The following is a 70,668-nucleotide window of genomic DNA, read 5'->3' as shown; positions in this document are numbered from 1 at the left end:
GTCGGTCGGTCGGTCGGTCGGTCGGTCGGTCGGTCGGTCGGTCGGTCGGTCAGTCAGTCAGTCAGTCAGTCAGTCAGTCAGTCAGTGAGTGAGTGAGTGAGTGAGTGAGTGAGTGAGTGAGTGAGTGAGTGAGTGAGTGAGTGAGTGAGTGAGTGAGTGAGTGAGTGAGTGAGTGAGTGAGTGAGTGAGTGAGTGAGTGAGTGAGTGAGTGAGTGAGTGAGTGAGTGAGTGAGTGAGTGAGTGAGTGAGTGAGTGAGTGAGTGAGTGAGTCAGTCAGTCAGTCAGTCAGTCAGTCAGTCGGTCAGTCGGTCAGTCGGTCAGTCGGTCAGTCCGTCTGAACAAATGCGAGTTGACCTGGTACTAGAATTAACACGAAAAATTCAGGGGGCACTTTGACTGTCTAATGTGGGTAGAGGCGGAAGTGTTTTCCGCACCCCCTTCGCTGTTTCTGTGGCACCGGTGGCGTCACATATAATTGGGTACTAATTACTAAGTGATGACAAATCACTAATTAATGGTTAATTACTGATTAATGCCTGAATACTAATTCAATGCTAATTAATGACGCTTAAGCTTCGCCTTTAGGAGTGGAACGCGACAGCGCGTTGTAGCGCTGCCAGGGAGTCCACGGAACACCACCCGTTCAGCGCGATGCCTTGCCCTTTGAACGCAACGCTTTTTGAGGAAAGGAAATGGCGCAGTAATTCTCTGTCATCTCGGTGGACACCTGAACCGCACCGTAGAGGAAGGGAGGAAGTGGGAGTGAAAGAAGATAGATAAAGAGGAGCCGTAATGAAGAAAATGAAAATTGTATTTGAGGAAAGGAAATTACGCAGTAACTGTCTCACAAAATTCAGGGGGGCACTTTTTTGACCTAAAGTGTGGTCACTGATGCCCCTAAGAGTGGAACGCGACAGCGTCTTGCAACGCTGCCAAGGAGTCCATAGAACGCCATCGCCCATTCGGTTCTACGCCTCGCTCGTCAGTAAATTGGTTTTTGAGGAAAGGAAATGTATCTGTCTCTCATTTGTCGGTGAACACCTAAACCTCGCGGGAAGGGAATGGAGGAGGATGAGAGTGAGTGAAGACACCGTATTCACTAGACGCGCCTTTGTTCATTCCAAACCATCGAGCTGGCATGGCGGAATGGATAGCATGCTCGTCTCTCACGCCGAAGACCGGGGTTCGATTCCTGTGCTCGACCAATTTCTTAATCGGTTTTAAGGTGGAAGCCTTTAATGTCTCATCGTTGTAAGCAGCAGTTGTCGACAGAAAATGTCACGCTTTTCAATTGGTGAAAAGGGTCGTGACGTCACAGTGCGCGCATTTCAAACGGGGCCAATTGCACTTTGGCTAGTAGCCATACAACCAATTGAAGGGATCGTATAGTGATGCTCCAAGTGGGACTGAGCTTAGATAATTGCTTAAGTACCCAATTAGCCTAATTAGCATTACTAGTCAGGCCATATAAATAAATAAAAGCGATTAAGAAATTGGTCGAGCTCAGGAATCGAACCCCGGTCTTCGGCGTGAGAGACGAGCACGCTATCCACTGCGCCATGCCAGCTCGATGGTTCGGAATGAACAAAGGCGCTTCTAGTGAATACGGTGTCTTCACTCACACTCATCCTCCTCCATTCCCTTCCGGCGAGGTTTAGGTGCCCACCGACAAATGAGAGACAGATACATTTCCTTTCCTCAAAAACCAATTTACCGATGAGCGAGGCGTACAACCGAATGGGTGATGGTGTTCTATGGACTCCTTGGCAGCGTTGCAAGACGCTGTCCCGTTCCACTCTTAGGGGCGAAGCTTAACATCTTAACCACACATCAGTGACCACACTTTAGGTCAAATAAGTGCCCCCCTGAATTTTGACGCGTGTCCACCGAGATATGTGAGACAGTTACTGCGTAATTTCCTTTCCTCAAATGCAATTTTCATTTTTTCATTACGGCTCCTCTTTATCTATCTTCTTTCACTCCCACCTCCCTTCCTCTACGGTGCGGTTCAGGTGTCCACCGAGATTACAGAGAATTACTGCGCCATTTCCTTTCCTCAAAAAGCGTTGCGTTCAAAGGGCAAGGCATCGCGCCGAACGGGTGGTGGCGTTCCATGGACTCCCTGGCAGCGCTACAACGCGCTGTCGCGTTCCACTCCTAAAGGCGAAGCTTAAGCGACATTATTTAGCAGTTAATTAGTATTCAGGCATTAATCAATAATTAACAATTAATTAGTCATTTGCCATCACTTAGTAATTAGTACTCAAATATATGTGACGCCACCAGTGCCACAGAAACAGCGAAGGTGGTGCGGAAAACGCTTCCGCCTCTACCCACTTTAGACAGTCAAAGTGCCCCCCCCCCCTGAATTTTTATTTATTTATATGGCCTGACTAGTAAAGCTAAATAGGCTACCTGGATAATTAAGCAATTAACTAAGCTCAGTCCCACTTAAGTGGAGCTTCACTATACGATCCCTTCAATTGGTTGCATGGTTACTAGCCAAAGTACAATTGGCCCCGTTTGAAATTCGCGCACTGTGACGTCACGACCGTTTCCACCAATTGAAAAGCGTGACATTTTCTGTCGACAACTGCTGTCTACAACGATTAGACATTAAAGGCTTCCGCCTTAAAAAATGGCCTTTACAAGGCTATGTAATACGCACAATAAAGAACCGATGGTCTTTTAACGTGACGACGTAGAAACCAACGGAACCAAAATGTAGTTGATTGGTTTGTTGGGGTTTAACGTCCCAAAGCAACTCAGGCTATGAGGTACGCCGTAGTGAAGGGCTCCGGAAATTTCGACCACCTGGGGTTCTTTTACGTGCACTGACATCGCACAGTACACGGGCCTCCAGAATTTCGCCTTCATCGAAACTCAGCCGCCGTGGCCGGGATCGAACGCGCGTCTTTCGGGTCAGCAGCCGAGCGCCGTACCCACTCAGCACAGGTAATTGGCCCAATATTGGAAATATATTGGCAGAGGCCAGCCATACAGACGACCAGAGTGAGACCATCCTCTGCGAATATTGGGCCATCTACCTGTTCTGATTGGGTAGCCACGCGGCGGGCAAATTGTAGTTGGGGGCAGCAGAGGTTTAAAAGGTGCACTGAAGAGGAATTTGAACACGTCTTTTTGCCGCGGGAACTTGATCTACACGTTCCCAGTATTCTCAGAAACTGCGATTTATTGCCCTGTGTGGTCCATTTCCCTAATTAAATCGGATTAAAGTCCGGCTCCTTCCTTTTTTTTTTTTTTTGAACTCCCCGCATACGGTGGAAGGTGTCGACCAACGCATGAAGTGCCTTTCAGCCAGTCGCGTGGCCACTTTGCTTTCACTTTTATTTTGTTTCTTTCAGGTTTCCGTGAATAAATATGTCTAGCCAGAGACTACACAGATGCAAATTAGGCCCACGGAAATAAAAATACGTGTGGACTCTTTGCTTTCGCCGAACACCACGTATCACTCCGCCGATGGCAGAACGGCAAGTCGCCACGGGACTGGGTGAAATTTGGTCAACTCCTCCCACCATTTGTGAGGAATTGAAAAAAAAAAGAAAAAATTCGGGAGCCCGACGTTAATCTGATTTAAATTAGGGAAATCAGGCGCACAGGGCAATAATTCGAAGCTTCTAAGAACGCTCGGAACGTGTAGATCGAGTTCCTGCGGTAAAAATACGAGTTCAGATTCCTCTTCAGTGCACCTTTAAGTGAATAATTAGGTTTGAATTTTGAAGTCGGGTAGTCCTGGCTGGCGCAACGCAGGGGTAATTAGAAACCACTGCCAGAACTACGCCTTTGTCCAGCTGTGAATGTAGCCTAGATGATCAGCACTGTAAAAACGACGATGATCAACACCACATCAGCACTTCTGGATCAACGTGTTGAGCACAGAATAAAGAAGAAATCACCCCCTTCCAAGCAAAGTTAGATAACATTGTATGTAGCCGTATTATCAACGCTTATTTTTGCGCTCGGACTGAAAACCGCGGATGTGTTGGACACCGACGTGCTCGAATACAGGCACCGAATGCGTTCCTACATGAAAAGGCGCATCTTGCTCCTCATTCTGCCGATACAACTGGCTCTGTGAAATGGCGAGCTCTGCCTCCGTGTCCCGCGATATTCAACCTACCGGCACAAGCAGTATAAAGAAGAACATGCTGCTTGTCACTTTTGCGTTTCGCAACCGAGCCTACTCACTTGTTAATGGCATAGACATACACAAAAACGGTTGTCTAGTGAGTGTAACGTTCACGCCCTCCTCCAGGGTGCAATAGTGGTCCCTACGTAAGTATGAGCCAGGCCCGCCTGCATCACCTGACCTTACCGTCTCGAGAGCGCCCGCTTTCCTGACTGCCTCGACAAATCTTCTCGGCCGGAAGATCAGCGCGCGAATGTTTGGCTATGAATGTCCCTCGTAGAGATACAATTCAAGAACGAAGCGGCGAATGCCACTAAAAGGTGGCCCTCAAGCCGATGGTCGCGACGTCGTGCTGAATCCCCTCCCAGCTGTTTGCTTCACATCGCGAGAGCTTTCCATATATGACAGGTTTAGATGTGGATGGTGTATATTTAAGTATATAAAGCGTGACGAATCAGGCAGATACACAAGAGTGTGGGCAACCGTGGACAGCAGAAATTACTCGGAATACGAAGGCACATAAAATTGAGCACGTGTGGGTCTCTCCACCGCATAAAGTGCGTCGCAGTGAATGGCTCTGAAGGCAAAACATTTGGAACAGAACGTTTTCAAAACTATGAGCGCATTGTGAGCTGAGACGGCGAAATGGACGATGGCGTACTGCAGAGCACTGCAGAATCAATCGCAGCTAGTGTCATCTAGCGACAGTGCAGTAGTCATATGAAAGTTAAGAAGTTTCTCCCTCCCGCTTCTCCGTTATTTAGTTATTGATGAGAAAACGGTATTACAATGGTTGAGCATGCGCAGTGGTGCCGGGAACGCCACCGCAGCGGCCGGAGTCCGTGAACGCGGCAGTTCTATTCCGTCGGTCCTGCTAGCCGCTTGTCGAATCGGCGACTCCATAGTCAAGCAGGAAAGTGGAGGCCTTCTCTGCTGGGAAAAAATGTACCGGAACATCATCGCGTACAAGCAAAGGCGGAACGCTCAAAACCGTACAGTGAACAGAAGAAAATAAACAAATACAATAAAAAAACGATGTAAACAAAGAATATACGCACGTTGGCAGATATCGTGTAGCCCACAGAAGGGGGTGCCACCAGAGTTGGACGATCGGGATGGGGGCACCGTCTGGTTCTGGAACACGTAATAAGGGAGTGATTACTCATTGGCATCCACCCGAGCGCAACCATACGGCTACAAAGGAAAGCTATACAGCTTTTTCAGAAACTTCGTAGTTAAAGAAAAATTCGTCCTGGTCCGGGGTTCGAACCCAGGACCCCCGCTACACCGGAGCAGTCGCTCTACCAATTGAGCTAACCAGGACGGCAAGCTTATGGTAGGACGAGAGCGAATTAATCAATAACTCGAAGTGGGAACTGTGTTGGTCAAATGTTTTAGGGGAATCCCCCAAGGTGGAGTAGATTTGTAATAAGGGAGTAATTACTCATTGGCATCCACCCGAGCGCAGCCATACGGCTACAAAGCGCAGCGCAGCCGTAGAGCGACTGATCCGGTGTAGCGGTGGTCCTGGGTTCGAACCCCGGACCAGGACGAATTTTTCTTTAACTACGAAGTTTCTGAGAAAGCTGTATAGTTTTCCTTTGTAGCCGTATGGCTACGCTCGGGTGGATGCCAATGAGTAATTACTCCCTTATTACAAATCTACTCCACCTTGGGGGATTCCCCTAAAACATTTGATCTGGAACACGTATCCGCCACTCTTCTCGATCCGGCTCGATTCTGCGGCGGCCTTCCTCTGGCCGGCCAGCATGTTGACCTCTCGTGTGGATCTCTGCTCAACGACGGACTGCGGGCCCGACGTAAGCGCACCAAACCACATCGGCTCCGAGTTCTGGATGCCTCGCATGACCTCCCTGGGGACCCGGTACTCATCGACAGGGCGCTGCTCTTCGTCGACGGACGTCGTGGTCGACGCCATGCCTTGCTCTGACTCCATGATGGAGGTCGACGGTGACGGAAATGGAGTGCCATGGAAATATCGCCGGACACTGCTGGCCCTGGTCGTTGGTGCCATCCTGTTCCGAATGTTGTTGTTGTTGTAGCCTTTGACAGAATGGCACATACCCACGCTGGGTAATCGGCCAAGAATCGGGAGGTAAAGGTTGGTATTCACCTGTACATAGTAAAGGCAAAAGAAAAGCACACGGGAGAGGAACACCGGGGAAGTCTACCGCAAGAACGGCAGGGAGAGGAAGGAAAAAAATAATAATCATATATATATATATATATATATATATATATATATATATATATATATATTTGCTTAATTGCTTAGCGAGGGCCTCGGTTCTGGCAGCCTTGATGTCATAGGAAGCATAAGAGGGTTCTCACACAGCTTCCACCCTCGCCGTTAGATGGCGTTCTACGTCACACCAGCGGTAATTCAGGACGTTCCACGTCCGCCGCTTACGAACGTGGGTGGCGCTGATGAACACTCTCAAGGTTAGGTTATTTGTAAACATAAATACCCCCGAAAGCAGAAGGTTTGACAGCCGTCGCCATAGCTCAGAGGTAGAGCACCGGACGCGTAATTCGGAGGTCGTGGGTTCGGATTCCACCGGCGGCATGTGGTTGTTTTTTCTTCTGCTTTTCTAATCAATTAGCTTTAAGCGACAGTAAAATTCTTACTTCATCAACACCACAAAAAATAAATTAATTAAAAAAAATAATAATAATAAAAAAAATCCCCTGTGCTCCTTGGTTTCTGTGGCTGTTGGCTTCTCTCATATATATATATATATATATATATATATATATATATATATATATATATATATATATATATATATATATGAGCGATAACATATTCAGTAATACAAATTGATCAACGCCACAAAATAAATAAATAAAATTAAAAATCCCCTGTGCCCCTTGGTTTCCGTGGCTGTTGGCTTCTCTCATATATATATATATATATATATATATATATATATATATATATATATATATATATATATATGCCGTCGCGGTGGCTCAGTGGCTATGGTGCTCGGCTGCTGGCCCGAAAGACGCGGGTTCGATCCCGGCCGCGGAGGCTGAATTTCTTTGGAGGAGAAATTCGAGGCCCGTGTACTGTGCGATGTCAGTGCACGTTAAAGAACCCCAGGTGGTCGAAATTTCCGGAGCCCTCCACTACGGCGTCTCTCATAGCCTTAGTCGCTTTGGGACGTTAAACCCCATAAACCAACCAACCATATATATATATATAGTAGTTGCAGTAGGTCTTGCCGTTCAATAGGCCAGGAAGACTTGTAGAAGAAGGGGTCACAACATTGCAATTGTCTTCATTTAATACCGACAGTTTCGAACGGAGGACCGTCCTTCCTCAGGGTATACACACGAATCCGTGAGGAAGGACGGCCCTCCATTCGAAACTGTCGGTATTAAATGAAGATAATTGCAATGTTGTGACCCCTTCTACTATATATATAGATTTATATATATATATATATATATATATATATATATATATATATATATATATATATATATATATATATAGAGAGAGAGAGAGAGAGGAGTTTGGATTGGAGAATGAGAGAGAGGTAGAGAGAAAAGAGAAAGATTAATTCAAAAAATAATGAAGCATAAAAAAGAAAATACTGAAAGCTATAGCAAGGCACACATCAAACAGCACGGCCTTCGTCTTCCTCTACGGTCACCTTCGGCTTCGGCCTTCGGTGGTCGTCGTCGTCTTCTGCCTGCCCCTGTCTCCGGAATCGCGTGGCACTTAACAATACAGGCTTGGCGGGGAATAATGTTGGGTTCCTGCTCTTTGTCTGACGGAACAGCTACGTTCCTCGGCCTCAATAACTAAATTTCTGCAGGGATCGCACTTTTTCCCTCGGTGGGGCGACGTGAACGTGTTTTTTATCAGTCTTTTTAGCAATGAGTTTCACCTCTGAGAACGACAGATACGTTCGAGATGTCTTCTATCTACCCAAGGTTACCTTAGCCACATTCTCTATGCCTGTCCCTCGGACATTCCCCCAATGGATCTGCAGCTTTCCGAGCGGTGCACCGAGCCCTATAGAGTTGCCGTGCGCCAAGGGCTCGTGGCCAGTTGTCAGGGATAACACCCCCCCCCTCCCCCCCTTATTCCACCAAATTGATGAATCTGTCTCTCTCTTTGCACCTTGCTCGAAAGACCTCGTTTTCCCTGGCCTGTTTCGCTTCTGCTTTGCTGTCTCTTTCCCTAAAGACACTTCTTCATCGGCTTACTTTTCTCCAGTTAAGCGGAATAAACTACCGCTTCAGGTCAGCGCTTGCTCTCCGTACCCTTGCTTATCAGTCGCCTCATGTGGTTCGCGAGACTCGTAAAGGTGTCAGGGTGCAAATTAAAATGTCTTGTCTTGCATTCATAGCATGAACAGCCTGGTACGGCCGGTATAAACTAATAATATTGACTTGATACTGAAACTCGCGTAAAACAGATAAAACGATGGTCTGCGGCGGAACTCGATCGGTACCCTCGTACCCCAACATGACCACATAGAGGTATACATAGTCTAGCTATTGTTAAATGCATCAAGGTTACTAGCGTGAAAGAGAGGCAGCCCTCAGAGCATGCCGGCCCGTTACGCATACGTGCGTACAAGAGCGCTACAGAAACGCGTAAACATTAGCACACAAGTAATGTGACTATCCTGCAACAACGCTGCAAGATTACAAGTGTCCCCACTGATGAAGTTTTTCTTTTCTTTTTCTTGCGGCGTTTCTAAAGCTGCCGCGCAGGAGTTGGACACCAAGCTTTCTGTTGTAAACAAAAATTTCGGTCCTTCCAAATCAGCTTTTGGTATTTTAAAATCGTGTATACGCCACGTCGCACCTGGGGAGTGTCTCCAGCTTCCGATTTTGAGAACAATGCCGTTAGTCATAAAACCGGCATTGCTTACGCCAGTATGAACAGAAAAATTCAGAGCTGCACAAGTCACAGGTGGGCACGCTCCTCAGTAAACAAGCACAGTGGTCGAGATCAAAGCGTGCGGAGTAAATAAAGCCCGTTCGTAAAGTCTTCAATGCTGGAAATCAGCACCCCATCTATGCGTGCAGTGGCAAAGATGCTGTGGCAGAACAGCTCGCTCGTTCTGAGTTTACGAAGCTTTTCGGATAATCGGCGAGCCAAAGAGACACAGTAGTTTCATTCCGAAGTCTGGTTTTAAAAAATGATGGTCGATTTGCGTAATTAGGCAAATGCGAATCAGGTGCGCTAGCAGCTCGGTTTTCCCTTCGGTTCCGGTGTTCAGATCCAGTGTTCACAGATGGCAGTTGTTTGGATAGCGGTAATGGGTTAATGTCCACCTATGCAGAATTGGTCATCCTCTACATTGATATATCCCTAGGAGTCTTCCCACCACTCCTGGTGCAGTGGTGCAAGGAGTGGTCAAGTGATGCTCCCATTTCCGCATTTCAGCCACAAAGTTTTCAATGCCAACGTAAGAGGCGCACATCTCTCTATCACTACCGCCACGTAGCTCAAAGCGTGATTGAGGTGCCCACTGCCCCACGAAGCCAGTTATGCGGCTTTCCTTTGGCGACTCTCTCAGAGGATTTACGTAAGAATTGGTTTTTGAGGAAATGAAATGGCGCAGTAACTGTCTCAAATCTCGGTGGACAACCGCGCCGTACGGGAAGGCCTAAAGGAGGGAGTGAAACAAGACAGGAAGAAAGAAGTGCCGTAGTGGAGAACTCCGGAATAATTTCGCACATCTGGGGATCGTTAAGGGGCACTGAGATCGCACACCACACGGGCGGATTTTGCGTTTCGCCTCCATCGAAATGCGGCCGCCGCAGCGGGTCCCACTATTACTTTTGAAGGGTAGGGTGCTAACAGTGCTTTCCCACCAGTAAAAACCAGAATAGCCGCATCTGCTCCTCTCCCTCCCCTTTCCTTCACGGCGTGGTTTCGGTATCCACATGGAGAGCTACTGTACGCCTTTCTTCGTAATTTAACCCAACCTAACCTACGTGGATTTAACACGAGTTTGATGCTAAATCCGAAGAATAACGCCAAAGACGAGACGAGTTATTACGAGTTCCTGTATAAACATCGTAAGCTTAGTATAGGAACTTCTCTTTTAGGCATTTTTTTTAAAGGGGGGGGGGGGGGGGGGGGGGTGAAATGGATGAGGGCTGTGGAGGCGAAACTAGGCTGTAAGCCAGTCTATTAACCAATTCAATTATTAATCACCAATTACTGTTACCCGTTGAGCACACGCAAAAAATCCCTGTTCAGTTGACTGCTGGTTCTGCGATTATTTATTTATTTATTTATTTATTTATTTATTTATTTATTTATTTATTTATTTATTTATTTATTTGTTTATTTCTTTATTTATTTATTTATTTATTTATTTATGTATACAGAATACCCCTAAAGGCCCTCCAGAGCGTATTACATAGGGGGGGGGGGGGGCACAGGCAATTGAACAGAATAAAACAAAACCACAAATATAAAACAAACAACAAAATCACAAATAAGACACTTTGGATGACATAAGTAAGCAAAAGAATCAATCAAAAGCACAAATAACACACTTTGCATGACATAAGTAAGCAAAAGAATCTAAAGAATGGCAGCGCGGCAAAGAACGAAGATTACTGCAGTATTCAAATTATACAAACAGAATACTAATACAATGAATCTTTTTAGTAACAAACCCTGCAAAAAAAGGAAGCCATGAGCAAATAAAATAATAATGTATGCGAAGAGTTAAGCAGTAGTTATTGAAGATATAAGTTTAAAATATTTATCAGGATCAGTGGTAGTTGCGATATGTGAAGGCAGAGTGTTGCAGTCAGATATTGTGCGTGGTAAGAATGAATGCGCATAGATAAATGTTCTGCACGTGAAACGTCTAACTTTAAAGGGATGATCGCGGCGGTCAAAGATCGAAGGAGGCAAAGAAAAAAAGTCGTTATGCAGTGATGGATGATGATAAAATTTATGAAAAAGTGATAGTCGTGCAATTTTACGGCGGATACATAAATCCTGGAGACCTGCTCGTTTCTTTAAGGCTGTGATGCTGGTGTTACGTGAATAATCGGAGTAAATAAAACGAACGGCGCGGTTCTGCAATGATTCAATGCTATTTATTAGGTAAGATTGGTAAGGGTCCCAAAAAGCCGAGGCATATTCAATTTTAGGTCGAATTAGAGTGGTATAGGCATGAGCACGGAGGTGAGGAGGAGTATGCTTTAGGTTATGTTTTAAGAGACCTAATGACCGATTAGCAGATGCAAGCATAAGGTTAATATGGTGGTTCCATGCTAAGTCTGAATGAAGGTGCAGTCCTAAGTACTTATACGTGGTGACTAGCTCGAGTGAGCTATTATTTAAGGAGTATGCTGTTTGAATTCGAGACATTCGGTTAGTAAAAGACATAAATATAGTTCTTGAATGATTAAGTTGCATAAGCCAGGTTGAGCACCATGCTGTTACTGAATCCAGGTCAGATTGAAGGGATTGGCAATCGGTGTTAGAATAAATTTTGCGATAAATTACACAATCCTCAGCAAAAAGTCTGATATGGGAAGAAATGGAATCCGGTAAATCGTTGATAAATATTAGGAAAAGTAAGGGGCCAAGCACACTTCCTTGTGGGACGCCAAGGAAGTGTGACGGATCCGATAATTTTGCAAAGCGCCACGTTACATGTTCCTAGAAACTTATCATGCCAAGCTACTGTGCGCAAAAGAATTTCACACCACGCGGTCACTGGCGAGTCATGGCCAGAAAACAAAAGTATAATTTAGCCGTTGGCCTACTAAAAAAAAAGTTAAACAGAATTAAATTAATTTAGGAGCACTGCACGGCAGTCTGATTGTATGAATTGGTGAACGAGGGAACGTTATGTTGAAGTAACCCAACTGATAGTGCAGTCACAAAGCGCAACCTACACGCTAACGTAGCGAACATTACATTCATGCTCAGTAGAGCCCTGCAACGCAAAAATTTCGATCACACTGATGCAACTTTTGCCCATTTGCATCGAACGTAGCACAACTGCTCACTATTTCAATGTGGCACATTGCTCAGTGCAGAATACTAAAATGAGCTGTAGGTGAGCTGTTTCGTCCGAAGAACTTAAATGCTGCAAAGGTGGCAACTGTGTGTTCCTAAAGCGTAAGAAGCTGAAACGCTTTCAAATATTCAAGGAGTGTCTCTTTGGTCGTCTGAGGATATTATGCATTCATAAGTGGATAAAATTTACCTCTCGTAGGGTATATTTATTAACGGTCTTTACTTTACTTCAATGCTGCGATGCGCACGACCTTAAAGACAGTCTTCAGCAACGCTGTTATCGCTATTGTCACACTTATTGCGACCTAACTATCACATCAACAAGTGCTCCTTTGCGTAAGCTTCTATTACCTGCATGCCCGTTGACATGGGGGACATTGGGTGTATCTGCAGCTGTAGCAATTACTTGGGGTGACGTCGTTACTGTGGCATGCCTATTTTTTCAATATTTTCTTTCGCATCTATTTCTTTCTTTGGCCTTCTACCTGCACGCGGTAGTGATAGTGGCGTAGTTGGAGGTAGTCATTAGACGTTTTTAGCAAACCCGATATGTATTAGCGTAGACATATACCAGTTTTAATCGGACGCCTCCTGCGCACGCGCAGTGGCCTCGCCCAGCCCCATCCATGTCACTGCGGGTGTGTCCGGTAAAACTGCTATACGTCTCCGCTAATACGACTCAGGTATGGACTGACAAACCGAAAAAAAGCTGCGGACAAAGAGAGGTGAAAATGTAGCACTAAAAGCATTCCTGCTTTAGAAAAAAAAAGCATGTAAATACTTGGCAGCGGTGACGTCGTTTTCATCGCTTTGCATGTGTTTCCTAGTGCCGCGGTGTCGAAAATCGTCGTGCAGATTGTTTTCATCAGTCACCGCTAGGATTTTGCGCGTGCGCAGATCGGTCGCATGAAACGCGCCTCGGTTACGTAAAAGGACACTGAAATGATTTCGATGGGCATATTCTAGTGCAACGGATCAGTAGAGGTGGTTTTTGCGGGTATTCAAGTAAAACTTGAAAGCTCTGCTTGGACCCCATCGCAGCTCGCAATAGCTCGCTACAGATTAGGACGACACATCTCACCGCGCGTCCGCTCCACGATGACGTCAGTGGTCCGATGGGGCGAGCTTGAAGAGAGGCCCTTCTGGCCACTGACGTCATCGGGGTAGGGGACGCGGGATGAGGCGTGTCGCCCTAATCGGTTGCGAGCTGCTACGAGCAGCGATTTTTTAAAATTCATTATAAATTATGGGTCCACGCGGCGCTTTCAAATTTGACTCGAAAACCCCCAAAGACCACCTCTACAGATCTGTTGCACTAGAATATGCCCACGGATATCATTTCAGGGTCCCTTTAAACTCGGTCGCGCTCAGCGTTGCGACGAGGAGGAGGATACAGGGAGAGGACCGGCAGATTCATTCTGCGGTGCAAAATTTAACCTCACCAAGTACGATATCTCAGCTGAACAGGTACATGTACGCTCATACACCTGCACAGAGTGAATATATGGTCATAAAAATCGCTACGTCGTGGTCAGTATGGCCGAGCGGTCTAAGGCGCCAGATTTAAGCTCTGGTCTTCGCAAGGGGGCGTGGGTTCGAACCCCACTGCTGACAAAGCTTCTTTTTAGTTTTTGCTTTTAGGCCTATTGTCAACGCTCTACTTGCGCAACGCTAATACGCATTTCTATTAAGCAGCACAGTCCTGTTTGTTTGTTTTTTTCCCCTCCAGTTGGATACAACTAAAGCGCCAAATGCCCCTCATATCATACACCCCAGAGCACAGCACGGTGTCAGGACGGAATATTCGCTGCCCCGTCGCGCCTAGGCCTGGGCCGGGCTTGAAGTTGCGGGTCCGGAAGGAGCTTCATTCGATTGTTCGGCAGTTGTCGGTTCCAAGATCAGTGTGTGTTCCCAAAATCACACCTACAGGCTTTGAGAAACGCCACTGAGGTAAAGCATATTGATTTAGCCGACGTCGTGCCTTTTAACACATACTATGCATTAAACAGGCGTTTTTGATTTTCGTCTCCACTGAACAACAGCCATGAATTCTACCTGTGAAATCATGTTCATTAAAGGAAAACAAATGCTCCGGCTAAAAACACGTTTTTATATTTAGACACCACGCGCCGTAAAATATGACTGTAGATTAGAAACCTAAAGGTAACTAGAAGTAGTTTTTACGCGTGCGTGCTGCTCTCTTCATTTAACTCTCGGAACTCCCATGCGGCCTCACAGTTGACATCACTGTTGAAAAAACCGTGCGGCCGGACCCGCCTCATCCTCACTTCTTTTTATAATTAGCAAACGAATTTCTTTAAGCTTTTTAGTGATTTCAGCGCATTTTCTGAACCCTTTATAACTTGCCTATAACACGAATCTCCTCCCATACAGTGAGCAATTTACCTCTTCCGCTACTGCGGCAACGTGCCCGAGCCCACTCCGAGCTTGGCGGACCGGGCCAAGTACAGCAAAGTGATAACTTAGAGGGCCCTGGATTCAAGTCGCGGGCCTGGGCCGGGCTCGGGCCTCAGGATTAGGCCTGTGCAGACCTATGCTCCAGCCATTGGCGTTGGCCGATTTTCATAAAGTAGCGGTTAATGCGCGGTCAATCCCCTGCCATGTTATAGCGTGACCAGGGATTAACCGCGACTCTATGAAAATCAGTCGACGCCATTGGCTGGAGGGCCTCCCTTGAAGGGCATCTGCCGCTTCGTTCTTGAGTTGTACCCTACTGTATAGTTTCCGTTTTTCGCGCGTTGGTGATACTGTCGTACATCAAAAACACACTGGCCCAACTGTCGCCAAAGATTAAATCGCAACCACGGCATGGAATCTTCACATTTCTTTCATCCGTGACAGCTGCCACTGATGCCGCCGTAGGATTCCACCTAGCTGTGACATGTGGTGAAATGCCGTCAAGGCTCCCGCACTTTATACCCCTAGCGATGGCTCAGTTGCTTTGGTGTCCCGCTACTGGTGCGAAGGTCGCGGGTTCGATCCCCGCTGTGCCGCTCGCATTTCGATGAGGGCGAAACCCGGAAACGCCCGCGTGCCGTGCGATATCAGAGCGAATGCATTAACCCCAGTTGGTCGGAATTAATCCAGAGCCCTCCGCTATACGGTTTCCCTCGCACACTGAACACGAATACACCTATCTGGGAGTAAAGAGTGAGTAAAGATGTCCTCTAGCGCACGCCCTTCTTTATAGGGTGTGCTTAGAGGACAACTTTACTCCCTTTTTACACCTTTCTGTTTACAGTGTGCACAGTCCCCATGTGTCGCTTTGAGGCGTTAACAAATTTTTACTCCTTCACTTTCTCACCCACTTATTGGAGCCGGTAGACCATCGCGTTGGTACCACTACCAAACTCGCTCAGGGCGTCAGCACAAGTGACCACGGACATTTGAACTGAGGTGAAGGGAATCATCAAAACGGGGGGTGCTTAAGACTGCTTACGTGCTTTGAACGCGAAAGCACTTTTTCATCGTGAGCTCTGTTGCGAGGTTAATTAAATATTCCTTCCTTTCTAATCACACACCTACTGATTAGTATATACTCGCAAGGAAGCGCATACACTAGGTACGCCTCTGTTCGCGAGGCAAGTCGATTCTATAGGATGATCACGGAGTCGCAAGTCGCGATTTCGGAACCCATTCGGTTTTGTGCCCTACGGGTTGCGTGCTCGGCACGCTATCTGAAGGTCCTTGGTTCCATTCCCAGCACGTTGGCAGGAAATCTTTTCCTTCGCTGTAGGCATCGATATATTATAATAATAATAATAGCCTGTATTTCCATCAACACGATGGGGGAGGTTAGGGGAAAAAAAACTGGACAGCTTGACTGGTTCCCGCCCCACCATATCAAATACATGATTGCTTCCATCAAGGCAGAAATCAGCGGACAACAGAATACATTTCAAAGAACAATCATAGCTAACATGACAAATAAGAATAACACGTAATAAAGCAAGTTATCATGAAAAAAAGACACAGCGTAGTCACAAGAAACAAACAGACACCATTTGTATATACTGATATAACTCTAGTGCTATTTAGGATATATCGCATTCACATGGCTCTAGACATACACAACAACTACAAATGCATATCTACGCGTGGAAAGTAGCAGACTTCAAGCCATAACAAAAATTACATACAAAAAGAGCACAAGATCCAAGAAAGGAGAAAAAAAAATCAATTCAGGCACAGTAGGATGAAGGTAAAAATGATCTTCAAGAAAACACATTTGATCGCGAAGAAAAAAAAATCTTAGGTCCTGCTTTGATGCGTTTTCGGGATGTATGGTGTGTCTATAACAAATATTCAATATTTCTGGCAGTTTATGTTTAATAATTTGCTTTCCGTAGTTCTACATCTCTCAATGTTCCAGATTTCCCGACAACGTGTATCATGCGAAGGTATTCTCTTTGTTAAGGAAGCAGTAAAGATTCTTCGAAGGAAGGTTCGCAAACCCTTCCTCTAGTTAATTCGGCGTGAAGGAAGACCAGGAGGCGTTGTTTCTCGCAGATGATAACAAATATAAGAGAAGCATATATTTACAACATATACAAGGAGCAAAACTGGAAAACAGCAGACATGAATTTACAAAGGGAAAAACAAACTGCGCTACTTTACTCTTCGACCCCGCAGGTTAGAGCCTAGTAGCAGAATGTTTCATGCTAAGCATGGAGCCCCAGCTCAGGCTGGTCTCCATCCGTTTACTTCGGTTTTTATAACCGCAACAAACAAAGAAATGGGGCGGTGATTTTCAGTGGCCCGCCCCAAACATCAATTCTCCAATCATTGACCTACCCCGTGGGTTGAGCTCAGCCTCAAACCCAGGGTCTCGCTAAGAAAACAAAAATAAAGAACAAATACAACACCCCTCTCTCGTCGGAAAGAGCATGTACGTCCTCTCCCGTTGGGGCTCTCCTTCTGACCTGTCCCAAGCAGACCGCCGCCCCCCCTCTCCACTCGCACTGCTAGTCAAGATCTTGGTACAGATGTGTACCCCCTGTCCTCAGTGCTTAAACAATAGATGAGAGAGAAGCCGGTACGGCACAGACGGTGGGGCGCTCGGACAAGGGTGATCGATGAGCGGGCGGATAAAAGTGAGGAATGCATGTCGTTCCCCACATCGCCAAAAAATGCTCGAATCGTCCCTTCCTGGGCTCTCTCTGTCGGCTCGGCATACCAGCTACGGAAGGGTTCCTATTTTCCCCCGCAAATTGATAGAGACACCGTGAAGATAGGAGTGCGTCAAAAGACCAACTCCCTACTGCACTGTGCTTGGAGGGGCTTTCGTTCATAATGGACAGCCCCTTCCGCGGGGGCAGCGCCCTGCACCGTGGTAGCTGGAAATGAGCGTTGACCCTTCAAGGCCGCTGTGGGCCATCAGGCGCCTTTCCGGCGTTAGGGTGTGCATAAGGGGGGATAGGGGTGGGGGCGCCCTGTAGGTAGCGGCGGTGCTGTCGTTCACAATGGACAGCCACCGCCGCGAGGGCAGCGCCCTATACAGTAGTTGCAGCTAGAATTTAGCAGCGGCCTTACACGCCCCCTCTAAGAGTATAATCTAGGTTGCTATCAGCTCGTTTATACTTATTAACAAAAAGGCCGCAGCACGTTCACCGCCCGCACTGTCGGTCCTCCCGGGACACAGTTTCTCCGGGTTACCTCGACACTTCGAGAACCATTCAAACCCAAAAAAAAGTATAAAACACAACACTGGTGCATGCTGGCGTACAGATATGACAAATATGCGGCCACATTACACTGCGGAGAGTCCACATTCTCGCGCACAGACACACTACGCTTCATTGCATTGTTCACAGCGGTTCACAAGTCCGCGCACAACACTCCTGAACACAGGCGGAATGTCCTCATATAATAGAGTATCTTGCACAAGTCGCGACATCACCAAACAGTTCTGTACACCAACCACGTCGGCTGAATGGGAACATTCACGCCTGCCGAGGCCGGCTTGGTTGCACCACTCGGTCTGCCACAAATGCTGACCGTTAGGCTCTGACTCCAAAAATCGGGCCTACCCTTCCATGGCGGCTTAGGCGGTGGAGGTGGTACATAGCCCACTTGATCCAGTTGGGCAGTTATTGGCAATCTGCCATCTTTGATACCAAAGCGATCCTGACTACCTCCGAATAGTCCGCCGCGCCTGCAATGATTCTCTGCGGCGCATTTCCGCATTTGTGCCTTGTCCAATGCACTTTGTGCTACCAACTCTGTTGAGCAGGTGTCTTCGCGATTCCTACCCAGAAGGCTATTGGCACAAGCCGTGCTGCTCTCGTTCCTACCGTCTATCGGGCAAGATCGTTCTCGACTGCTGGATGTCACTGCGTTCCCGTGACCCCTCACGCAGTCACCCTCGAATGACTCACAAGGACCTAGCTGTGGCTTGGCCGTTACTGCATTTTGATCAGTGCTTCGGAAGCAGCAAAGCTGATCGCTACCGAGCGGAACGTTGTTCCCGTTTTCGCAGGTAGGTTGTACTTTCTCTTGGAGCTCCCGTAAGCCGCTCGGCCTAAGTTTAACACCTAGCTCATCGTCCCTTTCATTGGCCGAACCAGCCCTCTCTTCAGGGTCACTGCAGGTGGCTGCGGAATCGCTACCGCTATGCTTCGGAAGGAACGCCTCATTGGCGCGCAATGAGTGACCTACGCTCTCCATAAGGACCTCATTTTGAGCGCACTTGGTCTCAGTCGATTGGTGAACATTTTCTGTCACCAGTAGTAGCTCAAAATTAGCGCTGTCCAGAAACGACTGCTGCGACTTGGTTTCAAGCAGCTCTGAAAGTGCGCTGGACATACAATCCGTGATTTCGCAACTTCCCTCTTCTGTCATTTCGCTCTCACTATCCTTCAATAGTTCTGTCTCGAGCGCTGCTTTTCCTGACAGTGGTTTTTCAACCTGAACTGACAGAGCCTCAGAGGCTTCCACTACCTGGATCTCGGTGACCAATTTGTTTTGGCCTAGTGCCTCTGTCAACTTTTCAGGGAAGTCGTTATCAACCTCGCCTGTGCTCTGAGCTTCAGGGCCTAGGTCTGCATGGTCTCTGTCCTTTACATTGGACGCAGTGCCATGCTGCCCGCCGCCCGCATACCTCAGCTCTAGCTTTCTTAGCTCTTCTTTCTCATTGCACTCAATCTGTCGAATTCCCTCGTGCAATTTTAATTCAAGGCGGCGAATAGTATCCTGCCCTGCCTCTGATAGGGTAACGCCTTGAAGCGCTTCCCATCCGGTGACAATCTCAGACCTGATGGCTCTTTCATGACTGAAATTTCCTTTCATGTCAGTCGACATGTTCCGTGCCTGGGAATGAGTTCTCTCCAATTCCTCTTGGCTCTTTGCCTCCACTAAATCTTCAGAGAGGTCGTTATTAACCTTCCCAATACTGTGAGCTTCAGGGCCTAGGTCTGCATGGTCTCTCTCCTTTCTATCGGAAGCAGTACCATGCTGCCCGCCGCCCGCGTACATCAGCTCGAGCATCCTTAGCTGTTCGTGCTCCTGCCTCTCTATCTCTCTCATCCGCTCATGAAACTTCAACTCAAGGCGGCGAATAGTCTCTTGCCCTGCCTCTGAGAGAATTACACCTTGACGCATTCCAGGCCCAATTTAGAACTGAAGGAGTTCTTAATGCTGAAATTTCCCTCCATGGTGTTCACGTGTTCCGCGTCTTCACCCTAAGCCTCACAGAATAGCAACCATGCCAACCTCGGCAAAACGCAAGAAATCCCACTCACCCGGCGCAGATCTTCTGTTGTCTGCCGCCCAGAGCCCGGATGATGCGTCCGCTCTACCAGCGTCGGTAGCAGCCGAGGTGAAGTCGTCCCTTGATGGCTCCTCGCTGCTCCGTGTCGGATGGCCTGTGGTTGTCGCTGCGATGACTGATTTTGGTGATGACATGTGCCGAATCCTGTCGACTGCGCCAGTAAAGATTCTTCGAAGGAAGGTTCGCAAACCCTTCCTCTAGTTAATTCGGCGTGAAGGAAGACCAGGAGGCGTTGTTTCTCGCAGATGATAACAAATATAAGAGAAGCATATATTTACAACATATACAAGGAGCAAAACTGGAAAACAGCAGACATGAATTTACAAAGGGAAAAACAAACTGCGCTACTTTACTCTTCGACCCCGCAGGTTAGAGCCTAGTAGCAGAATGTTTCATGCTAAGCATGGAGCCCCAGCTCAGGCTGGTCTCCATCCGTTTACTTCGGTTTTTATAACCGCAACAAACAAAGAAATGGGGCGGTGATTTTCAGTGGCCCGCCCCAAACATCAATTCTCCAATCATTGACCTACCCCGTGGGTTGAGCTCAGCCTCAAACCCAGGGTCTCGCTAAGAAAACAAAAATAAAGAACAAATACAACACCCCTCTCTCGTCGGAAAGAGCATGTACGTCCTCTCCCGTTGGGGCTCTCCTTCTGACCTGTCCCAAGCAGACCGCCGCCCCCCCTCTCCACTCGCACTGCTAGTCAAGATCTTGGTACAGATGTGTACCCCCTGTCCTCAGTGCTTAAACAATAGATGAGAGAGAAGCCGGTACGGCACAGACGGTGGGGCGCTCGGACAAGGGTGATCGATGAGCGGGCGGATAAAAGTGAGGAATGCATGTCGTTCCCCACATCGCCAAAAAATGCTCGAATCGTCCCTTCCTGGGCTCTCTCTGTCGGCTCGCCATACCAGCTACGGAAGGGTTCCTATTTTCCCCCGCAAATTGATAGACACCGTGAAGATAGGAGTGCGTCAAAAGACCAACTCCCTACTGCACTGTGCTTGGAGGGGCTTTCGTTCATAATGGACAGCCCCTTCCGCGGGGGCAGCGCCCTGCACCGTGGTAGCTGGAAATGAGCGTTGACCCTTCAAGGCCGCTGTGGGCCATCAGGCGCCTTTCCGGCGTTAGGGTGTGCATAAGGGGGGATAGGGGTGGGGGGCGCCCTGAAGGTAGCGGCGGTGCTGTCGTTCACAATGGACAGCCACCGCCGCGAGGGCAACGGCCTACACAGTAGTTGCAGCTAGAATTTAGCAGCGGCCTTACAGAAGCTAAGGAAGAAAGGAAGTTGATGTTTTGTTTGACATCTTTTTTGTAAGTTAAGCACAGGTTTAGTGCTTTTGGTTTAGTGCTGACTTCACGCTGACTTTGGTTTAGTGCTGACTCATGGTTTAGTGCTGACTTCACGCGAGAGCATGGTGACGTCACTGGGGAATTTTGCGCCATGCACGCGCGACGGACGCTGGCTTTCGTGCTGACCGGACATACGTTTTGGCGTTAATATAGGCAAAGCGTGCGCAAGAAATCGCGAAGAAGCGTTTAGCGTCCCGTCACAGCGTCGTATACGCTGTCGCGCTGCACTTTGGCGATCACGCGGCATTGATTGTCGTCATGTAATATGCAATTCGAAGTGAATATTGCACAAAGACACGCATCTGCGTTGTTTTCCTTAGAGATCACATAGTACAAATATTCTAGACAGTCCACGGTACGTCTTCTCTGCTGGTGAGCTGCACTGCGCGAATCACTTACATCGATGTTTGCACCCTCATACACTCAGCTGTCGCTGTCAGACAAATTGCGCAATAGCGTATTGTGCCCACCGGTTTCCTCAAACGGGTACCAGCTTTCCCCCGGTCTAATACTCGGCTTTGCTGGGTCGCGGGCTTGAGAAAGGAGCCTGTACCTTCAAATCCCGCCACTGTATGAGCTACTAACCGGCGCAAAAAAAAAGGAATAAGTGCCCGTATTTCTTTTCCCCCATACAATGGCCAACTGGAACGACTTCTCTCGCCCAACGCCGTGCTCCATACCAGCACTCTTCACTCTAAAAACACCATCGAATAATAAAAGTAGAAAAACATCCGTTAATGCTGTGTGATACAGTATCACTCAAGAACTCAAGTAATAAATCTTATGACGAGATTTGCGCGCTACAAAATATATATATATATATAGGCAACTATATAAACTGTTTGAAAACATTGCGATAACACGCTCTCCGGCTTCAAGGACGTCCATTTTGGGGTCTAAAGCCGAGGGCAAGGAGGCGGACCACTGATGTCCCCCCGCGTTCTCGACTTTCTGTTCCACCGAACTACGACAATGAAAGACGACAGAACACTTCATTTCCTGCAACATCAGGAGTCACCCTGGCACTGCGCAATCAAGGCACAGGGTAAGCGGTGCGAACGTTCTAGAAAACACCGAGGACGACTGCACAGCGACCGCAGTCCTCAAAAAGGAGCAGTAAAATACTGGTAACAAGGGATGTATGGCCGGGATAGGGAAACTTCCCGTTGTTACTCAATACACGTCCACGGAGGGTATTCGAAACACTGTACTCGAGAAAGGTAGAAAAAAGTGGTAATCGGAGATACCTTAGCATATCAGATTTGCTAATGAAATTATACCCTGCTGAGTTGCCCACAGTTTGAATTGCAGCAGATAGCTGAAGACCTCAGTAGGCAAAGTCAGAATGGTAGGGGTGAAAACTAGTACGAAGAAAACTAAAGCGTGCAATGTGCAGCAGTCTGGCGAATCTAGCTCTACAAAAATTGCAGTGAAAGAGTACATACCGAGTGTTTAAGCTAACACTTTCGAAAAATCCCCTCGATAGGATGATCGAAATAGAGAAAGCACATATTCTCGGGAACAAACTGTCAGCCGCGGCGGATTCCAATCATTTTCAAAAGCAAGCTTAAGAGCTAATTAACTCAAATTTACAAAACAACTTTTTACTCAGCACAGTCTAGTGGTTCCGGCCATTGGCGAATGCGCAGCTATGGACCAGACGACGTCATAAATTTTCTCTAAAGTCCTCCATCACGAGGAAACCTGGAGCTTTTTTTATTTTTACCCCCAAGATTGAAACAGAGCGCATGAGCTGCGCCGGAAGTTCCGAGCAAACTCTATTCCTTGATGACGTGTTGCAATGCCCAAAGCGCCCAATTCGAACCATCCGCGTTCTTGTACCATGACATGCACTTTCATTTGCTCCACTGCTATCATTTTTCATGCACCAGGCGACGAAGCAAAAGAAAGCCCATATCCCGCTTCAACAGAGCAGGCAGTTCGAATTAGGCTCCGCAGGCAGTGCAAAACGACACCACCAGACGTTACGTCTGCACTGAATTCTCTGCACTGTTTAGGTTTTGTGCACGCGCCCCAAGTGCAGATTCGGGGCGTGTGCATAAATCAGGTGCTCTCGGGCGCAGGCGGAATGCTCCGGAACTGCAATTAGCATTCACCACAAGAAAGAGTGGGAGAATAGCGTGGATGAAAGAGCAAACGCTCCCTGCAGCAGCTGCCTCCGCTGCTGCACGCCGATCGGCTCCTCAGCTCAAAGGTCGCGGTTTCGATATCGGCCATGGCGGCAGCATTTTGAGATATAAATAGGGGCTTCTTTAATTGAAAATAGGTAATTTAGCCGGCGTTTAAATCCGCTGACTTGCTACTCTGCGTGAAGAACGGATTCGGGGAGAGAAAGATGAAAAGAGATGTCAGTCAGTCAGTCAGTCAGTCAGTCAGTCAGTCAGTCAGTCAGTCAGTCAGTCAGTCAGTCGGTCGGTCGGTCGGTCGGTCGGTCGGTCGGTCGGTCGGTCGGTCGGTCGGTCGGTCGGTCGGTCGGTCGGTCGGTCGGTCGGTCGGTCGGTCGGTCGGTCGGTCGGTCGGTCGGTCGGTCGGTCGGTCGGTCGGTCGGTCGGTCGGTCGGTCGGTCGGTCGGTCGGTCGGTCGGTCGGTCGGTCGGTCGGTCGGTCGGTCGGTCGGTCGGTCGGTCGGTCGGTCGGTCGGTCGGTCGGTCGGTCGGTCGGTCGGTCGGTCGGTCGGTCGGTCGGTCGGTCGGTCGGTCGGTCGGTCGGTCGGTCGGTCGGTCGGTCGGTCGGTCGGTCGGTCGGTCGGTCGGTCGGTCGGTCGGTCGGTCGGTCGGTCGGTCGGTCGGTCGGTCGGTCGGTCGGTCGGTCGGTCGGTCGGTCGGTCGGTCGGTCGGTCGGTCGGTCGGTCGGTCGGTCGGTCGGTCGGTCGGTCGGTCGGTCGGTCGGTCGGTCGGTCGGTCGGTCGGTCGGTCGGTCGGTCGGTCGGTCGGTCGGTCGGTCGGTCGGTCGGTCGGTCGGTCGGTCGGTCGGTCGGTCGGTCGGTCGGTCGGTCGGTCGGTCGGTCGGTCGGTCGGTCGGTCGGTCGGTCGGTCGGTCGGTCGGTCGGTCGGTCGGTCGGTCGGTCGGTCGGTCGGTCGGTCGGTCGGTCGGTCGGTCGGTCGGTCGGTCGGTCGGTCGGTCGGTCGGTCGGTCGGTCGGTCGGTCGGTCAGTCAGTCAGTCAGTCAGTCAGTAAACGAAAAAATCGCCTTGGCTAGGCCACGTAATACGCACAATAAAGAACCGGAGTTCTTTTAGCGTGACAACGTAGAAACCAACTGAACCAAAATGTAGTCGAGGGCAGCAGAGGTTTAAGTGGAATAATCAGGTTTTATTTTGGTGCAGGGCAGTGGCGGCTGGCGCAACGCAGGGGTAATTAGAAACCACTGACAGAACTACGCCTTTTTCCACCCCGGTGGTGGTAAAACTTTCTAGCGGATACAGAGGAGCGACCCAAAGCCGCCCCCCGCTTAAACTGTCAAGCGTGGTCCAACGGGCTATAGTTGGTAGTTCATATTCGAAAAAACAGCGGACCCTTAAGAAACGGACTGAGCAAGAGAGGACGACACCGCTTAAACGACGGCCACTGTGCCTTGGGCAGCAGCGGCGTCTTCAGCCAGCTGCTTGATCTCTGTCTCCAGGTGGAGGCTGAGCATTGAAGCCTCCTAATGATCAGAGTCGGAAATGATGTGGCTCGCGGGTAGGAATTGCGAGCAATCCGGTGAATGTAATCTGGATGATGATCACTGTAATAACGCTGATGATCAACATCAAATGAGAACTTCTGGCTCGCAGTGTTAAGCACACAGAGAAGGAAGAAATCACCTTCTTCAAAGCAAAGCCAGATGGCATTGTACTGTATCTATGCTTTATATTTATAAAGTGGCTCCTTGGATGTCGCGATATTGAACCTACAAGCAATACAAAATAGAACACGCGGCTTTTGACCTGTTTTGCAATCGCGCGCTCTCATGTTGACTTCATTGGCATGCACAAAACGGTCGTCTCGATCCGCTGAGCGAAACTTTCACGCCCTCCTCCAGAGTGCAAAAGTGGTCCCGACATTTACCTGTCAAAGTGTACCCTCAAAGTACGAGCCAGGCCCGCCTGCATCACGGGACCTTACCGTCTCGAGATCGCCCGCTTTCCGGATCGGCTACAGACAAGAATTCTAGTCCGGCAGGTCATCGCACGAATGTTTGGCCATGGATGTCCCTCATATAGATCCAATTCAAGAACGAAGCGACGAATGCCCCTCAAAGGTACCCCTCAAGCCAATGATCGCGACGTCGTGCTTAATCTCCTTGCAGCTGTTTGCCTGACATCGCAGCAGCTTTCATATGGAAGGTCTAGATGTGGATGGTGTGTACTTGTGTATATAAAGCGTCACGAATCACGCAGACACACAGGCGTGTGTGGCCAACCGCGGACATCAGAAATGACTCCAAAAACGAAGGCATACAAAATTGAGCACGTGTGTGTCTTTCCACCGCATTAACTGCGTCACAGTGAATGGCCCTCAAGGCAAAACATTTGGAAGAGAACTTTATGAAAGCTATGAGCGCATTGTGATCTTAAGCAGCGAAACCGGCAACGTCGTGCTGCAGAGCACTGCAGAATCAAGCGAAGCTAGTGTCAGCAAGCGACAGTGTAGTAGTCAAATGAAAGTTAGGAACGTTCTCGCTCCACATCCTCCGCTATTTAGTTATTGGTAGAAAATCGGTATGTCAATGGTTGAGCATGCGCAGTGGCGCCGTGGGCGCCACCACAAGGGCCAGAGTCCGGGAATGCGGAAGTTCCATTCAGTCGGTCCCGCTAGCCGCTTGCCGAACCGCGATTCCATGGCCATGGGGGAGTGTGGAGGCCTTCTCTGCACGAAAAAAATGTCACCGGAACATGAGTGCGCTCAAGAAAAGGCAACACTAAAAAACGTATAGTGAACAGAAGAAATATGAAGCAAGACCGTAAAAATTAGCTGCCGTTCAACTCTCCTCAACATGGTTACACAGCGAAAGCTATCGCGTATCGGGCAACTATAAGCGGTTTGGCGTCTGTAACGTTGAGCGCGTTCCAGACACTGGATAGGCAGCGCACCCACCCTGCCACACTGACAGGTTGCAGTTAATTGTTGATCGCGAGAGTTTGCTCACCCAATGAACGCTGCGGCCTATTCCAGCAGTTCTGTGTGTCTGCCACAACGTTGTCAGCGCTAATGCATGCAGCCAACATCTCTCTCTCACCACCCCACGTACCTATAAAAGCGATTCAGGCGTCAACTTATCAAGGAAGAAAGTTATGCACACTTCCTTTCCTTAAAATCATCTCAGTGTAAAACGCTGTCAACGCCAACGCCAATGAATGCAATGAACGCCGATGGCCTATAGCTTCCGTAAATTGGCTCTTGAATTAAGGAAACGGCGCAGTACCTGTCTCACAGATCTCGGTGGAAAGACGGGAGTGAAGGAAGAAAGAGAGAAAGAGGTGGCGTGGTGGAGGTCTATATCTTCAGGGCAGCCTTTCTGCAACAACGTTGTCAACGCCAACGCATGAAACGCACATCTATCACTACCGCCACGTAGCTAAAAGCACGGCTTAGGTGTCTACTGCTCCAAAAGAGCAGTTATGCGCCTTTCTTTTGCTTTCCTAGCTCGCGCTCCGTTGGTTTCGTAGTTTAAAGCACGACTAAGCTGTCCACTGTGACAGGGGGCCAGTTACACGACTATATTTTGCTTTCGAAGCTCAAGGTCACTTGAAGGTGAAAACTAGGCACCCGGCGATCGAAGCACGAGGTCCCGTAGTGAAGCTTTCGCTTCAAAAGCGATATAAGCAAAGAATATACTAACGCAGGTAGATATCCTGTGGCCCACAGAAGGGTGGTGTGCCACCAGAGCTGAACGATGGGGGCACCGTCTGGTTCTGGAACACGTATCCACCACTCTCCTCGATCCGGCTCGACTCTGCAGCGGCCTTCCTCTGGCCGGCCAGCATGTTGACCTTCCGTGCGGACCTCTCCTCCACGGCGGACTGTGGGCCCGACGTCAGCGCACCAAACCACATCGGGTCCGGGTTCCGGATGCCTCGCATGACCTCCTTGGAGACCTGGTACTCGTCGACAGGGCGCTCCTCTTCGTCGAAGGACGTCGTGGTCGACTCCGCGCTTTCCTCTGACTCCTTCGTAGAGTTTGAGGATGAGGGAAACGGCGCGCCACGCAATTCTCGCCGCACACTGCTGGCCCTGGTCGTCAGTGTCATCCTGGTCCAAATCGAACACATCCAACAGCACGGCCTTCGCCTTCTTCTACGCTCGCCTTCGGCTCCGGCCTTCGACGGTCGTCGTCGTCTTCCTCTGTCAGCCTCTCGCTCGAGATCCCCGAGTTGCGGAATAATAAAGACACGACGATAAATTAAGCTGGGTTCCTGCTCTCAGCCTGACCGCACAGCGACGTTCCTCGGCCTCGATAACCGAATTTCCGCAGGGATCGCACTTTTTCCCTTGGTGGGGTGGCATGAGCGTGTTTCTGATCCATCTTTTTTGAAACGAGTTCATCTCTGAGAACAATAGATACGTGCGAGATGTTTTCTATCTTCCCTAGGTCCCCTCAAGCACATTCTTCATGCCTGTCCCTCGATGGGTCTGCAGCTCTCCGAGCGGTGCACCGAGCCCAAGGGGTCGCCGTGCGGCAAGGGCTCGTAGCCACCTGGCGCCCCCCCCCCCCCCCCCGCTCTTATTCCTCAAAAATTTATGAATAAAAATTGTTTCGATCTCTCTCTTCCCGTCTTGCTCGAAAGGTCTTGTGTTCATTGGCCGATTTCACTCCTGCTTTGCTGTCCCTTTCCCTACATGACATCTTTTCGTCTGCTTACATTTCCCGGGTTAAGCGGAATAAGCTATCGCAGTAGGCCAGCGTTTGGCCAGCGTGCCCCTTCTTTTAAGGCCTGTCATGTCGTAAGCGATGTTCTTTACGGGATCATGGTGGAAATGAAAATATCTTGCCGTGTAGAATCAATAGCGTGGTATGGCCGGTAAAAACTGGTAATTTTAACTTGATGCTGAAACCCGCGTAAAACGCGATAAAACGATGCTCTGCAGTCGTACTAAACAGGTGCCCTCGTACCCACCATGACCACATAGAGGTATACATAGTCTAGCTATTGTTAAATGCATCAAGGTTTCTAGAGTGGAAGAGAGGCAGCACTCGTAGCATGCCGGCGCGTTACGCATACGTGCGTAAAAGAGCACAGAAGCACGTAAACATTAGCACAGAAGGACCAAAGTTTCCTCCACTGTAGGATGCAGTATCATCCGTTGGACACCTTGCAGCGCTCTTTAAAAAAGGACTTTCCCTTAACGCCATATGGGATATGGTTTCCATCTGCCAATAATGAAGGATGCGTGCCATAAAACTTATGTTGCTCTGCCTCCGCAGTGTATGGAAAACGGGAATGGCTGTGAGACACGCTGATGTGGATGCTCGCTCAACGAGGGAGCAGTTCATCGAAAGCTGGCTAACCTGAAACGTTTTTAAAACACAGCACAGCCAAAGTTTGGCTGCCGTTTAAGTGTTATTGCATTCTTCTTGTGAGTTGTGATTAATTATTTGCTTGAAATCAGCAGGTAAAAAAAATAGCAGTTTAATCTGTGCTACACCTACATTACCCACTGCAGGAATGGATGCGTGCTGTCCAATCTTTTCATCTCATTCATACACAAGAAACAACATAAGGGAGGCTGTCCCTAAAGAAATCTTGATGCACTGGGCCCGCTTGCACGAAGCAGATTAGATGGTCTAGTTACCAGTCTAGCCTTATTCGCAGCCTAGGCCCTCCGCAGGATTTGAAGGAAGGAAAGGCGCATAACGGGCTGACTTTTTCGGTGGACTCCTCAACCGCGCCGTGAGAAAAATTGGCTGTTGCTTAGCTAATTGGCTGTGGTAGCTTTTCAGACAACTCCCAAGTTACCACTTCTCGATCGGTGTTTCTGAGCCGTCCGACCGTTGCTCTTCTTCTCCTTCCACGGCGAGTATCTGCACCTGTTCTATGGGCAAGCGCGCCTTATATACCCCTACTTTCAAATGCGCACTGCGCACGGCTGCGGCGAAAGGTCAAACGGCAGCGAGGCGAGGAGTAGATGCCGCGGCGCACACGCGCAGCAGCGTGCGGCGGCGGCGAAAGGTCAGGCGACGGAGTCAGCGCGCGCCGGCGACGACGGCTGCGGCAGCAGCGGCCATCTGCGCTCCGCGTGTCGTCACTCGGTTCCGCGCATGCGCAGCTGTGGCAAATCTGTAGTGTGGCTCACATGAAGCGCGGTGTTGACGAGCCTAGTGAATGTTTTCGCTTCAAAAAAAAAACATACACCAAAAGCTTCAGTTGCCAGCTGGCATTCGAGTTTGCAATTTTACTCGTTCTCATTTCTGCATCACAACCCAGAAACACGAACTATTGAAATCACAAACACGAGCGCTAGGTTGCAACTGAAGTTTTTAGTCGCTTTTTTTTCTCGCTCACGATGCGGTTGAGGTGTCCTCCGACAAAGACAGCCCTTTATGCGCCTTTCCTTCCTTCAAATCCAGCGAACGGTTCTTAGCTGCGATTATATAAGACTAGACTGGTAACTATGCTGTCCAACTAGCTTCGTGCAAGCGGGCGCTGGTTTCGTAAGGTCACTTGCAAGCCCGATTACGCTGAGCTGAGCTAGTTGGAAAGGAGCATCTTGGAAAATTCCGCGCAACAAAGGGAAGAGTACAAAGGAAGATAAGAGGGCCTGTCTGTTTTTTGTTCCTTTCTACTCGTCAATTTGTTGCGCTGAATTTTCCAAGATGCACCTGTAAGCCCCCAGCAGAGGCACAGCGTGTACAATATGTGTGCTTAGAATCATCACCTGTTATAGGCCACTCGGCGCAAGGATTTCTTTTATGCGTAGCATATTGCAATCACTCAGTTCAGCCCTTGGGCGCGGCCGGGCAGCCACCAAACCACGAGACGTGACGTCACCTAACCACGTAAAAAAGACAAAAAAAGAAAAAAGCAAAAAAAAAACAAACAAAAAAGGCCGGCTGAGCATGGTGGCGGTTGCCACCGCCCCGTTTCAAAGGGGGCGCTCCCATCCATCCATCCATCCATCCATCCATCCATCCATCCATCCATCCATCCATCCATCCATCCATCCATCCATCCATCCATCCATCCATCCATCCATCCATCCATCCATCCATCCATCCATCCATCCATCCATCCATCCATCCATCCATCCATCCATCCATCCATCCATCCATCCATCCATCCATCCATCCATCCATCCATCCATCCATCCATCCATCCATCCATCCATCCATCCATCCATCCATCCATCCATCCATCCATCCATCCATCCATCCATCCATCCATCCATCCATCCATCCATCCATCCATCCATCCATCCATCCATCCATCCATCCATCCATCCATCCATCCATCCATCCATCCATCCATCCATCCATCCATCCATCCATCCATCCATCCATCCATCCATCCATCCATCCATCCATCCATCCATCCATCCATCCATCCATCCATCCATCCATCCATCCATCCATCCATCCATCCATCCATCCATCCATCCATCCATCCATCCATCCATCCATCCATCCATCCATCCATCCATCCATCCATCCATCCATCCATCCATCCATCCATCCATCCATCCATCCATCCATCCATCCATCCATCCATCCATCCATCCATCCATCCATCCATCCATCCATCCATCCATCCATCCATCCATCCATCCATCCATCCATCCATCCATCCATCCATCCATCCATCCATCCATCCATCCATCCATCCATCCATCCATCCATCCATCCATCCATCCATCCATCCATCCATCCATCCATCCATCCATCCATCCATCCATCCATCCATCCATCCATCCATCCATCCATCCATCCATCCATCCATCCATCCATCCATCCATCCATCCATCCATCCATCCATCCATCCATCCATCCATCCATCCATCCATCCGTCCATCCGTCCATCCGTCCATCCGTCCATCCGTCCATCCGTCCATCCGTCCATCCGTCCATCCGTCCATCCGTCCATCCGTCCATCCGTCCATCCGTCCATCCGTCCATCCGTCCATCCGTCCATCCGTCCGTCCGTCCGTCCGTCCGTCCGTCCGTCCGTCCGTCCGTCCGTCCGTCCGTCCGTCCGTCCGTCCGTCCATCCATCCATCCATCCATCCGTCCGTCCGTCCGTCCGTCCGTCCATCCATCCATCCATCCATCCATCCATCCATCCATCCATCCAACCATACGTCACGGAGGAAAAGCTGCTGAGAAAATCGAGTGCCGCCAAGCAATACCTCGCGCAAAAAGACCGCACAATATGCAACGCATTCTTGGTTTAACCAAGCTAAGCCTGGCCATTTTTTAATTTAATTTACTTCTTGAGTTCGGTCAGGCAGATGCAAGGAACGACGACGCCGCTGTAGGCACAAGCATATTTCTAGACTTTTAATATGAAAGCACTCATACAATCGGCAGAGCCGAGCAAAAACCTTGCTTGTGTATCTTGCTTGTGCATAGCTCTTTGCCATACCAACTGCGACGCCAAGAAGCAAGAATTTCGTCCGGGATACCCACCAAATTCGGCATTTGCTCATTTGGACCAAAATCGGTGCCCAACCATATTTGAGCGTGCTCAGCGCGATGGCTATCTCCAAATGTGGCCCGCGTAATTGCCAAAATTTGGCCCGGGTCACTCCCAGAAAACTAGTTCACGGCTTTGAGTTTGGCGCCATCTCGTTGCTATGGTGTCGCTTGTGGCTTAACATTTACGTCACCGCGCTTTCGAGAACGAGTGACAAAGAAAGGCATATTGCATGTTCCTAGAGCGTAAAAGGCTCCAACGTTTTCAAATATTCAAGGAGTGTCTGTTTGGCCCTTCTGAGGACATTATGCATTCATAAGTGGATAAAATTCATGTCTTATAAGGTGTATTTTACATCAATCTTTCCTATACTTCATTGCTTTGGTGTGTACGTCCTTAAAGTCGCTGTTCAGCAATGCTTTTATTGCAGTTGTCACACTTATTGAGAGCTATCAATTATATGAGCAGGTGCCCCTTTGCATAAGCTTCTATGACGAGCATACCCGTTAACACGGGAGCACTGGGTGTATCTGTTGCTCTAGCAATCACTTCGGCTGACGTGGTTACTGCGACAAGCGTATTTTAAGGCGAAAGCCTTTAATGGCTCATACTGTCGTGACCAAGACGCGTGAGCAAATTTCTCCGCGTTTCAGATTGGTCGAAATGGTCGTGACGTCACTGCGCTCGAATTTTGACTGGTGTCCACCGAATTATGTGCGCAATTTCCTTTCCTCAAATACAATTTTCATTTTCTTCATTACGGCCCCTCTTTCTCTTTCTTCTTTCACTTCACTTCCTCCCTTCCTGTACGGTGCGGTTCAAGAGTCCACCGAGATGATCGACAATTACAGAGCCATTTCCTTTCCTCAAAAAGCGTTGCGTTCTAAGGGCAACGCATCGCACCGAACGGGTGGTGGCGTTCCGTGGACTCCCTGGCAGCGCTACAACACGCTGTCGCGTTCCACTCTTATAGGCAAAGGTTAAGCGTCATTAATTGGCTGTTAATTAATCCACCAACAGAACGTGAAGTGAACAATCGCGTAGCGGAAAGCAGCACTCAGGCATTCGCCTTTCCCACTTTAGCCGCTAAAGTTCCTCGTAATTTTTTCTCAATATTTTCTTTCGCATCTTTTTCTTCCAAAGGCCTTCTATCTGCACGCGTCATTGATAGTGGCGCAGTTCGAGGTAGTCATTAGACGTTTTTAAGGCGAAAGACTTTAGTGCCTCATCGTTGTCTACAGAAGGGTGTCAGCAGAAGCTTGTCAGTAGAGGTGTCACGATTTTGACGGATGTCCACCGAGATATGTGAGACAGTTACTGCGCAATTTCCTGTCCTCAAATACAATTTTCATTTTCTTCATTACGGCCCCTCTTTCTCTTTCTTCTTTCACTCCCACTTCCTCCCTTCCTGTACGGTGCGGTTCAACTTCCTCCCTTCCTGTATGGTGCTGTTCAGGTGTCCACCGAGATGACAGAGAATTACTGCGCCATTTCCTTTCTTCAAAAAGCGTTGCATTCAAAGGGGAAGACATCGCGCCGAATGGGTGGTGGCGTGCCGTGGACCCCCTGGCAGCGCTACAACACGCTGTCGCGTTCCACTCCTAGAGGCGAAGCTTAAGCGACATTAATTAGCGTTTAATTAGTATTTAGTCGTTAATCAGTAGTTAGCCATTGATTAGTAATTTGTCATTGCTTAGTAATTAGTCATCCATTGCGTGTGACGTCATGCACTGGTGATGTCACCAGTGCCACAGAGGCAGTCTAAGTGGTGCGGAAAACGCTTTCGCCTCTACGCACTTTAGACAGTCTAAGTGCCCCCTAAATTTTTCAGAATACCGGATAGGTATTATCGTATACGTATACCAGTTTTACCGGACGCCTCCTGCGCACGTGCAGCGCCCGCTCAGTCACTCCGCGTGCGTAGGAGACCTCCAGTAAAACCGGTATACGTCTCCGCTAATACGTCTCAGGTATGGAATGACGAAAGGACAGATGTCTGTAGGCAAAGACAGGTGAAATGTAGCGCTACACGCAATTCCTAAATTGAAAAGAGAGCATACAAATACGTGGCAGCGTCATGCAGATTGTTTTCATTAGTCAATCAATCAATCGATTTACAATCGATATTACAATGAATGAGCATGCGCAGTGGCGCCGTGAACGCCACCACAGGGGCCGGAGTCCGTGAACGCCGCAGTTCCATTCAGTCGGTCCCGCTAGCCGCTTGTCGAATGGGCGGCTCCATGGTCCAGCGGGAGTGTAGAGGCCTTCTCTGCATGTAAAAAATGCAATCGGAAAATGAGCCCACACAAGGAAATGCGAAACGCTAAAAAATCTACAGCGAAGAGAATAAAAATGAAGTAAGAAAACGAAAAACGATATAAATAAAGAATATACGCACGTTGGTAGATCTCATGTGGCCCACAGAAGAATGTGCCACCAGAGCTGAACGATGGGGCCACCGTCAGGTTCTGGAACACATTTCCACCACTCTTCTCGATCCGGCTCGACTCTGCAGCGGCCTTCCTCTGGCCTGCCAGCACGTTGACCTCGTGTGTGGGCCGCTGTTGCACGACGGACTGCGGGCCCGACGTCAGCGCACCAAACCACATCGCGTCCGTGTTCTGGATGCTTCGCATGACCTCCGTGGATACCTGGTACTCGTCGACAGGGCGCTCCTCTTCGTCGAGGAACGTCGTGGTCCACTCCACGTCACGCTCTGAATCCTTGATAGACGTTGAGGATGGCGGAAACGGCGCGCCACGCAATTCTCGCCGGACACTCCTGGCCCTGGTCGTCAGTGTCATCTTGGTCCGCATCGAACACGTCTAACAGCCCGGCCTTCCTCTTCTACGCTCGCCTTGGGCTCCGGGCTTCGACGGTAGTCGTCTTCCTCTTTCAGGTCTGTCTCCGGATCCCCGAGGCGTGGAATAATAAAGGTGCGGCGAATAATCAATCTGGGTTCCTGCTCTCTGCTTGACAGCACAGCTGCGTTCCTCGGCCTCGATAACCACATTTCCGCAGGGCTCGCGCTTTTCCCTCGGCGGGAAAATACCCGCAAAGACCACCTCTAAAGATCTGTTGCACTATAATATGTCCTTCGAAATAATTTCAGGGTCCATTTAAACTTGGCCGCGATCAGCGCTGCGACGAGGAAGAGGCAGCAGGGAGAGGACAGGCGGATTCATTCCTGCAGCGCGTAATGTAACTCACCAAGTATGTGAAATCTCAGCTGGACAGGTACATGTACGCATGTACACCTGCACAGAGTGAATATATATTGATAAAAGCAGCCACGTTGTGGTCAGGATGGCCGAGCGGTCTAAGGCGCCAGATTTAAGCTCTGGTCCTCGAAAGAGGGCGTGGGTTCGAACCCCACTTCTGACAGTGTCTTTTTTTTTAGTTTTTCCTTTTTGACCTACTGAGAACGCTGTACGTGCAGCACGCTAATACACATTTCTATTATGCAGCACAGTCCTATTTTTTTTTCTTTCCCCTGCAGTCGGATACAACTCAAATAATGGAGCAGCAAATGCCCCTCAGATGAAGCACCCCAGAGCACAGCACGGTGCCAGGACGGAAAATTCTCTCACCCGTCGCGCCTAGGCCATGGACCGGGCTTGAAGTTCCGGGTCCGGAAGGAGCTTCGTTCGATTTTTCTGCAGTTGTCTGTCCCAAGATCGTTGTGTGTGTTGCCAAAATCACACCTGCAGGCTTTGAGAAACGCCACTGAGGATAAGCATACTGGTTTAGCCCACGTCGTGTCTTTTAACATACTATGCACTAAACAGGTGTTTTGCTTTTTGTCTCCACTGAAAAGCGGCCATGAATTCTTCCTCTAAAATATTGTTCATTAAACGAAAAGTTATTACTGCGGCAGCAAGGACGTTTTAATATTTACACACCGCGCGCCGTAAAACATGACTGCAGATTAAAAGCCTAATGGTAACTCGAAGTAATTTTGTACGCGTGCATGCTACCCTTTTCATTTAACACTCGGGAATCCCAAGCGGCCTCACATATGATATCACTGCTGAAAAAACCGTTCGGCCGGACCCGCCTCATCCTTACTTCTTTTAATATATAGCAAACGAATTTCTTCAAGCGTTTTGGAGATTTCAGCGCATTTTCTGGCTTTATAACTTCTGCATAATACGAACCCCCTTCCATGCAGTGAGCATTTTAGCTCTTGTGCTGCTGCGGCAACGAGCCCGAGCCCACTCCGCCAAGTACAATAAAGTGATAACTTAGAGGGCACTGGATACAAGTCGCGGGCCTGGGCCGGGCTCGGGCCTCAGGATTAGGCCTGTGCAGACCTCTGCTCCAGCCATTGGCGTTAGCCGATTTTCATAAAGTATCAGTTAATCCATGGTAAATCCCCTGTCATGATATAGCGTGACCAGGGATTAACCGCGACGCCATGAAAATAAGTCGACGCCATTGGCTGGAGGGCCTCCCTTGAAGGGCATCTGCCGCTTCGTTCTTGAGTTCTATCCTACTATATAGTTTCTGTTTTTCGCGCGTTGGTGATACTGTCGTACATCAAAAACACACTGGCCCAACTGTCGGCAAAGATTAAATCGCAAGCACGGCGAGGAACCTTCACATTTCTTTCAACCCTGACAGCTGCCAGTGATGATTCCACCTAGCTGTGGCGTCTGATGACATCCCGTCACGGCTCCGGCACTTAATGCCCCCCGCGATGGCTCAGGGGTTTTGGTGTCCGGCTACTGATGCCAAGGTCGGGGTTTCGATCCCTGCTGTGCCTGCCGTATTTCGATGGGGACGAAACCCAGAAAGGCCCGCGTGCCGTGCGATATCAGAGCAAATTCATTAACCACAGTTGGTCAAAATTAATCCAGAGCCCTCCGCTATACGGTGTCCCTTGCACACTGAACACGAATAAACCTATCTGGGAGTAAAGAGTGACTAAAGATGTCCTCAGGCGCACGCCCTTCTTTATAGGGTGTGCGTAGAGGACAACTTTACTCCCTTTTTACACATTTCTGTTTACAGTGTGCACAGCCCCCATGTGTCGCTTTGGGACGTTAACAAATTTTTACTCCTTCACTTTCTCGCCCACTTAATGGCGCCCGTAGACCATCGCGTTGATACCATTACCAAACTCGCTCAGGGCATCAGCAGAAGCGATTACGGACATTTGAGCTGAGGTGAAGGGAACCATCAAAACGGTTAAGACTGCTTACGTGCTTTGAACGCGAAAGCATTGTCTCATCGTGAGCTCTGTAGCGAGGTTAATTAAATATTCATTCCTTTCTAATCACACACCTACAGATTAGTATATACTCGCAAGGAAACGCATACACTAGGTACGCCTCTATTCGGGAAGCAAGTCGGTTCCGTAGGATGATCGCCGAGTCGCAAGTCGCGATTTCGGAACACATTCGGTTTTGTGGCCTATGGGTTGCGTGCTCGCCTCGCTATCTGACGGTCCTTGATTTAATTCCCAGCACCTTGGCAGGAAATTTTCTCCTTGGCTGCAGGCGTCGATATACTTTATGGTTTAGTGCTGACTTCACGCGAGAGCATGGTGACGTCACTGAGGAATTTTGCGCCATGCACGCGTGACGGACGCTGGCTTTCCTGCTGACCGGACATATCTTTTCACGTTAATATAGGCAAAAGCGTGCGCAATGAATCGCGAAGAAGCGTTTAGCGTCCCGTAGCAGCGTCGTGTAGGGAACCTGCGCTGCCCAGGTGGTAGTGCAGTTATTCCACTAGGTGCCTAGAACTGCTGCCGTCAGTCGCTTGGACCGCTACAAACACGAGTGTACATTCTGAACGATTAGAAGACCGCGTTTGATTGATAGCACTATTTTTCTCGCTTCTGTAGACATAATCCAGATAACTGACACGCACCACGCGTGGCTTCGACAGAGCGCAGAAGCTCACGCCAATAAGCTCAGGAAGGTGGCGTGGAATAGCACCAAGAGCGCCCCCAAAATTGCTTGCTCCTCTCGCTATGCTGTGTGTTACGGCGCTGCAATCGACACGGCAAACTTCAGCTTGAGTTCCATATACGCCGTCGCGCTGCACTTTGGCGATCACGCGGCATTGATTGTTGTCATGTAATATGCAATTCGAAGTGAATATTGCACAAAGACACGCATCTGCGTTGTCTTCCTTAGTGATCACATAGTACAAATATTCTAGACTGTCGACTGTACGTCTTCTTTGCTGGTGAGCTGCACTGCGCGAATCACCGTACTACATCGATGTTTGCACCCTGATACACTAAGCTGTCGCTGTAAGACAAATTGCGCGATAGCGTATTGTGCCCACCGGTTTCCTCAAACGGATACCAGCTTTCCCCCGATCTAATACTCGGCCTTGCTGGGTAGCGGCCTTGAGAACGGAGCCTGTACCTTCAAATCCCGCCACTGTATGAGCTACTAAGCGGCGCAAAAAACAAAAAAGGAATAAGTGCCCGTATTTCTTTTCCCCCATACAATGGCCAACTGGAACGACTTCTCTCGCCCAACGCCGTGCTCCATACCAGCACTCTTCACTCTAAAAACACCATCGAATAATAAAAGTAGAAAAACATCCGTTAATGCTGTGTGATACAGTATCACTCAAGAACTCAAGTAATAAATCTTATGACGAGATTTGCGCGGTACAAAAGAAATATATACGCAACTATATGAACTGTGTGAAAACATTGCGACAACACGCTCTCCGGCTTCAAGGACGTCCATTTTGGGGGCTAAAGGGGAGGGCAAGGAAGCGGACCACTGATGTCGCCCCGCGCCCTCGACTTTCTGTTCCACCCAACTACGACAATGAACGACGACAGAACACTTCCTTTCGTGCAACATCAGGAGTCACGCTGGCACTGCGCAATCAGGGCACGGGGGAAGCAGGGGCGAACGTTCTGGAAAACACCGAGGACGACTGCACAGCGACCACAGTCCTCAAAAAGGAGCAGTAAAATATTGGTAGCAAGGGGTATAAGGCGGGGATACGCAAACTTCCCGTTGTTACTCAATGCACGTCCACGGAGGGTATTCGAAACACTGTGCTCGAGAAAGGTAGAAAAAAGTGGTAATGGGAGATACCTTAGCATATCAGATTTGCTAATGACATTATACCCTGCTGAGTAGCCCACAGTTTGAATTGCAGCAGATAGCTGAGGACCTCAGTAGGCAAAGTCAGAATGGTAGGGGTGAAAAATAGTACGAAGAAAACTAAAGCGTGCAATGTGCAGCAGTCTGGCGAATCTAGCTCTACAAAAATTGCAGTGAAAGAGTACATACCGAGTGTTTAAGCTAACACCTTCGAAAAATCTCCTAGATAGGATTATCGAAATAGAGAAAGCACATATTCTCGGGAACAAACTGTCAGCCGCGGCGGATGCCAATCATTTTCAAAAACATGCTTATGAGGTAAATAACTCAAATTTACAAAACAACTTTTTACTCAGCACAGTCTAGTGGTTACGGCCATTGGCGAATGCGCAGCTATGGACCAGACGACGTTATAAATTCTTTCTCTAAAGTCCTCCATCGCGAGGAAATCTGGGGCTTTGATTTTTTGGCACCCAAGATTGAAACAGAGCGCATGAGCTGAGCCGGAAGTTCAGAGCAAACTCTATTCCTTGATGACGTGTTGCAATGCCCAAAGCGCCCAATTCGAACCGTCCGCGTTGCGTCATGTACCATGACATGCACTTTCTTTTGCTCCACTGGTATCATTTTTCATGCACCAGGCGACGAAGCAAAAGAAAGCCCATGCCCTGCTACAACAGAGCAGGCAGTTCGAATTAGGCTCCACAGGCAATGCAACACGACACCACCAGACGTTACGCCTGCACTGAAATCTCTGTGCTGTTCCTGTTTTGTGCACCCGCCCCAAGTGCAGATTCGGGGCGTGTGCATAAATCAGGTGCTCTCGGGCGCAGGCGGAATGCTCCGGAACTGATATTAGCATTCACCACAAGAAAGAATGGGAGAGTAGCGTGGATGAAAGAGCAAAAGCTGCCTGCAGCAGCTGGCTCCGCGGCTGTATGCCGATCGGCTGCTCAGCCGAAAGGTCGCCGTTGCGATACCGGCCGTGGCGGCAGCATTTTGAGATAGAAATGGGGGCTTCTTTAATTGAAAACAGGTAATTTAGCCGGCGTTTAAATCCGCTGACTTGCTACTCTGCGTGGGGAAGAGATTTCAGTCAGTCAGTCAGTCAGTCAGTCAGTCAGTCAGTCAGTCAGTCAGTCAGTCAGTCAGTCAGTCAGTCAGTCAGTCAGTCAGTCAGTCAGTCGGTCAGTCGGTCAGTCAGTCAGTCAGTCAGTCAGTCAATCAGTCAGTCAGTCAGTCAGTCAAGTCAAGTCAAGTCAAGTCAGTCAGTCAGTCAGTCAGTCAGTAAGTCAAGGCAAGTCAGTCAAGTCAAGTCAAGTCAAGTCAGGTCAAGTCAGGTCAAGTCAGTCAGTCAGTCAGTCAGTCAGTCAGTCAGTCAGTCAGTCAGTCAGTCAGTCAGTCAGTCAGTCGGTCAGTCAGTCAGTCAGTCAGTCAGTAAAGGAAAAAATCGCCTTCGCCAGGCCACGTAATACGCACAATAAAAAACCGGTGTTCTCTTAGCGTGACGACGTAGAAACCAAAAGAACCAAAATGTAGTCGAGGGCAGCAGACATTTAAGTGGAATAATAAGGTTTTATTTTAGTGCAGGGCAGTCGCGGCTGGCGCAACGGAGGGGTAGTTAGAAACCACTGGCAGAACTGCGCCTTTGTCCAGCCCGGCGGTGGTGAAACTTTCTAGCGTATACAGAGGAGCGACCCGAAGCCGCCCCCCGCTTAAACTCGCAACCGTCGTCAAACGGGCTATAGTTGGTAGTTCATATTCGGAAAAAACAGCGGACCCTTAAGAAACGGACTGTGCAAGAGAGGACGACGCCGCTTAAACGCCGGCCACTATCTCTTGGGCAGCAGCGGCGTCTTCAGCCAGCTGGAGGAGCTTGATCTCTGACTCCGGGTGGAGGCTGAGCATTGAAGCCTCCTAATCAGAGTCGGTAATGAAGTGACTCGCGGGTAGGGATTGCGGGCAATCCTGTGAATGTAATCTAGATGATGATCACTGTAATAACGATGATGACCAACATCAAATGAGAACTTCTGGCTCGCAGTGTTAAGCCCATACAGAAAGAAGAAATCACCTTCTTCCAAGCAAAGCTCGATGGCATTGTACTGTATCTACGCTTTATATTTAAAGTGCCTCCTTGGATGTCACGATATTGAACCTACAAGCAATATAATATGGAACACGCGGCTTTTAACCTCTCTGTTTTGCAATCGCGCGCTGTGTTGTTCACTACATCGGCATGCACAAAACGTTTGTCTCGATCCGCTCAGCGAAACTTTCACGCCCTCCTCCAGAGTGCAAAAATGGTCCCGACACTAACCTGTCAAAGTGTACCCTCAAAGTACGAGCCAGGCCCGCCTGCATCACGGGACCTTACCGTCTCGAGATCGCCCGCTTTCCGGATCGCCTACAGACAAGTATTCTAGTCCGGCAGGTCATCGCACGAATATTTGGCCGTGGATGTCCCTCTTAGAGATCCAATTCAAGAACGAAGGGACGAATGCCCCTCAAAGGTGGCCCTCAAGCCGATGATCGCGACGTCGTGCTTATTCTCCTTGTAGCTATTTGCCTGACATCGCGGCAGCTTTCATATGGAAGGTCTAGACGTGGGTTGTGTGTACTTGTGTATATAAAGCGTCACGAATCACGCAGACACACAGGCGTGTGTGGCCAACCGCGGACAGCAGAAATGACTCCAAAAACGAAGGCATACCAAATTGAGCACGTGTGTGTCTCTCCACCGCATAAAGTGCGTCACAGTGAATGGCTCTCAAGGCAAAACATTTGGAAGAGAAGTTTATCGAAGCTATGAGCGCATTGTGATCTTAAGCAGCGAAACTGGCAACGTCGTACTGCAGAGCATTGCAGAATCAACCGCAGCTAGTGTCAGCAAGCGGCAGTGTAGTAGTCAAATGAAAGTTAGGAACGTTCTCGCTCCACCTTCTCCGCTATTTAGTTATTGGTGGAAAATCGGTATTTCAATGGTTGAGCATGCGCAGTGGCGCCGTGGGCGCCACCACAGGGGCCGGAGTCCGGGAATGCGGCAGTTCCATTCAGTCGGTCCTGCTAGCCGCTTGTCGGACCGCGATTCCATGGATATGCAGGAGCGTGGAGGCCTTCTCTGCACGGAAAAAATGTCACCGGAACATGAGTGCTCTCAAGAAAAGGCAGAACGCTAAAAAAGGTACAGTGAGCAGAAGAAAAAAATTTGGAGTCACTTTGGCGACTAAAGTGGTGCAAGGCGAAAGCCTGAGTACAGCATTCTGCCACGAATGTGGTTGTGAATGATGATTCAAGTGCTGCCAGCGAATGACGCGTCCATTGGCTGTCTGCTTGTGTCACTGATGTGTGGTTAAGATGTTAAGCTTCGCCTGTAAGAGTGGAACGCGACAGTGTCTTGCAACGCTGCCAGGGAGTCTACAGAACGCCATCGCCAGTTCGGCTGTACGCCTTGCTGGACGGTAAATTTATTTTTTGAGGAAAGGAAATGTATCTCTCTCGCATATCTGGGTGGACACCTGCACCTCGCCGTAAGGGAAAGGGGGAAGATGGGAGTGAACGAAGACGCCGTATTAGCTAGACGCGCCTTTGTTCATTCCAAACCATTCAGCTGGCATTACGGAGTGGCTAGCGTGCTCGTGTCGCACTCCGGAGACCCTGGTTCGATTCCCCAACTCGACCAATTTCGTTCTCGGTTTTGTTGATTTATGCGGGCTAACTAGAAAGGTTAATTAGGCTATTTCATATTTATATTATTGTAATTCTGTCCATCGTGTTCTGTCATTCACCTGTCAAATGTTGGAACTGTCTAGGATGTTCGACACAACGTATACGAAACGAGCAATGTCGAAGTGCGTGGTGGTGGAGCGAACGCGGCTTCGTACTTATCTGCGTACTTGCTGCGACGCGCGTCTTTCTGTTCTCTCCCTCTTTCTTCTGACCTCTTCATTCTCCTCTATCTTAATTAGGCTAATTGATTAATTAAGCAATTAACTAAACTCATTCCCACTTAGTTGTAGCATCACTATACGATCCCTTTGATTGGTTGCATGGTTACTAGCCAAAATACAATTGGCCCCATTTGAAATTCGCGCACTGTGACGTCACGAGCATTTCGACCAATTGAAAAGCGTGACATTTTCTGCCGACAACTCCTGCTTACAACGATGAGGCATTAAAGGCTTCCGCCTTAAAAATGAAGCAAGACAAGAAAAAATTAGCTGCGGTTCAACTCTGCTCAACCTGGATAGAGAGCGAAAGCTATGGCGTATACGGCAACTAAAAGCGGCTTGGCGTTGGTAACGTTGAGTGCGCTCCAGACACTGGGTAGGCAGCGCACCCACCCTGCCACCCTGGCAGGTTGCTGTTAACTGTTGATCGCGAGAGTTTGCTCACCCAATGAACGCTGCGGCCTATTCCAGCAGTTCCGCGTGTCTGCAACAACGTTGTCAGCGCTAATGCATGCAGCCAACATCTCTCTCTCACCACCCCACGTACCTATAAAAGCGATTCAGGCGTCCACTTACCAAGGGAGAAAGTTATGCGCACTTCTTTTCCTTAAAATCATCTGAGTGTAAAACGCTGTCAACGCCAACGCCAATGAATGCAATGAACGCCGATGGCCTATGGCTTCAGTAAACTGGTTTTTGAAGTATGGAAACGGCGCACTACCTGTCTCACAGATCTCGGAGGAAAGGCGGGAGTGAACGAAGAAAGAGAAAGAGGTGGCGGAGTGGAGGTCTATATCTTCAGCGCAGCGTTTCTGTCAAAACGTTGTCAATGCCAAAGCATGCAACGCACATCTATCACTACCGCCACGTATAAAAAACACGACTTAGGTGTCTTCTGCTCCAAAAGAGCAGGTACGCGCCTTTCTTTTCCTTTCCAAGCTCGTGCTCCGTTGGTTTCGTAGCTTAAAGCACGACTAAGCTGTCCACTGTGCCAGGGGGCCAGTTACACGACTATCTTTTGCTTTCGAAGCTCAAGGTCACTTGAAGGTGAGAACTAGGCACCCGGCGATCGAAGCACGAGGTCCCGTAGTGAAGCTTTCGCTTCAAAAGCGATATAAACAAAGAATATACTCACGCAGGTAGATATCCTGTGGCCCACAGAAGGGTGTGCCACCAGAGCTGTACGATGGGGGCACCGTCTGGTTCTGGAACACGTATCCACCACTCTCCTCGATCCGGCTCGACTCTGCAGCGGCCTTCCTCTGGCCGGCCAGCATGTTGACCTTCCGTGCGGACCTCTCCTGCAAGACCGACAGCGGGCCCGACGACAGCGCTCCAAACCACATCGGGTCCGGGTTCCGGATGCCGCACATGACCTCCTTGGAGGCCTGGTACTCGTCGACAGGGCGCTCCTCTTCGTCGAGGGAGGCCGTGGTCCACTCCATGCTTTCCTCTGACTCCTTCGTAGAGCTTGAGGTTGAGGGAAACGGCGCCCCACGCAATTCTCGCCGCACACTGCTGGCCCTGGTCGTCAGCGTCATCCTGGTCCCAAATCGAACACATCCAACAGCACGGTCTTTGTCTTCTTCTACGCTCGCCTTCGGCGCCGGCCTTCGACGGTCGTCGTCGCCTTCGTCTGTCAGCCTCTCCCTCCAGATCCCCGAGGTGCGGCAAAATAAAGGCGCGGCGATAAATTAAGCTGGGTTCCTGCTCTCAGCTTGACCGCACAGCTAAGTTCATCGGCCTCGATAACCGAATTTCCGCAGGGATCGCACTTTTTCCCTTGGCGGGGCGACGTGAGCGTGTTTCTGATCAGTCTTTTTTGAAACGAGTTCGACCTCTGAGAACTACAGATACGCGCGAGAAGTTTTCTATCTTCCCAAGGTCACCTCAATCACATTCTTCATGCGTGTCCCTCGATGGATCTGCAGCTCTCCGATCGCTGCACCGAGCCCAAGGGTTCGCCGTGCGCCTACGGCTCGTGGTCGCCTGGCGGGCCTACACCCCCCCCCCCCCCCCCCCTTCACCCCCTTCTCTCTTATTCCACCAAAATTGATGAATAAAAATTGTTTCTATCTCTCTCTTCCCGTCTTGCTCGAAAGATATTGTGTTCCTTGGCAGATTTCGCGCCTGCTTTGCTGTCCCTTTCCCTGCAAGTCACGTTTTCGTCTGCTTCCATTTCCCGGGTGAAGCTCAATAAACCTTCGCTGTAGGTCATCAATTAGCCTGCGTACCCCTTCTTTTCAGTCCTGCCATGTCGTTCGCGATGTTCTTTACGAGATCAGGGTGGAAATGAAAATATCTTGCTGTGTAGAATCAATAGCGTGGTATGGCCGGTAAAAAGTGGTAATTTTAACTTGACACTCAAACTCGCGTAAAACGGGATAAAAAGATGCTCTGCGGTGGAACTAAATCAATACCCTCGCAACCACCATGACCACATAGAGGTATACGTAGTCTAGATATTATTAAATGCATCAAGGTTCCTAGAGTGGAAGAGAGGCAGCACTCGTAGCATGCCAGCTCGTCACGCAGGCGTGCGTAAAAGAGCGTAGAAGCGCGTAAACGTTAGCACACAAGTAATGTAACAGTCCTGCAACAACACTGCAAGATAACAAGTGTCTCTATTGATCAAGGTTTTCTTTTCTTTTTTTTTGCGGTGTTTTAATGCATCCGCGCAGGATTTGGACAGCAAGGTTTGTGTTGTAAACAAAAAATTTTGGTCCTTTAAAATCACCTTTTGGTATTTTAAAATCGGATACACGCCCCATCGCACCTGGGGCGTGTCTCTTGGCTCCGATTTCGAGAACACACCCGTTAGTTATAAAACCGACATTGCTTGCACCAGTACGAGCAGAAAAATTCCGAGCCGCACAACCCATTCACTTAAACGGCTGATTTAATTTTGGAACGGTGGGCATGCGCGTCAGTAAATGAGCACAATGATCGAGATCAAAACATGCGGAGTAAATAAAGCCCCTTCGTAAAGTCTTCTATGCGGCAAATCAACGCTCCATATATGCGTACAGTGGCAAAGATGCTGCAGCAGAACAGCTCGCTGTCTTCGTAAGATTACCTCCCTCATGAGGATAGCGGTGAAGTTCTGCAGTGTCTCTATCTCTAATGTTAGGCAATCCAGAAACGCCTCCCACAAAAGATGCGATTCCTGAATACGCGATAATTTTTAATAGCGAATCAAACACCCTTCTATCCGATTCGTCTAACGAATCAAATAAGCATGTTCAAAACTATACTGAGATTCGTTATTAACTTTTCGAATGTTTTTCGGATAATCGGTAATCGAAAGAGACACTGTTTTTTCCGAAGACTGGTTTTAAAAAATGATGACCGATTTGGGTAGTTAGGCCAAGTGCGAATTGGGTGCGCTAGCAGCTTGGTTTTCACTTCGGTTCCGATGTTCAGATCCAGTGTTCACGGATGGCAGCTGTTCGGATAGCGATAATGGGTTAATGTACACCTATACAGAACAGGTCATTATCTACACTTAAATAGATCCTTAACAGTCTTTCCACCACTCCTGGCGCAGTGCTGCAGCGGTCCAGAGATGCGCCATTGCACATCTATGGCGGGTGCTGCCATCAGTGTGACTCGGGTAGCGTGTGTTGGGCTGCGATCCGGGTTTTCTTCCCGAGCAGCATCTCACTACTCCCGAGGCTGCTCACCTGCCCACCCTCGCTGCGCAGGTGAGCAGCATTTCCTCTTACTTTGGCAGGCAACCCACACAAACTGCCGCGTTTCTGCCACAACGTTTTCAACGCCAACGTACGCAACGCACATCTCCCTATCACTACCGCCACGTAGCTCAAAGCGCGATTGAGGAGCCCACTGACTAGAAATGATTCTTACAGCTTTCTTCCGCAATCGATAGATTTTGTACAAGTTTGTTCCAGTCATTGTGCCCCATTCCAAATAACCATACGCTAATGTAGACTCGAAAAGAGATTTGTATAACAGTAACTTAATTTGTTATGGTTGAAAGTAATGCAAGCGTGTAAGAATACTCGCTGTTAGAGAAAGTTTGGAAACCTCCACTGCGGCGTCCCTCATAGCCTGAGCCTCTTTGGGACGTAAAACCACATAAACCGAACCAATATATAACTTGAAAAGCAGCGCCCGGAGAATGGATCGCTGCGCAAAACCGTGTAGTAATGGTTTGAAGCTGGAGTGATAGTAGTTTATGTGCACCCTTTGCTGGCGGTATTAACTTCAAAACAGACCGAAAACAACCCCTGAAACCACAGTATTCCATTTTTTTTTAATAATGAGGCGTGATCTGTTCTATCAAATGCTATTGAATAGTCGATGAAAATTTTAAGTGTATACAGTTAATGCTCAAAAACGCCAAGAAGGATTTCTTCTTCCACTACTAAAGCGCTTTCTGCGAACGTTTTTTTTTTTTTTTGTAAACGCAGACTGACAGCGTGTCATAATGTAATGCTTGGTTGTAAATGAACTCATTCGTTCGTGTATTAGTTTTTCAACAAGTTTGGAAAATACCGAGGCATTGAAATAGGCGTATAGATAGAAATGTTATTTTTCTCACCACCTTTACAAATTTTAATAACTTCTGCCTCTTGGAGCTGGGGAGCAAATTGGCAGCGTGAAGAGATTTGATTAATGATGTGCTCTTACATAGGGCCTATGATAGTAGCAAGGTATATACCCATAATAGAGACAAAAGGGCTTTTTTGCCATGGTCAGTGGACTGTCTCATACGCCGTAAACCGAAACCGTAAGCCGTAATTTTCCTCCACTATAGGATGCAGTATTTCCTTTGGACACCTTGCAGCGCTCTTTAAAAAAGGACTTTCTCGTCACGCCATATGGGATACGGTTTCCACCTGTCAAGAATGGAGGGTGCGTGCCATAAAACTTACGTTGCTCTGCATCCACAGTGTATGGAAAACAGGAACGGCTTTGAGACACGCTGATGTGGATGCTCGCTCAGCGAGGGAGCAGTTCATCGAAAGTGTGGTTTGTCTAAAGTAAGTGTACGATACAGATAGTGAGAAACCATGAATGGGTGCCTGTGTTGAACAAGCTGGCTAACCTGAAACGCTTTTAACACACAGCGCAGCCAAAGTTTGGCTGCCGTTTATATGTTATTACAATCTTCTTGTAATTGTGATTAATTATGTTTGCTTGAAATCAGCAGGTTATAAAAAAATAGCAGTTTAATCTGTGCTACACCTAGATTACCCACTGCAGAAATGGATGCGTGCTGTCCAATTTTTTCATCTCATGCATACACAAGAAACAACATAAGGGAGGCTGTCCCTAGAGAAACCTTTATGCACTGGGCCCGCTTGTACGAAGCAGATTAGATAGTCTAGTTACCAGTGTAGCCTTATTCGCAGCCTAGGCTCTTCGCAAGATTTGGAGGAAGGAAAGGCGCATAACGGGCTGACCTTGTCGGTGGTGGTGGTGATCTCTTTTATTACTCCCAAAACAGGGGACCAGTCTAAGGACCGGTTGCGCTGGCTTAGAGGAGGTCGGCGGGGATCCCTTGGGATGTCGCGGCCTCCACCGCGCGCTGGATAAGCCGGCGTTGGTCTGCCGGCTCGGAAGTACGCAGGAGAGACTCCCACGTATCTGGGGTGTTTGGGTTGTTTGTGTTGTAATGTGTACAAGTCCACACCATGTGTATGAGAGTGGCTGGAGTTGGGCAGTGTTTGCACATGGGGTCTATCTGTTGCGGAAAGATCTTGCTGTATAAGAGGGGGTATGGAAAACTGCCAGTTTGTAGTTTGCGCCATTGGACGGCCTGGCGTCTTGTTAGATCACGGTGTGCGGAAGCATAGAGACATCTTTCGAGCCGGTAGTGCTGTAGTATGTCCATGTAAGTGGTGAGTAGAGAAGCGCGTGAGATATTAGTGTCAGAGGAAGCACGAAGGCTGATCATACACTCTGCTCGGCAGCTGAGATCTCGGGCGAGAGTGTGCGCCTGGGCGTTTCCGCTGAGCGACTCGTGGGCTGGGGCCCAAAGAAGTAAGCGAGAGTTGGAAGAGGGTGCAGTAGAAAGTAGAATGTGTAACGCCTGGCAAGAGATACGGCCAGCATCGCAGTTGCGGATAGCCTGTTGAGAATCACTAATGACGACTTCGATATTTGGGTCAGCTAGCGCTAGCGCAATGGCAACCTCCTCTGCTGTGGTGACTGTTTCTGTATTGCGAATGCTGCAGGCTGTGTACCAGCTGCGGTGAGGGGCGAGAGCTACCGCCACCGTCGCTGGCTTCGAGGGATGGTAAGAGGCGTCCGTATACGTGACGTCCGGACGTCCGCTGAAGCGTTTCTCGAATTGACGTGCACGGTCGGCCCGTCTCTCGGCATGGTGTTCCGGGTGCATCCGTTTGGGAATGGGAGGGATGCGGAGATTTTGGCGATATCCCGGGGTAAGTTCAGCATAACTTGGGGCCGCTCTCGGCGGGGAGATCCCAACTTGCTGCAGTACCGCTCGGCCAGCGTGTGTGAGTGAGAGCCAGACTCCTCTACCGCGCCGTGAGAAAAATTGCCTGTGGCTTAGCTAAGGTTAAGCCTGGATATCTCGAAGCGAAAAGCTCTCGCTGCTTTTCAGCCAACTCCTAAGCTACCACTTCCGGATCGGTGTTTCTGCGCCGTCCGCCTGTTGCTTCTTCTCCTTCCATGGCGAGTGTCTGTGCCTGTTCTATGGGCAAGCGCGCTTTATATACACCTCCTTTCAAATGCGCACTGCGCACGGCTGCGGTCCGCGCAGCAGTGGCAAATCTGTAGTGCGGGTCACGCGAAGCGCGGTGTTGACGAGCCTAGTGAAGCTTTTCGCTTCAAAAAGAAAACATAGACCAAAAGCTTCGGTTGCCAGCTAGCACTCGAGTTTGCCATTTTACTCGTTCTCATTTCTGCATCACAACCCATAAACACGAACGGTTAAAATGACAAACACGAGCGCTAGGTGGCAACTGAAGCTTTTAGTCGCTTTTTTTTCTCTCACGGCGCGGTTGAGGTGTCCGCCGACAAAGTCAGCCCGTTATGCTCCTTTCCTTCCCTCAAATCCAGCGAACGGTTCTTGGCTGCGGTTATATAAGACTAGACTGGTAACTATACTGTCTAACTAGCTTCGTGCAAGCGAGCGCTGGTTTCCTAAGTTCACTTGTAAGCCCGATTATGCTGAGCTGTTCGAGTTGGCAAGGAGCACCTTGGAAAATTCCGCGCAACAAAGGGACGAGTACAAAGGAAGATGAGAGGGCCTGTCTGCTTCTTGTTCCTTTCTACTCGTCAATTTGTTGCGCTGAATTTTCCAAGATGCACTTGTAAGCAACCAGCAAAGGCACAGCGTGTACAATATGTGTGCTTAGAATCACCACCTGTTATCGGCCACTCGGCGCAAGGATTTCTTTTTAATGTCATCTACTTATTGAGGTCGGTCAGGCATATGCAATGAACGAAGACGCCGCTGTTGGCACAAGCATATTTCTAGACTTTTAATGTGAAAGCACTCATACAATCGTCAGAGCCGAGCAAAAACCTTGCTTGTGTATCTGGCTTGTGCATTTCTCGTTGCCATAGCAACTGCGACTCCAAGAAGCAAGAATTTGGTGCGGGATACCTACGAAATTCGGCATTTGCCGATTTGGACCAAAATCTGTGTAACCATAATTGAGCGTGCCCGGCACGATGGCGACCTTCAAATTTGGCCCGGGCAATTGACAAAATTGGGCCCGGCCCACTACCGAAATTTGACCTCGGCCAATTTGGACGAAACTCGATGTCCAACCACGTTTGAGCGTGCCTGACACGATGGCGAACTCCAAATGTGGCCCGGGCAATTGCCAAAATTTGGCCCGGGTCACTCCCGAAAAACTAGTTCACGGCTTTGAGTTTGGCGCCATCTCGTTGCTATGGTTTCGCTTGGGGCGTAACATTTACGTCACCGCGCTTTCGAGAACGAGTGACAAAGAAAGACACACTGCAAGTTCGTAAGGCATAAAAAGCTGCCACGCTTTCAAAGATTCAAGGAATGTTTCTTTGGTCATCTCGTGAGGATATTATGCCTTCATAAAGAAATAAAATTTATCTCTCATAGGGTGTATTTTACATCAATCTTTGCTATACCGCATTTCTTCGGTGCGTACGTCCTTAAAGTCACTGTTCAGCAATGCTTTTACTGCATCTGTCACACTTATTGCGAGCTATCGATTATATGAGCAGGTGCCCCTTTGCATAAGCTTTTATGACCAGGATACCCGTTGGCATGGCAGCACTGGGTGTATCTGTTGCTGTAGCAATCGCTCGGGCGGACGTGGTTACTGCGACAAGCCTATTTTTCTCAATATTTTCTTTCGCATCTATTTCTTTCAATGGCCTTCCATATCCACGCGGCAGTGATAGTGGCGCAGTTGGAGGTAGTCATTAGACGTTTTTAAGGCGAAAGAATTTATTGCCTCATCGTTGTCTACAAAACGCTGTGAGCAGAAGCTTGTCAGTTGAGGTGTCATGCTTTTGACGGGTATCCACCGAGATATGTGAGACAGTTACTGCGCAATTTCCTGTCCTCAAATACAATTTTCATTTTCATCATTACGGCCCCTCTTTCTCTTTCTTCTTTCACTCCCACTTCGTCTCTTCCTCTATAAACGATTGACGGGTGTCCACCGCGATATTTGGGGCAGTTACTACGTAATTTGCTTTCCTCAAATACAATTTTGATTTTCTTCATTACAGGCCCTCTTTCTCTTTCTTCTTTCACTCCCACTTCCTTCCTTCCTCTACGGTGCGGTTCAGGTGTCCACCGAGATGAAAGATAATTACTGCTCTATTTCCTTTCCTCAAAAAACGTTGCGTTCCAAGAGGAAGGCATCGCGCCGAACGGGTGGTGGCGTTCCGTGGACTCCCTGGCAGCGCTACAACACGCTGTCGCGTTCCACTCCTAAAGGCGAAGCTTAAGCGTCATTAATTAGCAGTTAATTTGTATTTAGTTATTAATCAGTAATTGACCATTGATTAGCAATTTGTCATTGCTTAGTAATTAGTCATCCATTGAGTGTGACGTCATCCAGCGGTGATCTCACTAGTGCCACAGAGGCAGTCAAAGTGGTGCGGAGAACGCTTTCGCCTCTAAGCACTTTAGACAGTCAAAGTGCCCGCCAAATTGGTCAGCATACCGAATAGGTATTCTCGTATACATATACCAGTTTTAGCCGACGCCTCCTGCGCACGCGCAATGGCCCCGCCCAGTTAACTCCGCGTGCGTAGGAGACCTCCAGGAAAACCGGTGTACGTCTCCGCTAATACCTCTCAGGTACGCACTGAAGAACGGACAGAAGTCTGTAGGCAAAGAAAGGTGAAATGTAGCACAAAACACAATTCCTAAATTAAAAAGAGAGCATACAAATACTTGGCAGCGTCGTGCAGATTGTGTTCATTATTCAATCGATATTACAATGAATGAGCATGCGCAGTGGCACCGTGAACGCCACCACAGGGGCCGGAGTCCGTGAACGCGGCAGTTCCATGTAGTCGCGCCTGCTAGCCGCTTGTCGAACCGCGACACCATGGTCCAGCGGGAGTGTGGAGGCCTTCTCTGCATGGAAAATATGTCATCGGAACATCAGCCCGCGCAAGGAAAGGCGGAACGCTAAAAAAAGCTACAGCGAACAGAATAAAAATGAAGCAAGAAAAAGGAAAATGATATAAACAAAGAATATACGCACGCTGGTACATATAGTGGGGCTTACAGAAGATTGTGCCACCAGAGCTGGACGATGGGGGCACCGTCTGGTTCTGGAACACGTATCCACCACCCTTCTCGATCCGGCTCGACTCTGCAGCGGCCTTGCTCTGGCCGGCCAGCACGTTGACCTCGTGTGTGGACCGCTGCTGCTCGATGGGCTGCGGGCCCGACGACAGCGCACCAAACCACATCGGGTCCGTGTTCTGGATGCCTTGCATGACCTCCTTGGATACCTGGTGTTCTTCGACAAGGCGCTCCTCTTCGTCGAGGAACGTCGTGGTAAACTCCGTGCCACGCTCTGACTCCTTGACAGAGGGTGGCGGAAACGGCGCGCCACGCAATTCTTCCCGGACACTGCTGGCCCTGGTCGTCAGACTCATTCTAGCCCGAATTGAACACATCTTCTTCTTCTTCACCTCTTTATAATGGCACATACCCACGTGGGGGGATTGGCCAAGGTATAGTGGTATACATAAGGAAATTTTCATAGGATTACGACAAAATATCGGAGCCAAGCGTGAATTTTGAAAAATGTATTCATGAAAAACGACAGAAGAATATTTGAAGTGAAATAACGAAGAACATTTTGGCGAGAATGATGATAATATAAAAAAAAAACTCCGAGACTTTTAAAGGAGTTAGCAAATCAACCTAGCAGTTGCAATTATGTAATCATGGAGATTCCCACAAATTGAACCCAATGCAAATCCTTTGGCGCTCGCTCCTAACGATAACAACACTGGCAGAGATAACGGGAGCCCTAACCTGGAGAGAGGGACCTCCAGGTAAATCTTTCTCTGAAGTGCGAACTTTGGACAGGAGAGCAAGAAATGGTCCACAGATTCAACGTCCCCGCATGAGTCAGATAGGTTTGTCGGAGACCACCCACATCTGCATAGGTATAAATTCAAACTGGGAATCCTGCACCGCAGTCGCGTCATTGATACCTCACACTGCCTGGTTTTACACGAACGGATGTTCCATTTATACGCTAAGGGCTGATAATCAGTAGTATTTAGTAAGGGATCGCGTAACCTGGCTGATATGTGTTGGAACCGCTGAAACCTGGAGATCGCCAGCAGACTGAAATTCGGGACGGGATGCGTTACTGACCCGTCAAGAGCTGACCTTGCTAAATAATCAGCCACCTCGTTGGAATGAACGCCTGCATGACCAGAAACCTAGTCAAAACGGACCTCCTTTAAAGTGGACGGGACAAAAAATCGCAGGAAGCGGCACAAAAAATCTTTTTGGGAAGTTTCAAGGGAGGCTAAAACTGACAAACAATCAGCCAGGATGATAACGTGAGACACATGACACGGAATTTTGTGCAGGGCCATTCCAAGAGCCAAAAAATTACGAGGAACTTTAGCGGCTAAAGTGGTGAAAGGCGAAAGCCTGAGTGCTGCATTCTGCTACGCGATTGTTCACTTCACATTTTGTTGGTGCATTAGTTAACTGCCAATTAATGACTCTTAAGCTTCGCCTTTAGGAGTGGAACGCGACAGCGTTTTGTAGCGCTGCCACGGAGTCCAAGGAACGCCACCACCCGTTCGGCGCGATGCGTTGCCCTTTGAACGCAACGCTTTTTGAGCAAAGGAAATGGGGCTGTAATTCTCTGTCATCTCGGTGGACACCTGAGCCGCACCTTACAGGAAGGGAGGAAGTGTGAGTGAAAGAAGAAAGAGGGACCATGAAGAAAATGAAAATTGTATTTGAGGAAGGGAAATTACGCATTAACTGTCTCACATATCTCAGTAGACATTAGTCGAAAATTATATTTGAGGAAAGGAAGTTGCGCAGTAACTGTCTCACATATTTCGGTGGACACCCGTCAAAATGCGCGCGCGGCGACATACGACAATTTGGACCAATCAGAAACGCGGACAAATACGCCTTGTTCGTCGGTAAATTGGTTTTTGAGGAAAGGAAATGTACGAGTATCTGTCTCTCATATCTCGGTGAACGCCTGAACCTCGCCGTAACGGGAAGGGAGGAAGATGGGAGTGAACGAAGACACCGTATTCACTAGACGCGCCTTTGTTCATTTCACACCATCGAGCTGGCATGGCGGTTCTCGATCATTCGCATCAACACTTCAGTGCTCCTGTCTCGAAACCCCCGGATGCTTGACCTATCGCGCGCATTAAGAACACAATTGAAGTCGCCTAATACAATGAGCCGCCTCTCCGTACAAAGGCGCTCTTGGAGGCTGTGGAAAAAGGCAACCCTTTCCTCAACCACATTCGGCGCGTACACAGTAACAATGCGCCACTCATTGCCGTTCAGACAAAAATCAAGCACAATACACCGGCCATACACACACGAAAAATAAGCCTGCACCTCTAGCCCCGGCATCTTCTTTACAAAAAGCACGCATCCACCCGATGTTCCCACTGCTTGACTGACGACAGCATAAAATCTAGTCGTGAAACGTCGCACCATGCTGTCGGTTCCTTCGTTGCCGTCCACTTTCGTCTCCTGCACGGCCAATACATCTATCTCGCGCTCCGTAATAAGTCGGTACACCTGACCTTGTTTTTTCCTTGCCGCCAGACCCCTCACATTCAATGTAGCGACTCTAAAGGCGGGAGGCGGGAGGAACCAACAGCATGGTGCTTACCTTCCACGTCTAGCGCGCCGCTAGACGCCACTGTGGCCGCCGGTATCATCCGGCGCAAGAACATCAGTCTGCTCGAGTAGGACCTTGCCTGCGGAGGAGTACCGTTTGTCAGCCGCATGGTGTGAGGATGTGGATTGAGGATGTGGCTGAACTTATTGAGGGTGCGCGGACAGTGCAGTTCACTCATTTTCAGGGCTCAAGCCATGCACGGCTGGACCGCATTTACGCATCAGTCGACCTTGCCCCTGTTTGCAACCATTATGAAGTTGTGGGAGTCTCCTTCTCAGACCACTGTTTAGTTGAGTGCTGCCTGGGAAGTGTGAACCGAAGCAAGGCATTTTCGTGGGAAATGTGGAAGCTAAACAGCACGCATCTTCAAGACGAAATCTACTACAGAGCAGTAAAGGATGAAATAGGTAAAATAAACCCGCGCAAGAACCTGAAGATTTGGCAACAGTGTGAGTTAAGTAAAGAATCTTTAAAAATCAAAGCAATAGAAAGGGCGACATGTATCCGTTATAAGGAAAAACAAGACGAAGCTGAGCTAAGGGCACTGCTTCAAACGCTCATGAAGCAGGAATGCAAAGAGCCTGGGAAATGGATAGAAGATGTCAGGAAAACAAAACAAAAGATAGAGCTTATGGAAGAACGGCGTTATCGCGGAGCACTAGTGAGCGCAAGGGCGGAAGACACAGCTGCTGGCGAAGCGCCATCGAAACGTGCTCTTGGTTTAGAAAAAGCGCGCGCTGAAAGAAATCACATCGATAAAATAGAATGGGGGGGGGTATCTTATCGGCAGACACTGACCACATCAAAGAAGCCTTTAATGAATACTACCAGAGGCATTTTTCATCGACTCCTGTAGACGCAGTAGCCTTTACGCATCAGTTTCTTGGTGCAATGCCACGGCTTGACGAAGAAAGCAAAAAGAAAATGGAACTAACAATAACTCACAGCGAGGTTGAGCACGCGATAGATCAGTTAAACCTAGGAAAATCACCAGGACCAGATGGATTCAGTGCGGCATTTTATAAAGAATTTAAGCACGAAATTGCCCCAGTGCTGTGTACAATTTTCAATGAAGCCTATAAAATAAACGTATTGCCTCCGTCTTTTGGGATCTCCCATACAGTGCTCATACCTAAAACGGATGATATAGAGAAGTTACAATTGGTTACAGCGTATCGACCCATAGCACTCACTAATGTGGACTACGAAATTTTTATGAAGGTATTGGCGCGTAGACTGCAGACAGTGATATCGGATATTGTTGGACCCCACCAGACATGTGGAATCAAAGGGCGCTCAATTTTTTCCAACATTCACAAAGCGCGCAGTGTGCTTGAAAGCTGTGACGACACCAATGGGCGAGTAGCGATGCTTCAGATTGACATTTGATTGTGAGCAGGTGCCCCTTTGATTGTGTTTCTCATGAAATTTTGTTTACCGTTTTAGACCATGTGAACGTCGGTTCAGTTATCCGTAAGGGTGTAGCCCTGGCGTATCGAAACTGCACGACGAGACTGATTGTTAACAAGAGTTTGGGGGCCCCCATTAGCGTGCAGCGTTCGGTGCGTCAGGGCTGCCCCCTCAGCCCTCTCTTGTTTTGTATTTACATTGAAACGCTGTGCATGAAAATCATAGAAAACAATAGTATTAATGGCTTTAGGTTACAAGCAGCTGAAGTTAAGCTGCTGGCCTATGCAGATGACGTTGCAGTATTTACGGTTGATCAGGGGAGCATAAGTGAAGCTGTCGGGTGTGTACGCGCGTTCAGCGAAGTCACAGGTAGCGGGGTTAACTGGTCCAAGTGCCTTGGCCTCTGGCATGGATGGTGGCCATCCCACCCGGACCATTTCGCCAACGTACCGTGGGCGACGACCCCGGGCAAGTATCTGGGCGTTCCGCTCGATGCTTATCGCGATAGCGAGGACTATTGGAAAGAGCAAATTAAAGACGCAAGTGACCGAGCTGGGAAATGGAAAGGCACCAGCCTTTCAATTTTCGCCAGAGCTACAGTCTGCAATCTTTTTTTTATTAGCAAACTCTGGTATGTGATGCAGGTTTTGCATTGCTCGCGTGTGAACGTTCAGAAGCTACACAGGATTTTTGCAGTTTTCATATGGGCGTCCGAATGGGAACGTTGTAGCAGAACGAACCTGTTCCGGAGGGTAAAAGATGGGGGGCTAGGGCTAGGGCACCTCTTTTTAAGGCAGCTGGTGAACCGTTTTTTGTTTTTTCGCGACGTCACAGTCCCGTTCTTGCGCACCGTGTGCCAAGTGAAGTTGCGGCGATTGCTGCCGGAGTTTGTGGTATCCACAGAAGAGCTCTCTGGTGGAACTTTTGGTTACTACAAAGAGATTGTAGCAAGCGTTCGGTTTCTTTCGGCACGTTTTTCCACCGATTATTTGTGGAAAAGCAAAAGGAAAAAGTTGTACAATGATCTTTGTGATATTGTTTTCCCAGAGCCCATGTACAGGGCCTTGTACAGTGGAGGCCCGGGAGGGGATGTTTTAAAAAGGGTGAAGAAAATGCAGGTGCCACCAGGAGTAAAGACTTTCTTTTTTAAGTTACATACCGGGACGTTACCAGTTAAAAAGTTTCTAGAGGGAAAGGATTTCTTTTTACCGTGGGGATCGAACTGCTTAATTTGTAAACAGCCTGAAACAATAGACCATGTTTTTTTGCACTGCTGGGAAGGGGTTTATTTTTGGGACGTGTTACAAAGGACCATAAAGAAAGAGCTACCACTTGACGCGCACGGAATTCGCTATTTAAGCACTGATAATGAGGATGGGGTACCTTTTGATCTCATAATGCTCTTGGGCCTCCACTGTATATGGCGCTCCAGAATGGCAGGCTACCATTGTGACAAAGACGCACGACCGGCCCGAATTTATTTTCGGGAAAGCATGGACTGGTTTCTTGCAATCCAAAAAGCAGCTGCGGAGACTCCCGAGTGGCTCTCAAGACTAGAGCCGTTGTGTATGTTGCGGGAATTTTAAGCTGACGAAGCCAGTCTCGTGCTGGCTGACCACGACAGTGTCGTATGTATATAGCGTTATGTGTATTTTTGTTGTGCAATGTCATGAGCCAAAGACAGGCAATAAAGAAAAAAAAAAGAGCTGGCATGGCGGAGTGGTAGCGTGCTCGACTCGCACTCCGGAGACCGGGGTTCGATTCCCAAGCTCAGCCAATTTCTTACTGAGTTTTATTTATTTATCTGGTCTGGCTAGAAAGATTAATTAGACTAATTGGTTAATTAAGCAATAACTAAACACAGTCAAACTTACTTGGAGAATCACTATACGATCCCTTTAATTAGTTGCATGGTTAGTAGCCAAAGTACAATTGGCCCCGTTTGAAATTCGCGCACTGTGACGTCACGACCGTTTCGACCAATTGAAAAGCTTGACATTTCTGTCGACAGCTCCTGCTTACAACGATGAGGCATTAAAGGCTTCCGCCTTAAAATTCCGCAAAGAATATAGGGATATAATCTGGGATGCGGACAGAATAGCTCCATGCCAAATCCTGCGAAAAGATGCCAACTGCTGCTTTTTGGCAGCTGACGGAGGCATCAGTAGAAAGCACCACGTGTGAAATTTTGTTATGCATACCTGCTGCATTCATTTTTACACCTACTGTTTTGTACTGTTCTTTTTTGTTCTGTGCGAATGTGTTTTTCTTTTCTACTCCAATTACTATCGCTCATTGTTGGTGACTTCTTGAGTATTATTTTCTGCCTGATCAGTGTTTGTGTAATTGCTTATGTTGAATTCCTGTCCCACTGTGCTTTATGTACCACTGTTCTCACTGATATGTCACTCTGCACCATCTGCACCGACGTGTAAAGCGGGTGTTAGGCCTCGTCAGGAGACACTGTAGTCTCCTTTAGCCTCTCCCCGCGGACACCATGTATTGTTGTCCGAAATAAAATGAACTGAATTGAATTGAATTGATGGGGGAATTCCGCTATATGACCAGAAAGAATGCCGTTAAAAATGTTTGTGGGCATGTGTTTCGGATGAGATGGGAAGATGTGGTCAAAATGGAATTCCACTGCTGCCGGTGTGTCGTCAACCCACTGCAAAGAACTGAGATCAACACCAATCGGTGTTAAAAGTTTCTGCGTTAAGGTAATTTGTGGCATTTGATATCGTGGCCAATGATGGTAAAAAAATAAGGCCTGCTGAGAAACAAAAATAGGAGTACTGACATTAGTCATCGGGTCCAACGACCTGAGGAACGTTCGCGCCGTGAGTATTTGAAAGCGGGAAATTAAATCGGGCATACTGGCTTCGAAATAAAGCAGGGCGTTTGAAACTGGTTTTGGGAGACCAAGGCAGAGACGTAGAGCACGCCTTTCCAGTAAGATTAAGGGTTGAACCTTGAAGTTTGCGCTACCAGAGAACAAAATGCAACCGAATTCAAGTATAGGTCTTACATAAGCTTTGTATAGTAACAATAATGTGTCGCGGCGCATCCCAAACCTTTTATTGGCGATTCGTGTCAGCCGGCCTAGAGCGCGTTCTCCTTTACGCACGTTGTTCTTTATATGAAGGCTCCAATCTAAGGTTGGATAGTAAGTAACACCTAGATATGTAACAGATTCCACTTGTGGAATCAGATTAGAGTGATGGGCTAATTAAATGTGCAAAGGCGTGTCTGGAGGAAATACCAGTATGCCACATTTGTTAACATTCAAGGATGAATTAATACGGCGCAACCAAACTCCAAGAGCATCCAAATATCCCTGCAGAATCTGGTAAAGGGAATGGATATCCGTGGCCGAGGCGTAAAAAGCTATGTCATCTGCATACACAAAAGCTGTTATATCAGGACGGATGGGGATGTCACTGACCAAAATATTAAAAAGCAGCGGTGATAGTACCGAACTTTGCGGCACTCCTCTTGATTGATGATAAGTATTAGAACATAGGGTACCCTCTGCGCAGTAAAAGTATCTGTCCTTTAGAAATTCAGATATCCATGCATAAATGTAGGTTGGAGGATGTAACTGCGCAAGTCTGTTAAGTAAAATAGTATGTTCTACACTATCATAGGTTTTTGCAACATCAAGAGTCACCAAAGCTGAAACTTCTCTTCTGCGTATCGAGAGCCGGATTCTACTCTCTAGATCCACATGCGCGGTCCATATAGAGCATCCGCGACGAAAGCCAACCTGTGCAGAGCTAAGGCCATCAACATCCTGAACATGTTTTGTGAGACGACTGTGCACTACCCTTTCAATTAATTTGACTAAATTTGAAGTTAGCGCAATTGTCCGAATATTATCTAAGACGCACCCTTTACCTGCATCTTTCCTCAATAAAATCTAACACACACCTAACAGCCCGGCCTTCGTCGTCTTCTACGCTCGCCTTGGGCTCCGGGCTTCGACGGTAGTCGTCTTCCTCTTTCAGCCTCTGTCTCCGGATCCCCGAGGCGCGGAATAATAAAGGCGAGGCGAATAATCAAGCTGGGTTCCTGCTCTCTGCTTGACAGCACAGCTCCGTTCCTCGGCCTCGATAGCCACATTTCCGCAGGGCTCGCGCTTTTTCCCTCGGCGCGAAAATACCGAAAAAGACCATCTCTAAAGATCTGTTGCACTATAATATGCCCTTCGAAATAATATCAGGGTCCATTTAAGCTCGGTCGCGCTCAGCGCTTCGACGAGGAGGAGGCAGCAGGGAGAGGACAGGCGGATCCATTCCCGCAGTGCACAATGTAACTCACCAAGTATGTGAAATCTCAGCTGGACAGATACATGTACGCATGTACACCTGCACAGAGTGAATATATGGTCATAAAAGCCGACACATCGTTGTCAGGATGGCCGAGCAAAACATCCCAGTAGAACACCGCATCCCAACAATCGAGGAACACGTGTTCTACCGTCTCCGGTTTTCTACACAGGAGACAGTTCGAGCCCCAAGGAACAAAAAGGCCCTTTTCCTCTAGCCATGTTTTTACTGGTAGCGTTCCTGTGTGTAATTTAAAAAACCCTAAAAGAACCCTAAAAAAGGACTTGCCATTGACACCGCGCGGAATTCGGTACTTGACCACTGAAAGTGATGTTGCACAGTATGACCAGATTATGTTATTGGGCCTTCACAGCATTTGGAGGAGTAGAATGGCTGTCAGACATTGTGACTTGGATGCACGATCGGTATGTGGTTATTTTGTGGAACATGTGCATAAGTTGAGAGAAGTCTTGAAGCAACAAGATTGTGCGGATGATGTATTGAGTCTGATGGACCAACTTGTGTTAATGAAAGTCCATTAGACACGGTTGTCTGCCAAGGGGCACGACAACTACGATATTTTATTGATGTATTCATTCATGCAATAAAGAAAAAAAAAGTCAGGATGGCCGAGCGGTCTAAGGCGCCAGATTTAAGCTCTGGTCCTCGAAAGAAGGCGTGGGTTCGAACCCCACTTCTGACAATATCCCTTTTTGTACGTGCAGCATGCTAATACACGTTTCTATTATGCAGCCCTGTCCTGTTTTTTTTTCTTTCCCCTACAGTTGGATACAACTTAATAATGGAGCAGCCAGATGAGGCACCCCACAGCACGGTGTCAGGACGGAAAATTCGCTGACCCGTCGCGCCTAGCCCTGGGCCGGTGTTGGCGCTGCCACCAGTTGTTGGCGAAGATGGGACGGTTCGGAGCCGTTGCTAGCTCGTTGCTGCTGCTGCTCGCTTGACGGAACCGTGGTCAAGCTTCGACACCCGTTCCCACCACCACCACCAGGACAGGAGTGCCGCCAAGTCAAAGAGTTAAGGTGATGGGAGGAAGATTACAAGAGCGTTTATTTACATCTTTTTACAAGCATAAGAGACTGAACTGAGGTTGAAGTGAGAGCTCTAGTGAGGCTCTATGGGAGGCTTGAAGTGAGCTCTGTAGTGGGAGGCTTGAAGTGAGCTGCTCTGCCGCATTCGTTCTCGACATTTATACTGTTCGCATTCCCTAAATTCCCTAGGTTGAGGACGCCCACGCCGGGGTGGGAGGGGCCCAGATCACAAACAACACAAACTTGTGCGCACAAACACACCACTGCACTTAGGGCCACGCCCCCGTCACATGTGGAGTCTGAGGGAAAGAAGGTTGTCGAGGTAGCGTTGACTGCGGTAGGTAATGGCCTCCGGCCAGTCGAAGGTTTCTGCGGGTCACCGACATCTGCTGATAATCAAAGACACCCGCCGCTCGAGGCCGGAAAGCGAGGTCACGAAAAAGCCGAAAGTGGTTCCTCGTGCTTGGGTCGGAGATGATGCCCGCCGGCCTGTTGCGGTGCTTGGCACCCCACAGAGCCACACGAAACGTGGCCCTTTGTTCCCCGGCATGGCCACGGCAAATGGGGAAGATAACGTTCGTCTCACCGAGGCGGCGGCGGCGTTCTACACGTGCAGGCACTTTGTGAAGGGGGTCTGGTTTTGATCCTGCACTCCAACCGGGCAAACTCCGTAATTGAAGCCAGCTGTCACCTGGGTCCTCTCAGTGCGTGCGGTCCATGGCGGCAGGCCCGAAAGCAATCACACTCAAGCTGCTCGCAGCCATACACAGAAGCAGGCGTGCTGGCGGCCACCCGGCGAGACTTGACGTCGATCTTAATAGCTCCTCCGCGGCCCGGAAAATCTCGAATGGCCAGCGTTCCCCACCGCTGGGCAGGAAGAGATGGGCTCGCGTCCACGTTGATATCTTGGCTTGCAACATCAACTCCCAAGGCAAACCCAAAACACCAAACCACCAACAAAGGAAAGCACAGATGGGACGTTCCAAACAACAAAGCACCGCTCCACGCGCAAGCGCTTGGAATTCACTCAAGACCCACCAGGCTTCCTTTTAATTCCAAACAAAATCCTGCTCCAGAATACTGACCCCTCAATTTTGCCCGAATTTAGGGTCAAAGCGAGCGTCCGCGTCACATCTGAGGTCGCCAAAGACAGACTGCCACGTTGTACGATAAGCGGTGGTGTGTCAAAGCCTACAAATCTTGAATAGAAACTCCATTCCTTATCAATCAAGCTCTGATCCCCTATACCACCCGAATATCGAAAGTCTGCTGAAAATTTTGGCCCACGCTCAATTTAATCCTCTGGCTCTCCTCAAAGAACCTTGATCGCTCGAGACTGAGAGTCAACTGCTCCAGTTAAACTCACAAAAATGCGACTGCTCATCAAAATCGGTACTCCTTCCAGTACTGGCGCAGAATTTCTCTTAAACTCATTGTGTCAGGCACCATAACCTATACACAAGCTGCTACAAGCGTTCTCCACAAAATTCTGCACCTTCACATCATTCGGTTAATCTCCGAATACCGCAATCGGATAACTAACCACGCGCCAGTAAACAAGAGTACACAGATATGCACAACTACGCGCACTTTCTTTGCCTTCGCAAGGCATTAGCTACACTTCCGTTAATATAGCAGCAACATCTTGGTATCTCAACCAAGTCTGACACGTCTGAGTCTACTATCGATACAACAGAAACCTGTGCCAACCTTCAAACACAGCAAAACTTCAATGCTCTGAACGGTTCCAACTATGCAAACAGCACATCGTCTACTCGGGAATCTTCGCTACACTCCTTTAAGTGCCCTTATTTATCGGTAGCATGGCAAATTGAACTCTCATTTCTAACTCAGACTTTAATCTTTCTAAATTTTAAGTGAAAACACAGTAACTTCCGATCAGTCTAGCTCAAAACAAAGTAGCCTTTCCTTTTTTGATTTCGCACACACAGAAAAGTAACAAAAAACACAGCTACTTCGAATGGCTACGCGGAGGTGAAAGCTGACTCACCTCCGCCGCGTTGAAGTGATTAGCCCTTCAGACGCGCCCGCTGGGGTCGCGCCCTAACTGATAGTACTGCTGTCATTTCGTGACAAATGGCCACCGAAAAAAGCCATCTACGACTCCCTCTGTCGTCTCCGCGCCCCCTCGACACCCTCAGAAAGCCTTGGTAGCGCCTGCAAAGTCGAGAACCGGCTCTTGGCGACGCACAGCGACCAGTGCGAGAAGCTGTTCTTTGTTCTCGCCCCCAGCACGAAGCTCGGCTACCCTTTCGCCCTGCGCGCTTCCCGGAATCCAGTGCCGCAAGCGAAGGACGCATCCTTCTTTTCAATTGCGCGCGGTGAACATGCCTGCGTGCGGGGTCTCTGTTTCTCAATCCCTGTGCTCGCATGCGCTGACGGTCGCGCAACCTAGCGCATTCCGGTCTCTTGGGCCGCTTTGCCTTTTCCCTTGCCGCCTTCTTGTCAGGTACGGGTTGTCTGGGTTTTCCCGCAGGCCGATGCCCTTTGAAAAAACCCCCTTTTGCTCTGCTTGGAAGATGCATTCTTCCCTTTCTGTTACTGCGGTCCGGTTTACAACAATACCCGCGGGTCGCCTGACCAGTAACTTTAGCCCCAAACTTGCGAGCTCTAATGCGGGAAGGCTTTTCTTTCCCTTCTGCCGCATTTCCACCTGTGACAACATTATCACCTGTCCGCGCGCCTGAATTTAGGGCCTGACATTTCAACCGTTTCTTTTTGGTTCTTGCCCTTTTCCTTTTTCGCTTTGAACTTTCCGCGTGCACCGCCTGAACCAAGACTGTTTCCTCCAGCCCTTGACATGACTTGCCTGATCCTTCCTTAGGCGGCAAATTGACCTCTTTTCCTTCGCAACAGATGGTCATCTCTAAAGAACTGACAGACGGACCTTCAGCTGCCCCGGAAATGAGCAGTTCGCTCCCCTGAAGGTAGTCCTCTGCAGCTGGCTTATCGCTCTCAGTGCTTTCCTCTGAAACGCACTGCTCATCTATAATCGGGCTCTCGTCCTTTGTCTCAGCATGGCGTTCAATACTGCGTTCTAACCCAACAGCAGCTTCACACTCTTGATACGCCAGCTTCGCCGAGGTAGCCACAACCCTGGCTTCGTCACTGTCACCGCAGTGACGCCTCAAATCGGAGTTGCCACGATTCACAATTCCTAAAGGGTTCCCCTTTGTTTCCATGTCGAAACCTCTGCCTTTGGGGAAATTACCCCTTTGACACCCGTGCCGGTTAATCGCCTGTACAGGCCCCTTTCTAGCGTCCTCACGCTTAACCAAATCGGCCACGGTTTCTACTCTCACTGCACAGCCTCTCTTCGGAGCTCTCTCTATTCTAAACCGCGGGTGCCGGTTAGACTCCGTTTCTCGGCCCTTATTCGCAGGTTTGCGACTACCTGACTGGGCGACGGTCTGTTTAGCTAGCTTGGGAAGTCTCTCTTGGCTCGGCTTTGTCCGACGCCATCCATGCCCTCTCCACTCGTTTTCTCAACGAGCTCTCGCGGAGTTACACTTAGCTAACTCGGAGACGGTCTCTGTAGCCTCTCTATTTTGGCCGTGCTCTGTCGTGTGCCATCCACGCCGGTTTTGCACCATTTCGCAATCCTGTATTATGGCGTCATGTCTCTCTAACTCGGCGATGGACTGGAACATTGAAGGTCATATCTGGACGGAGATAGCGTCACTCATTGCTACTTCGTTCCCATTAAGACCACTGAGCATTGCGAGCCGCCTTTTCTCAGCCTCGAGTTTAAGCTCTTCTAGCTCCGCTGCTAGCTTCTCCATACGCTCCTGGTGCTGTGCCTCTCGTTCCTCTCTTTCCGCTTCCTCAGCTCTTTTACGCTCCTGTTCTTTTGCCCACCTGTGCGTATTATCCCAAGCAATTTCAAAATCATCTTCTTCCGTTTCAAAACTTTTGATTGCCTGGATAATATCCGAATCTTTCGCTCTTTCCTCCACATCCGCACTTAACTCATCGCACAAGAACAACAATTCTGTCCTCGACAACCTCGTCAGGTCCACGGTCGCTGCTTTTAAATATTGGCTTTGCTCGCTCATGGTTAACCTCAGCAACTACCCCTGTGCTACAGACATACAAACACCGATCAACCAGCAGTTCAAATTATTAACCCAGAATTTGAATCCTGGAGGACCCAAAGCAAAAACCAAACACTCACCCGCAGATGCAGCACCATGTCACCAGGTTCATCACACCGCTGCCAACCAGTTGTTGGGTCTGCCACCCGTTGTTGGCGAAGATGGGACGGTTCGGAGCCGTTGCTAGCTCGTTGCTGCTGCTGCTCGCTTGACGGAACCGTGGTCAAGCTTCGACACCCGTTCCCACCACCACCACCAGGACAGGAGTGCCGCCAAGTCAGAGTTAAGGTGATGGGAGGAAGATTACAAGAGCGTTTATTTACATCTTTTTACAAGCATAAGAAACTGAACTGAGGTTCAAGTGAGAGCTCTAGTGAGGCTCTATGGGAGGCTTGAAGAGAGGCTTGAAGTGAGCTCTGTAGTGGGAGGCTTGAAGTGAGCTGCTCTGCCGCATTCGTTCTCGACATTTATACTGTTCGCCTTCCCTAAATTCCCTAGGTTGAGGACGCCCACGCCGGGGTGGGAGGGGCCCAGATCACAAACAACACAAACTTGTGCGCACAAACACACCACTGCACTTAGGGCCACGCCCCCGTCACATGTGGAGTCTGAGGGAAAGAAGGTTGTCGAGGTAGCGTTGACTGCGGTAGGTGATGGCTTCCGGCCAGTCGAAGGTTTCTGCGGGTCACCGACATCTGCTGATAATCAAAGACACCCGCCGCTCGAGGCCGGAAAGCGAGGTCACGAAAAAGCCGAAAGTGGTTCCTCGTGCTTGGGTCGGAGATGATGCCCGCCGGCCTGTAGCGGTGCTTGGCACGCCACAGAGCCACACGAAACGTGGCCCTTTGTTCCCCGGCATGGCCACGGCAAATGGGGAAGATAACGTTCGTCTCCCCGAGGCGGCGGCGGCGTTCTACACGTGCAGGCACTTTGTGTAGGGGGTCTGGTTTTGATCCTGCACTCCAACCGGGCAAACTCCGTAATTGAAGCCAGCTGTCACCTGGGTCCTCTCAGTGCGTGCGGTCCATGGCGGCAGGCCCGAAAGCAATCACACTCAAGCTGCTCGCAGCCATACACAGAAGCAGGCGTGCTGGCGGCCACCCGGCGAGACTTGTTGACGTCGATCTTAATACCGGGCTTGAAGTTGCGGGTCCGGAAGGAGCTTCATTCGATTCTTCTGCAGTTGTCGGTTCCAAGATCGTTGTGTGTGTTCCCAAAATCACACCTGCAGGCTTTGAGAAACGCCACTGAGGTAAAGAATATTGATTTAGCCGACGTCGTGTCTTTTCGCACATACTATGCACTAAACAGTCCTGTTTTGATTTTCGTCTCCACTGAACAGCAGCCATGAATTCTACCTTTGAAATCATGTTCATTAAAGAAAAACAAATGCTCCGGCTAAAAGGACGTTTTAGTATTTAGACACCACGCGCCGTAAAATATGACTGCAGATTAGAAACCTAAAGGTAACTAGAAGTAGTTTTTACGCGTGCGTCTGGCCCTCTTCATTTAATTCTCGCAACTTTCAAGCGGCCTCAAAGATGACATCCCAGTTGAAAACACCGTGCGGCCGGACCCGCCTCATCCTCACTTCTTTTTATATTTAGCAAACGAATTTCTTTAAGCTTTTTAGCGATTTCAGCGCATTTTCTGAACCCTTTATAACTTGCCTATAATACGAATCTCCTCCCATACAGTGAGCAATTTACCTCTTGGGCTGCTGCGGCAACGGTCCCGAGCGCACTCCGAGCTTGGCGGACCGGACCAAGTACAGCAAAGTGATAACTTAGAGGGCCCTGGATTCAAGTCGCGGGCCTGGGCTGGGCTCGGGCCTCAGGATTAAGCCTCTACAGTCCTCTACTCCAGCCATTGACGTTGGTCGATTTTCATAAAGTAGCGGTTAATCCGCGGTCAATCCCCTGCCATGTTATAGCGTGACCAGGGATTAACCGCGACTCCATGAAAATCAGTCGAAGCCATTGGCGGGCGGGCCTCCTTTGAAGGGCATCTGCCGCTTCGTTCTTGAGTTGTACCCTACTACAGCCTAGCCCGTTTATAACGAAGCCACTTATAGCGAAATAGCGGTTATAACGAAGAGAATTCAATTTCCCATTCCCATTTTTGCATTTTCAATACATTTTGGGTCCGGTTTTAACGAAGTAAATAAGTGCGCGTCAGCGGATATAACGAAGAGATTTAATACCAACCGAAAAAAAATCTGCCAATCAACACATTTTTGCGTCCTTGAGGTGATTTTTTCCGCGAAAATAAGAGCAAAATTCGGCTGACGGCGTCCTTTCGTGGCGTCGTCTGCTCTCCTGCGGAGCGAAAGGTTGCTTCACTGCAGCGCATGGCACGCGGCCTCGTGTTGCGTCGTCCTTGAACGGCGTCACGGCGTAGAGCGGTAGAGCACGCCGCGCAGGGGAAAAATGTAAAAAAGAACAGAGACGATTTTTTTTTTTTTTCGATGACGTCGCAGAGAGCGGCCGTCTTGGCCAATCGCGGTTCTCTATTTCTGCCAGGCAGTCGGCGCCACGGCTGGACTGCAGTCTGCAGGAGGTGTGCCAGCGCGCGCTTTGTTTTATGTCGGTGCCGCGGTGCGCAAGGCAGGGAGAAAGCGCGGCAGCATTGTGCATGTTGGAAGCATTGTGCATGTTGGAAGCATGGCTCATTTTTATCGTTATCGCGGATCCTTGTATGCTGTTGTATGGATGTTGTATGCGTTGTAGGGGACGCTGGACGACTTCTTTCAGCGGCAATAAATCGGTATGCCGATGTTAGCATTTTTTTTCGTAGTCCGTATATAACGAAATAGCGGATATAGCGAAGTGATTTGCGATTCCCGCCGACTTCGTTATAACCGGGCTAGACTGTATATAGTTTCCGTTTTTCGCGCGTTGGTAATACCGTCATACGCCGAAAACACACTGGCCCAACTGTCGCCAAAGATTAAATCGCAAGCACGGCGAGGAACCTCCACAATTCTTTCAACCGTGACAGCTGCCAGTGATGCCGCCGTAGGATTCCAACTATCTGTGGCCTGTGGTGACATGACGTCACCGCTCCCGCACTTCATACCCCGAGGGATGGCTCATTGGCTTTGGTGTCCCGCTACTGATGCCAAGGTCGCGGGTTCGATCCCCGCTGTGCCGGTCGCATTTCGATGGGGGCGAAACCCGGAAACGCCCGCGTGCCGTGCGATACCAGAGCGAATCCATCAACCACAGTTGGTCGAAATTAATCCAGAGCCCTCCGCTATACGGTGTCCCTCGCACACTAAACGCCAATACACCTATCTGAGAGTAAAGTGGGAGTAAAGTTGTCCTCTAGCGCACGCCCTTCTTTATAGGGTGTGCTTAGAGGACAACTTTACTTCCTTTTTACACCTTGCCGTTTACAGTGTGCACATTCCCCATGTGTCGCTTTGGGACGTTAATAAATTTTTCCTCCTTCACTTTCTCACCCACTTAATGGAGCCGGTAGACCATCGCTTTCGTGCCATTAAGAATCTCGCTCATGGCGTCAGCACAAACGAGCACGGACATTTGAGCTGAGGTGAAGGGAACGATCGAAACAGAGGGCGCTTAACACTGCTTACGTGCTTTGAACGCGAAAGCATTGTCTCATCGTGAGCTCTGTTGCTAGGTTAATTGAATATTCCTTCCTTTCTAATGACACACATACTCATTAGCATATAGTCGCAAGGAAGCGCATACCCTAGATACGCCTCTGTTCGCGAGGCAAGTCGATTCTATAGGATGATCACGGAGTCGCAAGTCGCGATTTCGGAATCCATTCGGTTTTGTGGCCTATGGGTTGCGTGCTCGGCACGCTATCTGAAGGTCCTTGGTTCCATTCCCAGCACCTTGGCAGGAAATTTTTTCCTTCGCTGTAGGCATCGATATATCTCATGGTTTAGTGCTGACTTCACGCGAGAGCATGGTGACATCACTGGGGAATTTTGCGCCATGCACGCGCGACGGACGCTGGCTTTCGTGCTGATCGGACGTAAGTTTTCGCGTTAATATACGCAAAAGCGTGCGCAATAAATCGCGAAGAAGCGTTTAGCGTCCCGTCACAGCGTCGTATACGCTGTCGCGCTACACTTTGGCGATCACGCGGCATTGATTCTCGCCATGTAATATGCAATTCGAAGCGAATATTGCACAAAGACAGGCATCTGCGTTGTCTTCCTTAGTGATCACATAGTACAAATATTCTAGACTGTCGACGGTACGTCTTCTCTGCTGGTGAGGTGCACTGCGCGAATCACCGTACTACATCGATGTTTGCACCCTGATACACTCAGCTGTCGCTGTAAGACAAATTGCGCGATAGCGTATTGTGCCCACCGGTTTCCTCAAACGGGTACCAGCTTTCCCCCATCTAATACTCGGCTT

At 49.0% G+C, this 70,668-nt stretch overlaps 4 protein-coding genes and 3 non-coding genes across 7 annotated transcripts; 3 read left to right on the top strand and 4 right to left on the bottom strand.

Moving 5' to 3' along the window:
• Positions 1-13,724: 13,724 nt before the first annotated feature.
• TRNAL-UAA (transfer RNA leucine (anticodon UAA)) lies at positions 13,725-13,808 on the top strand. The gene has a single exon. It is a non-coding gene; the product is annotated as a tRNA-Leu (tRNA).
• A 13,367-nt stretch (positions 13,809-27,175) lies between these two features.
• LOC149349789 (importin-7-like) lies at positions 27,176-27,589 on the bottom strand. The gene has a single exon (XM_089575494.1). The coding sequence runs from the start codon at positions 27,587-27,589 to the stop codon at positions 27,176-27,178; it is 414 nt and encodes a 137-aa protein (XP_089431620.1).
• A 6,593-nt stretch (positions 27,590-34,182) lies between these two features.
• LOC149349788 (importin-7-like) lies at positions 34,183-34,785 on the bottom strand. Its single transcript, XM_089575493.1, has 2 exons — positions 34,368-34,785; positions 34,183-34,238 (listed from the first exon to the last, which is right to left on the bottom strand). The coding sequence occupies exons 1-2, from the start codon at positions 34,783-34,785 to the stop codon at positions 34,183-34,185; spliced, it is 474 nt and encodes a 157-aa protein (XP_089431619.1).
• A 484-nt stretch (positions 34,786-35,269) lies between these two features.
• TRNAL-UAA (transfer RNA leucine (anticodon UAA)) lies at positions 35,270-35,353 on the top strand. Its single transcript has one exon. It is a non-coding gene; the product is annotated as a tRNA-Leu (tRNA).
• A 6,657-nt stretch (positions 35,354-42,010) lies between these two features.
• LOC149349786 (uncharacterized) lies at positions 42,011-44,545 on the bottom strand. The gene is made up of 2 exons (XM_089575492.1): positions 44,136-44,545; positions 42,011-42,170 (listed from the first exon to the last, which is right to left on the bottom strand). The coding sequence occupies exons 1-2, from the start codon at positions 44,543-44,545 to the stop codon at positions 42,011-42,013; spliced, it is 570 nt and encodes a 189-aa protein (XP_089431618.1).
• Positions 44,546-52,426: 7,881 nt separating this feature from the next.
• On the bottom strand, positions 52,427-53,111 carry LOC149349785 (importin-7-like). The gene is made up of 2 exons (XM_089575491.1): positions 52,712-53,111; positions 52,427-52,581 (listed from the first exon to the last, which is right to left on the bottom strand). The coding sequence occupies exons 1-2, from the start codon at positions 53,109-53,111 to the stop codon at positions 52,427-52,429; spliced, it is 555 nt and encodes a 184-aa protein (XP_089431617.1).
• An 8,609-nt stretch (positions 53,112-61,720) lies between these two features.
• TRNAL-UAA (transfer RNA leucine (anticodon UAA)) lies at positions 61,721-61,804 on the top strand. Its single transcript has one exon. It is a non-coding gene; the product is annotated as a tRNA-Leu (tRNA).
• Positions 61,805-70,668: the final 8,864 nt, after the last annotated feature.

This window comes from Amblyomma mixtum, chromosome 3 (genome assembly GCF_055824585.1).
Source record: "Amblyomma mixtum isolate Tamu chromosome 3, ASM5582458v1, whole genome shotgun sequence".
NCBI lineage: Eukaryota > Metazoa > Arthropoda > Arachnida > Ixodida > Ixodidae > Amblyomma > Amblyomma mixtum.
Note: the sequence above shows the minus strand (reverse complement) of the source record. Positions and strands in the feature narration are given on the sequence as shown.

Excerpts from the sequence above, each read along its gene's own strand:
- LOC149349789 (XM_089575494.1), bottom strand. The coding sequence starts at position 27,589 with ATGACACTGACGACCAGGGCCAGCAGTGTGCGGCGAGAATTGCGTGGC.
- LOC149349788 (XM_089575493.1), bottom strand. The coding sequence starts at position 34,785 with ATGCGGACCAAGATGACACTGACGACCAGGGCCAGGAGTGTCCGGCGA. Across the intron at positions 34,239-34,367 it reads GCCACATGAGATCTACCAAC|AGAAGGCCTCTACACTCCCG; the intron begins GTGCGTATATTC and ends TTTTACATGCAG.
- LOC149349786 (XM_089575492.1), bottom strand. The coding sequence starts at position 44,545 with ATGACGCTGACGACCAGGGCCAGCAGTGTGCGGCGAGAATTGCGTGGG. Across the intron at positions 42,171-44,135 it reads CAGGATATCTACCTGCGTGA|GCCTCCACGCTCCTGCATAT; the intron begins GTATATTCTTTG and ends CGTGCAGAGAAG.
- LOC149349785 (XM_089575491.1), bottom strand. The coding sequence starts at position 53,111 with ATGAGTCTGACGACCAGGGCCAGCAGTGTCCGGGAAGAATTGCGTGGC. Across the intron at positions 52,582-52,711 it reads GCCCCACTATATGTACCAGC|AGAAGGCCTCCACACTCCCG; the intron begins GTGCGTATATTC and ends TTTTCCATGCAG.